Source organism: Tympanuchus pallidicinctus, unplaced genomic scaffold (genome assembly GCF_026119805.1).
Source record: "Tympanuchus pallidicinctus isolate F22 unplaced genomic scaffold, pur_lepc_1.0 scaffold3, whole genome shotgun sequence".
In the NCBI taxonomy this organism is placed as follows: Eukaryota; Metazoa; Chordata; class Aves; order Galliformes; family Phasianidae; genus Tympanuchus; species Tympanuchus pallidicinctus.
The window spans coordinates 10,390,289-10,462,377 of record NW_026294747.1 but is presented as its reverse complement, the minus strand read 5'-3'; the positions used below and the strand labels follow the sequence as shown (position 1 = coordinate 10,462,377).

General features: G+C 35.9%; 1 long non-coding RNA gene across 2 annotated transcripts; it reads left to right on the top strand.

Moving 5' to 3' along the window:
- Positions 1-22,709: 22,709 nt before the first annotated feature.
- LOC128086539 (uncharacterized) lies at positions 22,710-64,725 on the top strand. Of its 2 annotated transcripts, none has more exons than XR_008209408.1 (4): positions 22,710-23,543; positions 48,071-48,133; positions 52,199-52,267; positions 64,667-64,725. It is a non-coding gene; the product is annotated as an uncharacterized LOC128086539 (long non-coding RNA). The 2 variants fall into 2 exon arrangements; XR_008209407.1 differs by lacking the exon at positions 64,667-64,725 and adding an exon at positions 59,806-60,811.
- The last annotated feature ends 7,364 nt before the right edge of the window (positions 64,726-72,089 follow it).

Genomic DNA, 72,089 nt, shown 5'->3' with positions numbered 1-72,089 from the left:
GGTGTACAGAATTCAGAAGTTTCAGAGCTATGACCAATACAGGGTCAGGAACCTTGTAAGATGTTATTCGCAAGGCTGTCAGCACTGATTGTGGCCAGAGATCTATCTTGCCTACCATTCTTTATCCAACAGTAGAGATAAGCCTTAGCATTGTATAAGATCAGGACATATATATGCAATCCAACTTTCTTCTAGCCCCTGTTTTCAACTCACAATACCTGGGCCTCATGTTTTGTCTTTTTATAACTTGCAGTGTATTTTTTGAAGCATGAGGTACTTGGAGTGCCCTTGCTTGGAAAGCATTCAAGTCATGTAGCGTTTATTTCATGATGAACCACGCATTTTTCTTTTCTTTTGTTTTCCCTTTTTCTTTTTAAACAGCTTTTATTTTTTTTGTTAGTCTCTCTTACTTGTATTAGGAAGAAGTGAACACCTGATTCCTATCTACTCTTCCGTCCATCTCCATCTTCTGTGTGACCCGCATTTGGGTAATGGAAAACTGCAATTAGATGCCACCTAGCCTTCTCTTGAGCCTAGATAAACACTTTTCTGTCAGCCACTTCTTACAGATCATTTGCTCTAGCTGCTAGTCATCTTAGAGGCCTTATTCTGGACTCAGGAGAAAAACTTTGAATCCATGTTTGATCTCTTGGTTCGCCCACTTATTTTTATAACTGCTAAAATTCTGCACACCTACTGTTGTAAACAAGTATAGAAAAAGCCTTGGATCCTTCTGGATTTTCTAGGGAAACTGACTGAACTGTATCCTCAGCAGAACAGAAAGCAGCATTAGCTGGTTGTGGCTTTCAGTCAGCTACCAGAGGAGTGTTTTGAACTGAAGTGCAACTGGAAAACATTTCTAATTAGCTCACTACCTGCCTACTGGCTTGATTTTGTTATTTTCTTTAAATTGTATTGGGGAAATGCCAAAACATCTGTACAGTTTTATTTGAAATTGAAAAGTTTTATTAGTTTTGTGTCAAGGACCTTCTGTACTCACTTTTTGGTAACACTCAAGCCACTGAGCACGTCACATGAATCCTGATAGAAAGCAAATGTTAACTTTTCATGCTTGAGTACCTACTGACAGCTAACATTGAGCTTGTAAGCACGTGTATTTGCACTGAAAGTGGAATCTGCTTTATGAGAAGGAACACTGCTTAACATTGTAAGGTAATGGTCTTCAGATCTTCTTGCCAGAATATAAGAAATGGAGTCTATAAATAAGATCAGAATTATACCCCTTCTTAGCCATGACTATTCACGTACAGAGTGTGATGACCATGATTGTGACAGAAACTCACTGGCTAATACAGTCAGTGCTCTTTGAGTATATATAATACATATATTATATGTTTGAAGGGAAAGAAAAAGTTTCCCTAGAGCCTTTTTGCCAAACTCCCAGCACAGAAGCTGTTAACATAATCTCTGTCAACCGGAACAGGCTTTCACCAGCCTGAGAGCAGAGCCCTCTTATTCCTGTGTTCTGTTCCAAATACAGCCTACTCTGAAACCATAACCTGGACCAGATCTTATTTATTCCAATCCAATATGGGAACTCAGCTCAGCACTCCCTGAAACAACAAAACTTTTGTGTCTCTTTGATAATTCAACTTATTTTCCAAGAGATAAATGAAAAATAAATCAGTATATCCAATCTTACTGGAATTAGTCAAGTTTTTATGTGGTGTAGGATGGAGAACTATTATAGAAAAGTGGCTGTGTATCATAACTGTGAGACGGGTGAACACCCTGTGAAATAATAGAAAAGGCTACCAGGCAGATTTCCCATCAGTCTTCAACACTTTGTTCTGATTTGGTGTCCTGAAGCACGTAAAATCTAGATGATTTTCCAGTTTGCTTTGACTATCATTCTGTAGCTAGAGGTTCATCAGAGGTGTCAAAACTGAGTAGCTGGATGACTGATTTCTTGATGCTTTTTGCCACCCCTGTCTTCTTGGGGGTGGGTGCTGTGTTGGAGGTAAAGGAAGGGAGGACTGTAAACCTCACGCCTCTTTAGCCTTCTTGGACACACATGGGTTCCAGTCCTGCTGTGACTTAGTTACCAGGGAAGGGAAGTTTAGGCACACAATACACATAAAAGCTGACCTCAACCCTCCTCCCAGTGTTTTACTTCTTCCTGCTGCTTATTTCTCAATCAAGGTGCATAGTTCCATGTATCATCCCCCCCAAATTAGGGTTTTTACTATTTATATATTAGGAATTTTGTGTTTCTTCACTAACATGGAAAATATGGAGAGCTTTGTTTTGATTTCAATGACAGTCTATCAGCAGATGGTTTATCTATATTACACAGCAATCAGGTACCTTGTAAGCATGCCTTGTGGTCTCTTCAGATTGCCAGAATTGTGAAAAAGAACAGTAGCACTAGACCAAGTCTGCCATTTTTGTTTTTTTTCCTCCCAACTGAGGCCACAAAAGCATTTTGTATACATGCTGTTTTAATAAGTTTCACAGATAATTGCAGAGAATTTGCAATTTGCAATAAGGTCTTTAAAACCATAGTGAATTTCAAGTTGCAGGCTGTTACTCAACTAACATTGGGACCACGTGTGAGAGCTTTCATACATGTAAGTGTTCTGAACACGTAACTGTTCTGCCTTTAACATAGATGTCAAATCATGGCCTTATTATCTGGCCATTTTCTAGCTACAGCTAAATTTAATTTGTTGCTTTCACATGAGGCATTAGGTTTGCTGTTGTCATTTCTTGATGGAGTACAGCTCTGTCTATGGATTTAAAGCTGAAAAAAAAATCATAATCTCTAGTGCTGCATGTAAAATATTGCTTCCTAAATCCAAATGTAGCCAAGTGTGCTGTTAAGTTATTTAGAAGGTTCTTAAATTATTTCTACTTCAAAAAATACCTTTGTATGTTCCATTTTGTTAGGTTAATACAAAATTGCTTTCTTGGCTTGACATTGATATAAATGTGTGTTTTCTTTTTCTTCTTACCCCTCTTTACAGAGAGGACAGTAAATTTTGTTGCTTGATGTTTAGAACAGATATTAACTTTGAATAGAACATTGTTCCCTAGCCAGATCAGTAGCTACCTAATTTTTTTCCAGTATTAGCTCAGGACTGGCAACAATACAGCAGTAAAAGAAGAAAAAGTTTGAGTAGCTTTGGAGATTGCTTAGATTTGATCCAATAGCAAACACTGTTAATTTCTTTTTTACGTGACATCTCCTCTCTCTCCTTTAACTATTTGTGGTTGTGAGCCCTTAATCTTATTTTGATAAGAATGGCAGAAATAAATCCTTTCTGATAGCTTTTATTTTTTACTAGTTCTAAATAAGGATGTTCCTAGTGTGTATTAATCTTGCTTGGAGATGCTTAATCAGCTGGTCTCAAAGAGGCCAAGTGTTCTTATATTGCCTGCTATCAGTTCGGCTCTTCTGCACTGCTAGTCAACTGCGTCAGAAATGTCCACTGTTTGCACTAATTCAAACCACAAAAATTCTCCATTCAGACATTTTTTCCCCACAAGAGTAGAGAATTACCTTCATTTTGTTTTACTGAATCCTATCTAGGAGAACAAAAGGAGCAAATGTCACTTACACATTCATTTACCGCAAATGAGACGAGTACCTTGATTTCTTTGTTCTCCATTTCTTTCTTTCTGAAAAATTTAGCATTTTGCACACACCATCCCCCCGCCCATGCTTTTTATCCTTGTTTAAGTTGCCAGGCCAAATGAGGAAACAATTACAGGATGTTGGCTTTAAAAGTGTCTGACTTTGCCAAATAAGTTTATCTTTTTTTTTTTTTTTTTTTTTTTTTTTTTTTTTTTTTTTTTTTACTGTGGCTTAAAACATGCTAAATTCAAAGCCAAGTTACTAACATAAAACTCATGGTAGCTTCAATTTTTTTGCATTGGGCTTACAATAAACTTCAAGAGTATTTCCACAGTCCCTTTGCCAGTGATTAGTTTGGAAGATAGTATGTTTTGAATTTGCTGAGAGATCTACTGCTCTTAGCTTAGTTTTAGTACTTTTAAAAAGCAATCAATAATGCCCTTTTTGTAATAAGCAATATTTATGAACTGACAGGCAAAATGTAATTATAGTGGGTATTCTGTACAAGAAAAAAGAGGTGATCTTAAAACCATCTCAGCATTCTGTTTGCACTCATTTTCATTCATATAAATGATTAAGTGGTTCTGTGCTGAAACATTTTTCTCTCAAGGCTTAACATGGGTCTGGAAAAGTTGTTGCCAAAGATTTTTATAATGAAGTCAATGACCATTACCCTTCTACAGACTACATTTTTCACAATATTATTTTTAATATCTTAGGGCCTAGCTTTGATATCTTTTATTTTTAATCTATGGGGGCTGTACTCAAAAAAATGTGTGAATTCATGACAAAAGCAAAGACTGCATCAAAAATTGGCTAGGTTTTGCAATTAATGAAACTGATTCCCTCTGCCTTTTCTCTGCTGAGAAATGGCTCCTTACTGAATGAGCCACTGTAAGAACATTCCAAAAACATGAGATAATGAAGAAGAAAAAGAAAAGAAAAGAATTTCCTGCTTTGAAATGATTTTGTCTTATAGAGTCTGATCCAAAATTCACTGAGACTTGTGAAAAAATATCTACTGAGTTCAGTAGGCTTTGGAACAATCTCAGAAATAGAGATGTTAATTTAGTTTCCATTGAAAGCCAGGTCAAAACTATGTCTATTATTTAGCAGTGTGTTGACATGATATTTAGTTAAATAATTATTGTCTATTAATAATCAGAAATTACAAGGGATTTTAGTAAAAACTAATTTTGAAATAGACACATTTTGACACGCATCCTAACTGCTCTTCCTACTTTTGATTATACATATTTCTTCATCAGTAGTTTTGGCTGTGCAAATTATTATCTGATAATCTACCATTCTATGTATTAGAAACAAATAAAATCAAAACCAACATGAAATGAAACCTTGATATCTTTGCGTCTTAATGTCTTTGTGCATTTAGATAAATATGCATCTAACTAGTGTAGGTCAGATCATCGGATGGGACCTCCAACTGTGCCTAATATGTAATATTAGTGTTTAAACTGGTATGGAGTATTGATATAGGAGCTACAATTCCACAATGTATCCTGCCAACTCTGCAACACAAAGCACAAAGGACATTTCTTGCAGCGCTGATCAGTTTATCCTAAAATATAACAAATTAATTTGCCAGGTCTGAAATTGGAGTAAGTGAAAACCTGCATGTGTGCTAGTCTTACTGGAAAAATGGATCAACTCTCCTAGAAGAGAAAAACCCTCACTATGGTTTTCTTCAGTAATAAACTCAAATTGAGAGATCTGTGCACAATCCATAAAGCCCCGCTGATCTTTGTGGGACGGTATGTGGGTAAAGAGATCAGTTGGCACAAATCTTAGAATTCTTAGTACTTGGGCCTAAGACTTACAGTTGGAGAGGATGCAAGGAGAAGATGAAAGGAGAAATCTGAGCCTGCTCTCAGATATGCTTCTCAGTGTGGCAGAATAGCACAATGACAGTTATTGTTAGGCTAGATGCAAATTCCAGCTACAAACATTACATCAGTTTTTTTGTAGGATTAAAAAAAGAAGCCTTCCAGATACCCATATTTCATTTGTGGGAAGTAAAATAATGATGCTGTTAGCTACTGGAGTAGCAGATAATTTATATACTGTGTCTGAGACCTTTTTGGTTAAATCAAGCTTGGAAGATATTTGAATGGATTTGACTTGTGAGACTAGCAAATAGCATGTATTTTATAAGGTTATTTCACATTAGAGAATGTTGTCAAAGTTTCAATAACTAGTTTGCAACCAAGTGGATTAGCTGAAATTGGTATAGTTACCAGATCTCTCATTGTTTAGTTTTGTCTGCAAAGAAAGAAATACAGAGAAAAAAAGGACAGAACCGAGCCCTAACCTTAGTCAAGTTTCAACAGGCTTATCAAGTTAGAAGAAAAAGCTACAACCCAGAGTTAAATTTCTTGACAAAATGTTATGGCAAGCTGACCTGCATGTCAGCCTCCATTCAATAGAGAAGTTTGCTGATTTAAGCCCTCATTTGTATGGGAATGTGGTGTTATATTATCTGTATATCCACGTATTAATGTGGGATGCAGATGTGTTTTTCTAAGCCTGGAACAGTGGTCTAGGTATTTGAGCTTTGCTCTTTTTGTGGTATCTATCTGACAGGAGGTTCTCTTATCTTCAAAATAGACTGATTGGCAACTCTGCAAACCTTATTTTCTTGTCATTAAAAAAAAAAAAAAAAAACCCTAATATTTTGACTCCTCCTTGTGTACATTCACTGGGAAATATCCTCATGCTTGTTGGCTGCTTTCAATCTCTAGATGCTTCCAGGGACATGAACCACACCAAGCACATATATTTGGGGGTTGGGAATAGATCATCTTTAATGTCATTTCCAATTCAAGCCCTTTTATGATCCTACAGTGAAGCTGCAAGATTTTTTGAAGGAGTCCCTGTCTTGTTTTCTGTGGTGGTATAGAGTTAACACAGTAGGACTCTAATGCATTAAAGTTATCCTGAGGTAGGATAATTCTTAACTGCAGCTTCTTCTCAAACAATGGAGTCTCTTTGTGTCAGTGTCAGAAGAGTGATGGTTATAAATGTAATGGACAATTAAGAATGCAAGGCAGATCCACAAATAAGTGTTTATTATACCAGAAACTGTTTTGTGTGGTGGAAAGGAGCAGATAATCAGTATTTCCAGTAAACCCATTTTCCACTCTGGAAATCTGAATTCTGCTCTTTGTGTCTTGCAGCCCATATTTTCTCAGCTGGAAACCTTTGTTTGGGTCTATGTTACTGAACTTCGTAACATAACTGCAATTTGATGACACTTAACTGAGATAGAAGAAACAGTATAGCTTTCAAACCTTCTCTTAAAAGAAGAAAAAAAAAAAAAAAAGAAGAAAAAAAGGACACTTTCTGACATTTAAGTTATTAGAACCTGTCATTTTATGTTGTTGTTTTCAGACTGACACAAGTGACAGGACAAAGAAACATCCAAGGAAATAAAATGAAAATTCAGAACAGATGTTAGGACACACTTTTTCAAGCTGAACATGCAGAGCAGTCAAACAGGTAAGGCAAAAGTGCTTTCCCATTTAGAAAATAATTAGATGGCCCATCGTGGACAGAGCAGCTTTATCAATTTCCTTTCTCTCTAATTTTCTTATAATATATAATAAGAATATATAATTCTTATTATACTCCAGTTACTTTCCAGTTTTCTCTGACTGGAAGCTTCATCATCTGGATGTGAACCTAGATCATAGAGAAATGAACTATTAACTGTTAAGTGAACACCTGTTTAGCTGGATATTCTGTTGATGTTATATTATGCTGTTGTGTTCAAGGTCTAGCAGCACATCCATTTCGAAGCTCAGACTGTTTCTGAAAGGTTCTGTCATAGTTACAAAATTGAATTAAGAAAATTAAGTGACAGAAGACACTGTTTTTATCATCCTGAAGAGTGTAATTGTTTAGAAGTGATAAAAAAAATGTTATAAGTGAATGAGTTCAGGAGATAAGACAAAAGGAGTTGGAGAAAACCAAACCACCAACAAAAAAGGTGAATGTGATTCTAGGATCTTTGCTTTCATTGAGGTTTTGCTCCCAAATCTGATGTAGCCTTCCTATGGAATCTTGCTGCAATGCCTTATCTTTCACGTTCATAGAATAATTTTTTCTCAGGGGAATGAGAAAGTAAAACTCTAATTACTTGTGGCACTAACGATTGACCTCTACAGGTATCAGTCATTTCCATCATGTGTTGATCTTACAAGTTTGTATGTTAGATCAATTTGAGAGTGGTAGATAAGACCCACTGAGGACAGTGTTGATACCAAAACCTAGAAATTATTACAAACTTTTAGTTTCTTTCCTGTAACTGTTAAGTAAGACTTGCTGAGTGACTAGCTGCAGCAGCAGGCCATGTTTCCAAGCCAATGATTTCTACTATGCAAAAAGTAAGACTGGTCAGTGCTCTCCCCACCATGAACTCTCTTAGTTTCAATGCTTAACATCGTCACCAATATTCTCAACTTAAAGCTATTTGTGTGAAGTATAAACAAAATAATTTGATTTTTTTTTTTTTAATGTTTACGTAAATAGTTTGAGGTTGTTTCTGGCTTGCTCCTTATGTGTGGATTTCCAGCATTAGTAATAAAAAATTGAAAATGTCTCAACAATTGCTAATTTAGGTGTTACTAATTTGATATTTAACAGGATCAATAGTGGTGAAAGATAGCAGCTTTGAGAAACATTGTTCACTGAAAGGAACAATCTTCCATTTTTCAAGGAATTCAGCTTTCTATTACATAAAATGTCCAAGGAAATAAAACTAATTATTAATGACATCTGGATGCAAGGTCAGTCACAGCACAGCAAGTGCAATTTTGTTGTCTTTGAAAATGACTGAGAACTTGCTTAAGGTAAAGATAGCTAGAGAACTGGAAATTAAAGGTGATAGTTTGCCCTCATTTCTGTGTTTTCCCCCACTTTAATCCTCTCACCACACCACTTTGTAGTGTGCACAGTGATATGAATTAATGCTAGAACATCAACTTTGAATTGGAATTTCTTTATTTTATTTTTTTTGCTTCTGTGTGTGAGACACCATACTCTATTTTTTCTAGGACTAATTATTTGATATGGTAAGTGAAGGAATGGTGTCCAACAAATGGAAATTTTGTGCTGACCAGTGTCAAAGATTCTCCATCTAAAAAGTCTCATTGTTCCTTTTTGCAGAGGTCAGGAAACCTTGGCATAAAACTGAAGGGTTTTTTTCTGACATAAAGAGGATAATTTTGTGCTGGAATTTTCTGTACTTCAATGTCCAGAAGAATGGAATGCATTGTGTTTGTGTATAAATGTGGGATCTACTACTTTATATAAGGTATGCATGTGTGTATACATGTAGAAGACTGGTATTAGTGTATATGTGAATCTTCTGAATATCAGCCATTTCAATATGCCTCTTTCTGTGGATGGAAGATTTAATGGAACCTTTGTGGTTGAGATTATTAACCACACTAACCACCACATTCTGACCATAGAAGGAAAGAGCTACTGTTTCATTCTTAAATTGTGAATGACTAGTATTGAATGTGAAGAAATATGAACAAGTTTGTGAAAATACAATTACTGATTCCTAGTATTCTCACACCACGCTTACATGGAATCCCTCACAATTCTGCCTAATATACTATCATTAATTCTATATGCTGTATTGTTATTTGTCTTTCTATTCATATTTCTTAGGCCATTTTCTTGTGTGCAGAGCCGTTGTTTCGCCAAAAGTTTAAGTGGGCTCTGCAGCCTCTTTTGTCTTTACACTACACATATGCATACAGACTGAAAAATTACTTTGCACTACTTTGAAAGTCCTCAGAGAATCTCATGCAATAGAAAAATCTGTTAAATTCGTCACCTCTGCACTACTGAAAAAATACATTTCCTGCTCTGTCTTGCTGAAGACTTTCAGCCACATGGTGTTGTACTCAAGACTATTCAGCTGCTCAGCAAAGTTCTGACAATATTGATAGTAATAGAGTTGAAATAAGGTTCAGCATTACAGGTATTAGGATTTGAGTACCAGAAATCATGGTTTGCTTAGAATTAAGCATTTTTTTTTTTTTTTTTTTTAAGCAATTTATTTGTATTCCTTTTGACATGCTTTCTTTATTCTATCATGATTAAAAGTCAATTACATGCGTTTTCAAAGCTATTTTTTTTTTCCATAACCATATTCCATGGCAATATGAACTAGATGTATATCAATTGGATGTAAGCAGTTTAGTTTTGGTTATCTATGGTTAAGTTACTGTATAATCAAATAACATTAAGATGTTATAATCACAGAATAAACAAGAGAGTTAGGCAAAGTAGACTACGATAACAAAAGAGAATAAATAGTAGGCTTATCCCTATCCTGGGCTCACCCACAAAACACCAGTAGAGGCAATCTCCAGAAGAGATCCTTCTCACTGGCAGCCAGCTCTTAAATAGGTCTAGGAGGGGTGGAGCCAGGCTCCACCTGTGCACCTTCCGGCAGCACAGGTGGATTGCCTTCACCTGTACTCCACTGGCTGGCTCATGGCTCGCCTCAAGTGATCAATCAGAGGTTCAGGCTGTGACTCAGCAGTTCCCCTACAGTTACATTATTTGCACTCAAACTTAGTGAAATTTTATATCAAATTGAGATCTGGCAACATTGTTCTATGAAATGAATTGTAAGCTGTATTTACACACAGTCTTTTCAATGTACAGTTTATATTCTGTGTTAGAAAGTTTTAATTTTTTTTTTCTACTTCAGTATGGGAGAAGGCATTATTCTAAAACAACCCAAAGCATTCCCATTGTCCTTACTATGAATTGGTACTACAATACAGTGCAAAAAGTTTCCGTTGAATTCTGCTTAGTTTAGTTTAGCAAAAAGGTCTGGTTTTGATGTGCATATTTCTCATTATCTCAACCTGACGAGAGTCTGCAAATGTTATGGAATATCTGTACAATAAAGGCATATTCATTTTACAGTTAATCATACGAAGTATGATTATGTGTGTATGAATTATGCATGATTATGTATGAAGTACAATGCATCATATGAAGTAAACTGCAAGCATCCTGTTAGGTCCTGTAAAATCAAATAAATAAATAAATAGAAATCAAATACCAAAAATATAGCTCAGTAGTATAATTTAATTTGCAGTTGGTAAGCAAGCCAGCCGTTTCAAAGCAACATTTCTGCAATATTAGGGAAGATCAAATATCCCCTTAACAGGTCTGTGCTTACCTATAAGATTAAAGTGTGTGGGCTTAGCTATATAGTTGAGTTTTACTTCCTGGGTATCTATTTCCAGGCACAGGGATTTGGCACAGGATTATTTGGCAATAACCTGTACAGCAGAAGAAAACCTGTTGTGGAGAAGGAGGAGCTTGGTGAGGGGGGTAAAAATGCGCTACAGGCTGCAGGCAATTGCAATACCAGTTGTTGTCTACTTAAGAGCTTTCTTTAAAAGACTGTAGGAGATGAGAGATTCATGAAAATCCATGTTCTGTCATAGATAATTTCTTGGTATTATAGGCAGTCTAGTATTTCTATACATCACTTTTTCTGCCTCCAAGGAAACAGTAAGGTTAAATTTATAAATGTATTTTCAAATTCTCAGGGAAAAGGTGCTACATATGTGCAAAGTATAATTAATAATAGACTCACTATATTGTATCAATTGGCACAGTTGCATCCTGGAAAATAGTTCTCATATCATTATTAGGGGAAATGCTGAGTACAATACAACAAAATTGAGTTATTTTCAGCGTATTTCCTTTATTTTTATGGGCCACTGAGAGTAATAACTGATCCCCTTAAGATCCAAGACCTTATTTCCTTTTCAGTTTCCAGTGCTGAAAACACTGGATGCAAAAAAAAAAAAAAAAAAAAAAAAAAAGTGACTGTGTGACTGTGTGGATCATTCCTCTTTTCTTCCACATAATTTGTTAATGTATACAGCAGTAGAGAATTTTAAGAGATTCCTTTCATGCGATGTAAGAACAAATTATCTTCATTCAGTCCGATTTATACATGAGAATAACTGACTCAGAACAGTCTTGTGATCAATGCTGCTATGACTACCTTAAATACAATCACTGAATATTATTTCTACAGTTAATAGCCTTGTGGGATTAATTGTTTTATCTGTTTTTTAAAAATATGTATTTTAAAAAGTCAAAATTTTAAAATGATGCTGTCATTTAAATGTAGTGAAAGTTTAAGTGCAAATCACTCTAAGGTAACCTTTTTTTTTTTTTTTTTTTTTTTTTTTAAGAGCGGACTAATGCAGTATTATGTTTTATAGAGCAATAAAATTATGTACTAAAATTATGCTCATAAATGTAAGCAAATGTAAACCAAGCTATTAGTTATGTTTTCTCAGATAAAAGTGATTAGCATAGCTATCAAACTCTTCTCCCATTTGAATAACAGAATTATGTCTGAAATCTAAGGCTTGTTTGCGAAAGCCCGAGTCTTAAAAAGAAATGTAAATCCAGCTATCAATGTTGTATTTGAAAGTGAATGAGGTGGCCTGCCCATCATTCTTCTAACAACTAAGAGCAGAGGAACATGACCCAAATTGCAGCTAAACTTATCAATACGGAATGTGCCTCAAATGCCATTTTAGAAATCATTCTTAGCATTTTATCTCCTTACTGCTGATCAGACTTATTTAAAAACTATTGTGGTTTGTTTAAACATAAGAATGATGAAAGAGTCGTTTAGCAACAGTCACTGAGAGACAAAGTTTCATGTATAATTCATGAAGTATGTGGTCATCTACTAGCAAATTAATTTCCATCTGACAGCTATACTTGTGGTAGTGTCCTCTTAGGAAGGCAAATGGTATATAATTAAAATCTGAACAGAACAAATTAATGCTGATTACTCCATAAAGAATTTCAAAGCTTGAATATTGTTAACTGTCTTTGTAGGATCAAAACATGTATTTTGATAATGTATGGATGGATTTTCTTGACCCTTTGTCCAATTGTCATTAAAATTGCTCCTGGAGAATCCAATAGTGTAAAAAACAAACAAACAAACAAAAAAAACACAACAACAACAACAAAAAAAACAAACAAAACAACCAAAACAAAAACTTCTCACTGATATTAAGAGGTATATAATGCTAATATTCATTGGTCCTAAGAAGCATCTAGTATTTTAGATGCAAACCATTGCTCAGACAAGTGCAGCATTCCCTTTGCATCTTTCCTTCCTCATTCCCTTATCCTCTTAAGTTAATCAGTATCATCTGAAGAATTTAGTGACATATTTAGTCCATCCAGTTTGCCACACCGAAAGGAAGACTATATATGACCAATTCTGGTGATCATAAAGGTTTTCTTCTTGTTTATAATGAAAACTATTACAATAATTTTACCAGGGTTTTCAAGAAGTGAAATGAAGAACACCGCAGTAATTGCTTACACATTACCTTAACCAAACTGAATTTTTTTTATGGTTTCTCTTGTGTTTTCCACTTCTGTGCAGTGTGCTATGCTGGTGACTGCAGTACAAATCTTAAGAACATGTTAGCATATGCTAAGGTCTGTCACTGCCTTCTCACTTGCCTAAGCTGATGAAGTAAAACCATACCTTTCTAGGCAAGATTTTTTGCCTGTTGCAACACTGGTTGGAAGGTTAGACTTCTGATTTGGGACAAGGAGATTTTCTGTGTGATATCACAACATCAGTTGTCAGTCACATTATGTTTCAGTTATTGCCATCCCTTCATAATTTTTTTTGAAAGACTGAAGATGTAAAAAGGCCTGTTCAGTAACAGATGCACAGTGTAGCCTTTCAGTATTGCAGGTCAGCGAAGTTTACTGAGAAACAAATTTTCTTCAATTCAGAGAGAATTTGAGAAGATGACAAGGTTAAACCCAAAAAGAATTCAGACAATAAATATGCACAGAAACATGAATGTTGTATATAATGTTAAAACATTGCGCTTCTCAGGCAAATTGATGTGTATGAGTATTTCATAAAGATTGGACTGGTAAATCAGAGGCATACAAAAATATTGAGCCCCCGGTAATGTGAAGGGAGATTTGTCTAACAGTGGCATTTATTGGTAGGTAATGCAGTTATTACTATCCATTCACAGTCGCTGTGGTTCTCAGTAGTGGGTGAACCCTTCTTTTTCAACTGTCCCTCCTGCCACTTTTTAGAAAGCCTCTGTGTCAAAAGAATTAACAAACAAACAAACAAAAAAAAGTACTCGGAGCATGACTGCCATATTCTCTTTTCTTCCCCTTTAATGAGAAGGTCTACAGTTCAACAGCTGACTTTTCATTTTACCTCAGTAATAAGCTTTCTAGTTCATAGCTCTATTCTTATGTCATGCTCTTCTTATCTCAATTTACTAAATAAATGATATCTTTCTGTGGGCCATAGTCACAAATTCATGATTAGAGATACCACTTAAGGTATTAGGCAGCTGTAGTTAGAGAAAAGAATCACAGAAAATTTCAGTTCGAAGGGACTTCTTGAGATAATCTAGTCCACACTCTGTCTTCCTTTCCTCTCAAAGCAGGGCTGACTTTGATGTTAGATCATGGTGCTGCAGCTCACATCCAGTCATGTTTTGAAGGAAGAGTTCTGAGGAATTCGTTAATAAAAATTACTAGCTGTTGGATTTGTTTGTGATTTTTTCGTCTACACAAATTGTCTACAATTAGCTGATGGGGAAATATCAGATTCAATTAAGTAATTCTTCAATTCTGGAGCCTTTAAGAGGAAAATGATTTTGTAGTGTCAGTGCTAAGACGTACTGAACGCAATTTTGTGGTCTTTCAGTGAGAAGTTGTTTTTTGATATTGACGAACAGGCTGGTGATAGGATAGGGAAGAACTGAGATCTGAAAATGTGGGGAAAGATATGGAATGAGCATTTAAAGTTGACCAGAAGTAGTGTAAACTAGAATGATAGGGAAAGTGCAGATACAGGGAAAATATCTAAATTTAATGAGAGTGAAAAGTGAATGAAGACCATTTGAGGATGAGAACATCAACGGTGAGATTAATGGTGAGCAGTGGCAGCAGCTGCTGTGTCAGTAGACGTCTGAAGACGTTTTAAGCATAAAAATTCTATAAGGGGAGACATTCCATGTGGTAAGACTAGGTTTATGCTATCTGCAATTTTGTAAGAAACACTGGACATCAATTGTATCAAATAAATATTATCAGATGGCCAAAAAGTGAGGCATAACATTATATGTGCTGAAAAATTCTGTCATCCTGCGTTGTTTAACACAAGCTGAAAGAACAGTATAAACTGCCAGTAAATATAAAATGAAATGAAAACAAACACTGCAGTGTATGACTTCCTGTGGGATTTGATATTAATCCCCACTTATGAGGAGTAGTCTGTACAACATATTTTCCCCAGGGGGCTTGTGAGTTATCCAGCTAATCCTTATTCAAGGCATATGATTTGTATCCGACAAGAACTCACGCAGAATTTTTTCAATCAGCTCCAGATATGTAGCATTGATAATATAGTCTGTGTAGTTGGATTTTGGGGAAAAAAAAGGACAACAACACAAAACGATCATCTTTGAAAAGAAGGTTAATGTGTGCTACCACTCAGTAGTCAGTTCTATAATTTTTACATAATACTACATTTTAAGACATCTGATTATTTTTTTAGGACCTGCTTGAATTCAGTTGCTCCTCTGTGCTTTCATTAATTTCTAATCCTGCTATTGCATCTGCTTTTATTGGATGTAAATCACAGATTAATTGTCTTAATTGTTTTTTGATACTTTCTCACTTCACATCCTGGTTCAGCCACTTCAGCATTTGTGGCTGCATCCTGTGGAAGGCAAAAGAAGCCGGCCTCTCTTTCTGTTCGATCAGAGGTAGAAAGTTGTTTGCAGGGTGCCACAGCATAAGATCCTTAAAGACACTCTGGATTAGCACTTTCACAGTCTCTTTAAAGTCTAAGTATTCTGTAAAAGTATCAAGACTAGATACTTTTAAAGATACGTTTCTTTCTCCTTTAAATAGAAAGATGCAGAATGAGAACCCAAACTAGCTTAATTATGTTAGTATGAATGCTGGAACTGTTGGATGGACCATTAGGAAATTATTTCTGTTGCCAGTGAGCAAAATTGTGAAGAAGTCCACTGTTGTAATGGCTGAAAAGACAATCAGAAATGCTTGGCTGAAATATTATTAGATGAGGTTCAGTTCTTTCACATAGTCCTGTGTCTGTGAGGTGGGAGAATGGCCTGTGTTAGCAATTAGATAACTTCTTAAACTAAGCCTGGGTGTACTACTAGTAGGCATTGTACTTTTTTTAGTGTGTGCAAAAATACCTCATTCACTTTTCATGTTTGGAAGCTGAGATATAAAAATGCCTGCTGTGACTAGTTGTTAGTCCTGATAGTAACAAGTGTGGTACGCAGGCAGCAAATATTTGAAAGACTAAATCTTGGCTTGAGATTACTTGGATGCTAAGTATAGAAATTACATTGTTCAGACTTATATTTTAAGAGTTTAAATTTGGTAAGTTGCTGCTTGTTTAAATAGGCATAAGAAGGTGGAAAGGATGTAGGGATATTTTAAGTTTTTCCAAAATGACGTTTCTTGAAGCATGTTTTCCTATGCAGCTGACTTCTCTTTAGTTCCTGTGAGATGAGAACATTTGCAGTACAATCTTTCCTTGCTGATGAAACAGGCTGAGTTTGTCCACTTGTTTGAAATAAACTTATATGTATATATATTTACTGAATATTTTTGACACCGTAAATATAGATAAGTATTTCTGAACAACTTTAGAAGAGATGAGCACTTTGCCCTTATGGTGAACACAGAGGCACTCATGGCCTTTTGTGTGTTTTAACTCTTAGAGTAGCAGCTTATTGCAGTTATTAGGTACTGAATGTTACATTCTCAACTCTGAGAAGAACTTGCTGTATGTTTGAATGACTTATCTCTGAACCTGTTAGTTTCTGTGCATATGTGATGGATGACATTTAATTTTTGATCTACTGGGCAGGTACATAGCTTCTATAAGTTATATGGGCTTTTGTAGTGCTGGAAAGAGTATATTTTGAGTTTGTAGCCTTTGATTTTCTCATAGTTGTTTAAGATGTGTTTGTATTTGTACACAAATTTGTAAATTTCTATTTTTTTGTACATGCATCCACGTATATCTCCCACTAATGGCAAAATTTTAGATCCTGAAGTCAGTGACTTTCTCGGTTAATTCCACAAAAATATAGAGTCCATAAACCCCAATAACCTCAACTACTGTAATAACTTCACCTGTTCTAGTATTTGAATTGATTTTAGATCTGCTTAGTCCTTTCTTTTGCTGCTTATGACAGTCAGTTCTTCGTAGTAACCTTAGTTGTTTACTCTCCATACCTTCCAAAATGGACTTGCAAAAACACTGACATAATCTTGCCTTCCTATTGCTAAGTAGATCAAGGTGTTACTGGGAAGTAAAATCCACTTACATTGTGTGTCAGACATCTATTAACTTGAGTGGAATATCAATTCAGTGTTATGTCTGTAAAATGTTCCAAGCCTTTAGCGCTTCTGTAAACTTCAGTTTTGTAGTTGGCTCAGGAAGTCCATAATTTAGTAAAAATTGGGAAAGAATGTGTATGCCTACCAGTTCGGTGCCTGTTAATTGATGAGTTTGTTTTCTGACCGTTGGAAATGGAGTGCTATGAAATGCTCCTTGTCTCAGTCCAGGACTCACCTTGTATACTAGGCTTTGTTGTAGAAACATCTCACTTTCCATAACTCATTTTTACTTGGTTTTTTTTTTTTGAAGGTAAGAGGTCAAGATGAGAAAGTAAAAGGAAAGGCATTTTCTGTCAGTTTTGAATAGTAAACTGCTTCCTGTGGGCTGATTCCAAAACTGGAAATTCTGTTGCAGGTAATGAGTTAATCGGTGGCATCAGCAACACTATTTGCTTTTCCGAGTACATGCAGTACTCAGCTAAGAAATGTTTCTTATGTATCGTACACTGCGGTCTTATTCCCAAATACTTTTAAAACACTCAGTTCCTCTGATGATTTAACAACCTCTGCAATAGTCAGAATGTTTAAAAAGAGAAACCATTTGTTCTCCACACACATCTCTCTAATGAAATGGAAACCAGTAGATGGAAACTCTGAGAACACAAAATTCTTGCCAGTGTGAGGTTGGACTCATGGTTAACTTGCTGAACACCAGGAACATCAGAAGTTCCAAGACTGTTTCCTTTCTTTTACTGAGTAGTAAAACTCCATCAAATGATTCAGGGAGCACCTTAGGAATGCTTAAACCTTTTTGTGATCAACATATAATCTTGAATGATCCCAAGGGCTTTTCATGATTGTAAGCAGGGTTGCCAAACGCAAGTAAAAAAAGAGAATAACCTCTGCGGTATGTTACCCTGCATATACAGATTAAAATACTTAGAAATAAGCATAACATCTGTAGTGTTAATTTTTTGGCACTTACTGACTTGATTGCTATGGACAAGTTCACTCTAATGCGTAGCTATAAGTTTCAGAAGTCTGAACTGTACTTAAATGGCTTAAAGGTATGATTCCTTAAGTTACAGCTATTGTCATAATCTCTCCTCACTCTATTGGTAGAAACTTGAGCTAAGTGTTTATTCTGTATAAGCTGCATAATAAAAACCTGCATATTTAGGAGCTACCTAATGGCCCAAATTTAAGAAGCCATACGGGTAATGGATTGTAAAGCAGAAAGCTCGGTACCTCTGCCTGGTCTCAGTGTGTACTTAAATTCTTAAGGCTCCAGAGTTGTCTGTTGGCACAGCTTTGTCAAAGTAATGCTGACCACTCTAGTGGAATCCTAACAAATTGAAATCATCTGGATGTACTGATAGAAGCCAAAAAGCTGACTTTATACTGCTTTTTCCAACTGAGCAACCAGACCACAACACTGGACCATGTGTGTGGCCTCACCCACTTGCATATATGACACTTCTGGAAATGAAATGTCTATGAAATCATTAACTGATTCACCCTCTGTGTAAAACAGCTAGTTTGTCTTAGTGACTTAACAGGCTTTGACGAGTAATCTTTATGGCTAAGATTCTCAAAATCAAAATGAGGAAAAAATGACAATTTAACAATTACTTTCTTCATGTGAAGAGTGAACTAATGGAAGACTACGCTTGCAAAACAGTTGAATATGGCCTGTGTCTATAGATGTTGATGTGTATACTTCTTAAAGACTAACTAATGTACTTGAACTATATTTTCTAGAAAAATGATATTTACTAGGGTAATCAATTAGATGAGCCTAGCAAATTTTACTTTGCAGATTTTTCAGTCAATGTAATTGTCTGTCACAAAGAAGAGAGTAAAGCCAAATAACTTACTTTTTGTCAGTATAAATGTAGGCCCTTCAAACTTATGTTAAGGAAACTGGAAATTGAATTTGTCCCATTATCTTAGTTTATTGCTTAGAATCTGAAAAAGAAATGCTTTAAAGAATACCAGGAAGTTTAGCGAGCATGATTCTGTAGTTGACTGAAAAGTAGACAAATTTGTCTCAGAATTCACTAGGGAGTTGATCTTGCCTATTCTCTGAGCTCTGATAGTTTGGATGAAATGGAAACTAGATCTTGCCAAACAAAAGCCTGTGGTGTCTGACTACCTTTTAATGAGAAGGAATGAATTCTCTGAATTCAGTAACAGTCCCACTGAGTTCAACAATGACGGAACTGGAGGTGGGGGAGGGGTGAGAGTGTCTGACAAGCTTTCACCAAGAGTATTTAGTACATGCTTTGAAGAATACATGATGAGTAAGAGCAGCAATTCCTCCGGAGTGCTTTTTAAAGATAACTGATGAAAAGATGGAAAAAGCTGAAAATAAATAACAGTGGGTGCTAAAAGCAGTGGATCAAATCAAAAAGAGATTTTTTCTTCCTGAGAAATTCTAACTAATATTAAATTGTAAGAATATGAAAGGGCCTCCAGTGAAGCACCTTGTAAGCACTGAACATTCAGTAGTACATAATGAAATTCGGTTTCTAGTTCTTAGGTGCGTCATAATTTGAATTGCCAAAGCTGTGTGCTATCATTTCAGTTCATCTGATGACCATGGATTTTTGGATGTTTGCACTCATGATTTGAATTTCTTTCTAATAGTTTTTTGTTTTTTTTTTCTGAGTTATTTTGCCTTTAAAAGTTGGTTTTCATGAACTTGTCTTGAAGTTTCAACACTGTGTTTCTAGCGATTGGTATTTATGCTCAGAATGTGTAGTAAGAATTTGAAGGTTACCAGCTGTACCTGGTAAGAAGAAAAAAAGGGAACAAAACATTGGGTATGGGGATTTAATCATAACTGTCTCAGGAGAGAGTTGTTTCCCTTTTCAGTAGCAGCCTAAATTCTGGATCATGGTGCAGCCAAGGTACATCCCCAGAAACACAGTGACTGAGCACTGGGACAGTGCTACATTTCTTTTAGGAAAAACAGTCTTCAAAAAGCACATATAAACAAGAAGCACACATGTTCAGCTCATGTTTTTTTGTTGTTGTTGTTTGCTTGTTTGTTTTTTGTTTCTGTTTAATTATTTGTTAGTTCATTTGAATTTCTGTATGCATGTAACTCTTTAATGCTTAAAATTGGTACAGTTGTGATTCTTGTGAAAAGATTATTTCTGTGTATGAGTAAGTCAAACATCTCTTGTTAACTTTCCTTACTGGACAATAACATTTCATCCTGAGGAATAATGTGCAAACTGGCTGAATTCAGACAGCATATTATCCCTTCTTTACCCCATGGGCCTTTTTTTAAGGACCTTTCACTTCACGTTGCCCAAAAATCCAGTATTTGGAAGATCTCATCAGCAGTAGCAGGTAAGGATTTGGGAAACGTTGAGCTTGTTCCAGAACTGATTTACAGCTTAGTCAGGTTCCTTTGTACATTGTGCTTTTGGCTTCCTTGCTATCTTTTGTTTTCTTTGCCTTGCCAGTCCAATTTATTTATAGTGGACCTTCTTTCCCCAGTGTCCTGAGACATTATATATTGCAGTTGGGTCCCAACCAGCATTTGGGCCTTAAAGTTCTATTACTTCAAGTCTTTATTCCTACAACACATGTATTTTCAGGAAAAGAATAGTGATGGAAATGAGTCTGTTGCCCCTGTTATTGCTGCTTTACAAATTCTTCTGCAAGCTACTGGAAATATAGCCATAAACCATATTTTGAGGAATCTCATGTAAAGCAATGAGAAGATCCATGAAGCCTCCTAGGATTGGATAACTATTGATAAGGCATTTGGCTGAGGAATTGATCTTCAGTTGCTGAGGTCTTTTTTTAAGTACTTTGTTTGTTTTGAACTTTCCTATTAAGAACAGTTGCCTAATTTCAAGGTGCTGATGCTACGCTCTCACAGAAGTGCTCATTTTTGATTCTGTAGTAAATGACCACTTCAATATTTTTCACATAACAACCAGTCTTAAATATTTGGTATCTAGGGTACATTTTTGGACACAGTGTTAATGGTGTAAATTCTTTCAATCCAACAAAATTTATGCCTTTAATATTTAGACTTCTTACCTTGTATTCCAAATGTGACTCTTTAAGGGATTGAGTACATTTTGAAAAGGATCACAAGAAGGATAAAAGCACGTTTTCTTGGTTATGGCACAGGATTGTTGTCCTTCACCATATCATTTTTACTGCTTATCTATCAAGCTATGCTCTTCAGGAATTATTTGATTGTCTGTCTTTTTGGAGTTCTAGCTTGAGATATAGTGCTTTCATTTGCTGAAGTATGTGTAATTGCATCTGTTTGATTGATAGATATAACTAAATAGTCTAAAACAGGTACTTTGAACCTGAGATTAAGCACTGAAAGAAGGTAGATATCTTGAGTTTCTGAGCTATTCCCATCCTAAGAGCTGTTAATGTTCTCTCATCTCATGGATATGTAGTAATGTGAAACTCTAGAATACTTTAATGATATTTATCTCCAAAAGCCCGTAGAGGATCAGTAATTCAGTTTTCAAAGCTAAGCTTGGACAGTACTCTATAAATAAAGTCAGAAGCAGTACACTGAACAAGGAAAAGAAAATTTTGAATAGTTGCTACACTAGTAGTTCTTTGTATTCTTAGATTCAGAATCTTGTACAAATTGACAAGTTCTAAGTAAGGAAGCTGAATCAAGTTTACACATTTATACATATATTTTCTTGATTTATACAAGGACTGCTCCAAAAGTGATGCCTCCTATTTTATTATTTTGGCCCACAACATCAGAGGCAAATGTTGGTGGTCTGGCAGTAGAGGTTGAACCCACCTATATTCCACTTCATGTTGTTGCTGTGTGACAGATGACAGCAGAAGGGCAGTCTGACAAAATGATGTCCTACATGGAAGTGCAGATGAAGCAAAGTTGTGTCATTGAATTTCTCCACTAGGAAAAAGAGGCACCTATTGACGTTCATTGATGTTTGATGAATGTTTATGGAGAACAAACAGTGAATGTTAGTACAGTGAGGCATATGCATTCCTGTAGGAAAAAAACCAAATAGGTATATTTGAGATAATCTAGATCATCTAGATTTTTTCTGTAGCTGGTTATAAATTCAAGATCTAGAAGTAAAAAAGAATGTCCAAGACTGAAGAAGACAAGTAATGTTAGCTGTTTCTACTGTATTATTTCTACTGTATTGTTTTTGGTATGACTTAATTTTTGTCCAAATCTCTGTTTAGATCCAGTAATGCTTTAAGCTATCTATCTCACATGCAGCAATGTGCCACACAAAATGTTTGAGTACCTTTTTTAAATATCTCTGTTCCAAACTCATGGTGTACCACCATACACTGTTTCAGCCTGTTGGCCCAGAATAGTTTTAATGTCCTGGACCTCACTGGAAGTAAATACTAGACAAGGACTGAGTGTGGTTACTTAGGGCAGATGATCAGATGGAGAGCAAATAGGGGTCCTGGATTCATTGAAGCAGTGTCCAGAAAAGAAAAATTCTGTTTCTCTGACTTGTCCTAAATTTGTTGATATAGGATATTTATTGATATGAAGGTAAATGCTATGAATATGATAATATTGGTACAAATTTTAACTTATATAAGATAATAATGAATACATGTAGACTGCAATTTGTGTAAGAGCAAAACAGAGGTGTTTTAAAATCATGGAAGGAATTTTGAGTGCCACATTTAATCAACAGCAGTGTGCATTCTTGTTGGATTTAAAAAACATAACTTTATATTCAGTCAGTGCCTTGTTTTGTATTGTTTAGTAAGTAGCCTATCAATATTCCTGTTTGTATATAAACATCTGTTGGAAATATGAAGAATGCTTCATGTGTTGGCTATTACTATAGTCTAGAATGACTAATTGTGTATATGTATGTTATGGCAGTCTGCATAATGAAATCAGAAACAAGCTTTTGACAAATACTTCTGTGCAAGCTAATGTCTTGCTAGTCCCTGTTTTTCTGACCAGATTATCAATTTTTTTTACAATACAAATAAATAACTGAAACTAAAATTAAAATAATTCTACACTTGTTTCTAACTTGAAAATAGAGACAACGCAGTTTGGTGGATTTCACTTCAAGTTTTTCTTGAAGAAGCATTTTCTTTGCTCACACACCCAGGCAAACAGAGACAGAATAGATGCTCTAACACTGATCTCTGTGTCACTGCTGATGGTTTCTTATCAGTTAAATGACTGATATCAGTGGCAGAACAGAACCTGCTCTCTACAGCAATGTAGTTACACCTAATACCTAAGGGAAGGAATGCTGCTCTGCTCTACCTAAGAAAGATGAGATTTCCAAAATTCAGTCTTGTTTGTCTAAGCTCTTCTCTTTCCCTTTTCTCTTGTCTCCTTCTCATTCAATGCAACTCTCCACAATACAGAGTGAGACCTTAGTGTCTGCGTGTTCCTGGCATGTCCAACACAGCAACTGCTTTCAAGAGGAGCTCGAGGAGTGTGCAGGTCAGTACCACTTTAGGTTCCTTCAACAGACTCCAATAGGAGTACAACTTAATACCTTCAGGCAGTTTTTTAAAGCACTTTGATTAAAATACAACTAAAGAGGTATTCTGGCAATTTTGCTTTTGTTTCTATTTAACTAGTAAAAAAGAAAAAAAGCAAAAAGAATGTTTTGCTGAATTGCATGACCTCATGGGCCATATTTCATGTTCCTCATTGAAATGTGGTTAAAGTAATCTTGTATTTAACCAGATCCAAACCTTCAAACAGCAACATTTTTTTTTAAATGTCAACTTAAAAGACAGACTGTTTCTTTTTTCTTTGGCTGTAACCATCAAATACTTACATATACAAAACATTAATCATTAATTAATACAAGCACTGTAATTCATATAAAACAATTATAGCATTTAGAGTTTTTAGAGGAGCTATTATTGCTGCCTTAGCCCTTTTAAAAAATATACTCCCCAAAGGACAAACTGTGATCCATTAATATGTATGTATTATTACTTTTTTGTAACTCCAGGATTGCTGATGTCTGTGAATATGGAAGCATTTATAGGTTATAGACGGTCTGTTAGTTGACTCACTGTTCTAAGTGCAGTATTTTCTAAAACCTAAAAAGCAGTATTAATTACCCCCTGTCTGTACTAACGAATGTAATATTTTTTTCTTCTGGAGATTTCACACTTCTTGTGATCCTGCAGTAGCAACACTTGAACTTGCTAGGTTATTCAAAGTAATTGGAAACATGGGGATAAAATTTTCTCTTTCACTGTTTATTGCACAAATTAATAAAAATCATTAATCTTATCCATCCAGCCATTAAGCAGCTTTCTTACTTTCTTAGAATCTCAGTTCTCGCAGATACATTCCAACAGAAGTTTATGCTCTTGTTGCACAGCCAGTGAAAGGCAAACTCTTTATGCACAAAGGCTCCTAGAAGGAAAAACTGGGCTAATTCAATAATGCATATATTAGTCCCTACCTAAAATGAGGTATTTTTAATTTATTTTCTATTTTGTACTTCATTCAGCATTTTTCCAATGTATCTTGTGTCCTAGCATTTTAATGCATTGAATATAAAAGGATTGTTTTGCAGGTCTGGAACTACAGGGAAATGATTGGCTCCTTTTAAACGTATTAACTGTAGTCAGTTTGCTTTTTGTAAATGAAATAGAAGAACTACTTAAAAAATTTTCAATTCTTCTCCATGATCAGTCTATTGTCACATGCATTTGGCATTCATTATATGTTAGCCCCAGGCGCCTCCAGTCTTGTACTCAGGCCAGCAGTAATTTGGTTTATAGAGATCATATGGCAGGGAAACAGACCTTGAAAGACAGAGCTCTAAGAAGCATATTTGATGAATTTCCTATGATTTGAGTCTGGGTTTATTCTTTCCTGTTGTGGAGCAGACACCCTACAGCACACGCGCTGAGGCCCGATGCGCCTGAGCAAGGAGCCAATTAAATGACAATATGCACACTGTTTTTTCGCACATCTCGGGTTGCATTTCCTACCAGAGAAAGGGAAGGGATAATGGTAGGGGGAGGAGAGGAAGAAGAAAAGGCGGGGGGGGCCTTGTAAAGGATCCAAATATGGGCAGGAAACCACACAGAGTGAGTGAAGGTTGCCTTTGTCATTAACAATTAATGTAACCACGAATGCTGGAAAAAATATACGCTGAAGCTGCTAGTGGCAGTGGTGTAGTCAGAGTTGCATGTCTTCTGTCTGCCCTTCTTCCCAGCAAGGCTGGCATCCTGGCACAGCCAGCTCCACAGCCTCTGCTGCTTTAGCCGATGAACCAGCAACTGCCCTTACACCCAGATAGGTCCCAAAACTTCAGTTGAGTGTGTAACAGGTTGTAGAACTGACAGGACTGGATCTCAGAACTTTCTATAGCCAAATGTTTTCTTGTTACCAGCTCTCACTTTCTTGATGTGTGCACTAGAGTCTGTTGATGCTGTGGGAGATATTTTCATATATGTCACTGCATAACAAAACAAGGTCTCGACTGTGTAAAACTAAGCTGGTGAGGTTGGATTTTGATACCCTTTTTTATATTCAGCAACATTTTAATCACTGGCATGAGTGGGATGCTGCAAGTGGGAAAGAACTATCCTCTATGAGTGAACAGATGAAAATGTAGCCTTATGCATGCAGTTATACTTCCCTGTAAAGGGTCCTTGGATGCAGTGGATCTTTTCACCCAAGCATTAGCACAGGCACACGTGCACACGTGTAGGCAAAAGTTCACTCTGGGGTTTATTTCATTTTAAGGCCTTAATTTATTTGATGATGTCCAGAGACTGTCCAGGTCTCTTTGGGAGTTTTTTGATTGATTTTAATTCCTTTTCCCCTCCTCACTTCTCCTTTCCTTTCTCCTTCCATTCTCTCCCCCCGCCATCTTTTTGTAGTAGTTTATAAATGTCACTTTTCATTAATGTGACCAAAATGTCATCAAGTAGTTTAATGCTCTTTAATGTCCTTGTATCGTTTACGTTTTTTGAACAGTGTGGAAATGAATCCCATCTGTGGGTTTGCTAACATCAAAAAAGTTTGACAGGCTATTTAGACGTGCTACTTCACATTGCATTAGCGTGTACAATGTCAGGAAGGCAGGAGCCAGAGTGAGGCCATACCATGCCACCTCACTCCTGACCCCTCCTCTAACTGCTCTGAAAGTGACAGAGCACTTACCTCAGAAAATCAAAGTCCATTGTGAAATATCTGGACCTGGATAGGAGCCCAGGGGCCCCAGGAAAAGTGTGAAGATTAAATTAATTTAAAAAAAAAAAAAAAAAAAAAAAAGAAAAGAGAAATGGTTTCTTTAAAAAGCAAATGAAGTCGAACCCATCCTCTCTTACTTGCTTGAGATAAGGGATCCTCATCAGTTGGACAAATGGATATATTCTGATGTTGGCTGATAGTTCATTTATATTTGTGACTGGATGCTTTGTTATCTTTGTGGATGATACAGTACTTTCAAGATGAGCTGGTTATGTTTTTTGTTTTATTTGTGGAGTTTTATTATTATTTGTTTGCTTTTGTATATTGGCCAACTGAAAAACATTCATTCTATGTAAAACAAGAGATGTTGTGCCATCTCATTAAGACATATCACTGCTCTTGGGAAGGCTTACTGTGTTCTTTTTCAACACTCTGACTTTTTGAGGTGATATTTAAAGTTTATATGTACCCGGTCTGCAGTGCCCTATGCAAGTTGACACATATCAGGAAACTATAATTTCGTATTTTTTGAACCATATTTGTGCTAATGTCTCATCAGCAAGGCATAAATGTAACTCTTTAGTATGTGATGAGTGTTTTTTAAATTTCTCTGGCTTTTTGCCATGACAGTGATGTGCCCCCTTTTGAAGGCATTTACTATAAAAAGAGATGTGGCTTTTTAGTTCAGAAAGACAAAAGCTTCTGTTCTTTCTGAGACACAGGGAACAGCAGAGAGTGCATTTTAACTGTTAATCACTATATATAAATGGATAATAATTTCCACCTCTGAGTGCATGAGGATTTACTTGCCAGTTTTTTAAACCCTCCTATAAAGTGCATTTGCATACACAAATATGATTTAATTTTAAGTAGGAATGAAAATAAATAACCTTGTACGGTGTCTTTAAGTTTTAAAAGCCAAGGTAATCTTTTATAAGCATGAAATAAAAATCCGTTAAGGCGATCATTATAATTGTACAGGGCCTTTAAGAATTGGCTTTGTATGAGGTAACGTACAATTCCGGTTGTGTCACGTTGAAAGAGTAAAACATAAGCTATGAAAATAGTAAATAATAAACATTGTTTTACTATTTAATTGGTGAGGTCAGGATAATTTCATGAAATAGATGATAAAATTGGCACCATTTCATGCCCTGGTCTAAGCACTACTTGTACAGAATCAGGATCTGAACAAAAAGGAAGAGATGATCAAGATTACATTTAAATTCTACTAGTGAAAAAGTGTATTCAATGTAATTCTGATTTTTCTTAAACATTTCAGTGGAGACAATGAAGCAAACCCTTAGGTTTACTCTAAAAGCATTTTCCAAGTATGTAATGAAGACTCGAATTCTCTTACCCACTTGAAATCTGAAATTTATTTTCATGTCTGTTAAATCCATGAAGAATAAAAAACCAGCAGTCACAAAGCTGTAATTCTAAAAGAAAAATGTGAGGCTTCACTGAAAAAGTAGCATGCAAAATTACATATTGCAATTAGGATAAGAATTCTTTACATACATGCTCATAAATAGAGAGCAAATAGATTCCACTGAAAAGCTAACCCAACTGTGAAGAGACCTCAGAAATTATCACTGGACCAAACAGTAAAAACAAAGCTGCAGTGCAAGAGCTTAATCCTCAGGAAGTTCATCACAGGTAGAACCAATGAAGAGCTCACATCTTTCCAAATATGAGCTATGGGGGTTTTTAGATGAGTACTTGCAGCTAAATGTGGGGCAGTGGATACAAGGCCTGAAATAACATGCTGCTTTCTTCAATCTATTTCCAATATCATACAGAGCCTCACTCACCGTTGCTTTGCTTTCTGTTATTAATTATACTGCTGTTAGTGGATGTGAAATAATACTAGGGATGTTGCAGCCATTAATACTCATTAAAAGCAGCATCAGAAGGGCCTTTAAGTATGTCATTTAATGTGGGCCAGCTGGCAGATCGAGTAAGGTTGGACTGCTTACACCTAAACTGCTTGCTTTAAAACCCAACAAGCCTGGGAATTTTGTAGTTCCTTACTTATTCAGGTACTAGCCTACACTTGCTAGTGGAAGATAGTCTTCCCTAATGCCCAATCTAAATCTCCCTCAATGCAATTGAAGCTTGTCATTTTTGTCATATCTACAGTGGGCAAGGGAATATATGAAGACAGATATACATAAATATTAATATTGCCTTCATGCTTCCTCTCACTCTTCTTCTGTGTAGACCAAATAATCCTAGGTCTTTAAGTCTTTTTTCAGTGACTGTGTTTTCCAGATCACTCTTTTTTACTATTGAGCCAACATAGACCACTTTCTATCCAAATGTGATGTCTTTGTCCACTTATTGTATTCCAGTTCTGGCAAAACCATGTTGTGAAGTTACTTTCTGATGATGCTTTTTTATTTAAAATACCCAACAGTGGCACTGCTGACTACTGTTCTGGTTGTAACCCACAACACCCACTGTTTTGAATAGTTTTTGACAGAAGTGGATTTTTGGGCTTTTCCAAATCCTTGCTGAATTTTTGCAACCAAAGTTTAGAATATCAGGCATTCCCAGTTGAAATGTTTGTTTTTAGGTCATTTGTTTGACACAAAGATCATCCTTGATTCTAGTTTTGATACCCACAGGTTCTTCTAGCTAGGTGGTAGATCCAAATTTAGAATGCATGCTAATTCATCATGAAGGTCATCTTCCTTGCAATGTGTACAATACTGCCAGAATTTTCCTGTAACAACTTCTCTCTGTTTTCCTAGAAAGTATTCTCAGATATATTTTTATTTTTGAAGTACATCCCTTTTTCAGGACGTGCTCTTGTGCCTAAATTAAACAGAGCTGATATGTAAGATCTCAGACTATAATGGGGAAAAAAAGAAAAAGAGAGCTAAGATGACCTCAAGCAGATTTTTTTGTTTGTTTGTTTAATTTAAAGAGAAATAGGATTATATTGATCATAGAAGGCTGTACAGATGATGAGCCATTTACAAAGGTGCTTAACAAACCCAGGAAACAATGCATTCACCTGCACTTTTTCATTTGGTTATATAAAACTGAATTGCTAACTATGGAGTATGTAGATATCTAGATAGAAAGCAAAACAGTTTCTGCCAAAGTTAAAACTATTTTTTTTTCCTCATACAAAATTTTGACAGAAATGAAGAAAATTTGTTTTGCAGCATTCTTAAACAGATGATATTTGTGATGAATAGGTTGGATGAGACTTGAATGTGTTAAAGAAAAAATGAATTTGTAGATGAAAATATTTAAAGTTCTAAAAAGTTGTCAGATCAGTATTTATTATCAGTATTTATTAAAAAGCACTCATTTTTCAAATGAAAATTTTTTGAATTAAAAGTTTCTAATTAGAAAGGGGTTTTGTTGAAATGTTCTTGAGCGGCTATAACCATATACAAGGCTTCTGCTTATTCTTAGGGCTATTCTGCCATAGAATGCTTGCTATTAAAAATGAAAACCTGAGAAAAGGAACACGTCTTCTTTCTTTCCTTCTAGGCTACTGATGAGAATTTGTTCTGTGCTTCAAACTAGAGCAGATTCAGAATAGTCTGTACAGGCAAATTCATCTTTACTGGATTAACATACCATCATGGAAGAGAGCTCTTGAAATTCAGAAGCATTTTGCCTATATCTCTGATATATGGGAATTGTTGAGACCTTTGCAGGAGATGAAGAGGGATGTGAAATTTGTTTTAAAACTAGTGAAAATCTAGCATTAGTATAAGTAGTCCAGGGGAATGACAAGAGAGTGCACATGGCATTCTCTCCATAGTCCTTGTTTCTTCGAATACGAATTCCTCCTTTTTATATCAACTGATAATTTTGTAGGTGGTTCCTACTACTACAGGATGCAGTTTTTGTACCTAGAGTGAATGTTTGCACTGAACGTGAAACGTAATAATCTAATCTGAAGATTTTTGTTTTGGGGAACCTGTAACATGTATTTTACTGCAGAAAATTGTTGAGGAAAAAATAATAATTCTTTTTAATTGTTTTAAAAGCATAATAGTGAATGTGTTTTGATAGCTCTGCAGCTGTCATCCCCATGTTGCTTTTGCTTGTCTGTTACTGCCTTTTTCTTTCTTCTTTCCACACCATCTAAACTTATGATTTATTTCACTTTGATACAGTTAGCAAAATATTGTGCTAGATGTTATATACTTTACTGAGCATTCATGATCAGATTATACACATGAACTGTAACCCTAGAATAATCAGGATTTATTATGTGAATGACGAGGTCAGCAACTGCCAGTCTGACCTCAATTCTTCAAACAATATTGCTTGATGAAAAACCTTGGTTGTAAAGGTAGTTAGGAGGCTGATGTGGTACTAGTTATAACAAGAACAAGACAAGGAAGGTTTAGAGGGTATGAAAAGCAAATGTAAGTATGCAGCACTCTCTCAGCTGCTGTTCCTAATATTCAAGCATAAAAAAACAAGTAATCAAAGAACAAGATGTACAAAAATCTTATAACACTACACATAGTGTTACAGTGTTTCTCTTATTTTGCAAGGTGTGGTTTCACATAGAAATAAATTAATGTTATGTATATCCCTAATAAGTTGTTTGCTTGAAAGACAATACTGGATCAGGCTTGAACGTTACTTGCAGTACACCACAGATTCTGAAAAATAAATTAGAATTAAATAATTGGTGAAGCAAAAGGCAGATGAAGATATGAAAAGAGTGGTAATGGACAAGGAAGGAGAAATATCTCTAGTATCAAAAAAGCTTGTTTGCTGGAGGCAGTGATCTATGCACTCTATCCCAGTGAACATGTACTGATTTAACCTGGAACTGTCTTGCATCATATCAAGTACTGCATTTTCTGAAAAGACTTTTGTCCCGTTATGGGGTTAAAATTGTCCATAGTATCTATGGGGACATTTGACAGACCTAGTTAAGATGCTGTCTTTCGTGGTTAATAAGAGATGTACTTCTTTTCATTCTGATAATACTCTTAAGACTCAATTCATTGTCTAAACTAAGCAACTTTATGGAAAACTCCTCCTTACTGGGACACAATAAATACAGATTTTAAAATGTGATCTATTCCATGTATCTGGGAGAAAAGATAATCTTTTCTTTCCTGATGAAGGAAGGTACTTATTTACTTGTTATATAATTGTAACAGTAAAGTATCTTTCATATTATTTTATTGTTTAACTTATCTTGTTTGCTTAAAACATTTTAATCTGTTACACAACCGTACTGTGGCTTTATGCTCAAGGAGGGAAAGTTTAGACTGGAATTCAGGGGGAAGATCTTTACGGAGAGAGTGGTGAGGTGCTGTAACAGGCTGCCTAGAGAGGTTGTGGATGCTCCATCCTTGGAGGTGTTCAAGGCCAGGTTGGATGGGGCCCTGGGCAACCTGGCCTAGTATCAGATCTGGAGGTTGGTGGCCCTGCTTGTGGCAGGGGGGTTGGAAATTGATGATCTTTGAGGTCCCTTCCAACCCAAGCCATTCTGTGATTATATGATTAGATTTGCTTAATAAGCTGAAAAAAGTATGAATGGTGATGGAACCTCATTGATTGACAGAAGCAGATAGTTATGCAGTAAACATTAAGTCTGGAAGGGTTCATACAGCATTGACTTGGCACTCCTTGTGCAGTCACAGAAATATTTGTTAGCACATTACCAAATGTTTGAGACTGACAGTAAGAGATGAAAAGATTTTTTCATCTGTATGTGCAAGTGCACCATTAAAATAAAGCAGATCATATATCTCTCTAGGAATGTCACTCCTTACAGTTGTAGAAGATTGCTGAGGCAAAAGCCCATAGTATTCGTAAGTGTGACCTGGTACTTTCTAAGAATCAGAAGTGTATTTAGCTGTATTTGTTTTATATAAAGGTCTTGTAACATGGTGTATCATAATTATGTAGACTCTGATAATCCTGAACACCTGAGTATCAAGGCTCATAGCAGTCCTGAATGGACAAAAAGCTATTGAAACTCAGTATGTATTGCTGGAATACTTACTTAAGAGATAACTTTTAGCCCAGCTAACAAAATATCTCATTCTAATGCAAAAATAAGTGCTTACTACTTTTTATAAAGAAATACTATTATTTAGGAAGTTGAGTCGTATCTTAAAAGGAATTAGATTCATATTGAAAGATGCCCTTGAAGTGTTTTAAAATGCATTGGTGCTTATTTTGAGTTATATGCTCTAATAAAGCTGTCATCATTTTGGCTTCCCTTTTTAGCAAAAGTTTAAGAATCCCTGTGAACTGGTTTGAATTCATTTTGGGCTGGAGATCTCTGTCAATCCCAGCAGGGGTAGTAGGCTATGATTCATAACATACGCTTTAGTTGGAGTCTCTTTTTCCTATTTGGACTTGTCAGTTTACCTGAATAGTTTTCTTTCTTGTAAAATGCCATAAAAAGTCATTTGATTTACTGAATTCTTGACAGCAGACATAGTTGTAAAATTGACTATAGAAGAATTTGGTTATTGTGAAAAGCAATATCTACGGCATGAAGAGAACATCAGGAAATGCACCCCCTGAAGCTCAAGCATTTTGATTTGATCTGTACTGAAAGAGGTAGTATGCTTTTTTCCTTATCCTCTCTACTCCGGACCCACTGGCTGTTCATCTTGAAATCAATGCCAAAAATCCCAGTGACTTCAAGGAAAATGAGCCTGGCCCATATTTTATAAAATAAGCTAACATGCATAGCAGAAACTGGGCCAAATTCTCTAAGTAAGGTAGAATTTCCAGTGATTAAACAGGTCCTTCTTCCTGAAAGTTGATAAAGCCAAACATCAACACAAATCTCCACTCTTTCAGGAACTGAAATGTCTTTCTGTCTTTCCCTTTAATTTGTGGCTATTTCCAATGGATAAGACTGTCTCTGAAACTCAGTGATTTATTTCACTTTAGACCACAGGATTTCTCTTTCTCTTAGACCTACGACTATACAATATGATAGAATTTCAATAGCCTTTCCTTTTCCAGTGCTTTTTTTTTCTTTTTCCTTAAGAGGAAACAAAGGAGACTATGCATCATTGTATTATATAAATAATTACAGCTGCATTATTGAAACTGTAATTTTACTAGCCATGTGTTAACACTGCTCTAAAAATGTACAGAGATATACATCTGAATTTGAGTTTAACTGCTTGGAAAACTTTGGAATAAATATGAGTTTTTTTTCCTCTCTTCAGGAGCACTATGTGAGTGCTGGTACAGTACTAGTTTTGTTTCAATACAAGACCTGTACTGTAAGCCTTTGGTGGCTGAAAGGTAAATTACATTCATGCAAAACAAAACTGATGAACTACTGAAAGCTGTAGCTGCTGAAATAAATTCCTGTGTGCTAAATTTATGGGAACTATGCACTGTGTACACCGCAGTATATTCACTTGCAGATTCAACTTTAAAATGACTTTCATTACCAAAGTAAGTAGCAATATTGTGAGAACAAGGTCCACCAGTGACGAGTAGAAAGGCATAATTTTGTTGTTGGAAATACTGATGCTCATCAGCATATATTTAACCTTGTGTAGATCAAGGAACATTGGTTTTGTACTTAGTTTCATTTACTTTTCACTGCTGACACTGCTGTAGGTAGTAACAGGGCCTAAAGGCTGAGTTTAAGAGCTACCCTACTTGTATTAACAGATTTGTTGAAATTCAGCACCTCTGGTGCCAAGGGTTCCTCCTACAGGCTGGCATGTTTCCTCAGAGCTGTAACTGCAGTGTTTCCTGTTTGTATTCTGTGTGTTCCTGCTGTTTACAATGACCAGTTTACTGAAAAGAGAGAGACTAAACGATGATGAATGCAGAAAATTTAATAGCAATAGAAAATTTTGATGTTTGTATAACAGAACAGGAAGATGATTTTACATCTTCTCTAGGTTTGTGTTAAATTGTGCAACTGCATAGAATAAAAAATGTTTAGGATTGATGCTAATGTGTTAATTGTATTTCTCAGCACAAATCATAGGAAATACAGCAAGTGATGTTCTTCTAAATCACATCCATTTAATGTAGGTGCCTTGCGTGCTGTTTCTTATTTCATATTCTGAAAGCTGGGAAAGAAACTCTGTTAAGGTGTTATTGTTAAGAGGAGATAATTCAGACAAGAAGTTCAAGCATGATTGATCAAAAAAGTATATAGACTCCAGGACAGCCAAGACAAACTTAAATTTGGAACTCTAACCCCTGTTACACGTAAGGAAGTTTCCCTACCAGTGGACACGCACTAAGTGAACACAATCGTTCTTAGTAACACTGCCAGCCCACAAAAACAAAAAGGATTTTGATTATTTTTAAAGTTTAATGACAAATCCTTTCCCTTCTTCACATTAAAAAATAAAGGCTGTGTCAGAGTCCCATTAAGGGACTGCTTTAGAGCCCGGTTCTCTGAGGCACTTACATTGTTTAAATTTTAATTTCTTGTCTGAAATTCCTATTTAAAACACTACTTATAAACCAAAAAAAAAAAAAAAAAAGAAAGTTTCTCGTAGTCTATTGCCTTTACTCTTGCAAAATCTTCTAAGCTTTTACCTGTCCCAGTGAATTCTCTGCCAACTCCCAGAGGTTTGTTTTTTCCTTTCTTTGGCTTCCCCTAGTTAGTGCTACAATACTGTAAGAAAGCACTCAATGCCTTCCCAAGACACTCTGACTAGGAATAGAATACATGAAAAGACATATGACTACTTTCCACTGTGGTGTGATGGAAGACATTTCAAATTGCAGTCAGTGAAGTAAAAACACATCCACATTGTTTAGAAATTAGGAAAATTTGTGATATGAATGCAAAGCTGGGAGAATGAATAGCCAGTACTTAGAAAGTTTCCACCCCTCTTCTTGCTGCAAAGTAGCATGTTTCTTTCACAATTAGACATTTGGAAAGTAATTTCTTGATCTGTGGTTTACTCATTGCAAATACCTAGACTGTACAAATTGATGTTTGAGTTGTTTGGAGTAACCATTGCAACCCTGTTTTCCAACTGGATGAAAAAATCTGAGAATCAAGATCTTAATGTGAATAAGACACTGTAGAATGCAGTATTACATAAACATCTAAGAGTGCCTTGAAGGCTTTCACTGCTTCTAGCATTAATGTATCAAACTTCAAATTTAATAAATAGGTGAATATTCCCATTCCTTGACTAGTATGCTAGAATATTCATAAAAATACAAACAAAGCCAAAATTAAATTGGATACAATGTGTGTACGGATAAAGAAAAGAATTCCTTCCTTTTAGAATTTACTAGGCTAGGAAAATCAATGTATTATCCTCATCTCCATTCTGCAAAGCTCACTGAAATCAAAGCTGAGTAATGTAAGATTTAAAGACAGATTTAAGATCTTGTAACCATTGAAAACAAGCTTAGTTGAAAGAGGTAAGAACCTACCTAAAGAAGAGGTTGATGAAGCCCTATCTGGAGTACTGCAACTAGGGTTGGGGCCCCCAGCACAAGAAAGATGTGGAGTTGTTAGAGTGGGTCTAGAGGAGGTCTGCGAAGATGACTGGAGGGCTGGAGCACCTCTGCTATAAAGATGGGCTGAGAGAGCTGTATTTGTTAGCTGTTGAGAGTTTAAGGCTTTGTTTTCTCCTGAACCTGAATCTGAGCAGCCTAGGGTTCCTTAATGCCTTTCCTGTAGGTGATAGTATGTGCCCCATGACCAGTGTTTGCTCTCTCAAATGTGTTTCTCTCATGAAAGCTGGATGGATTTTACTTTAAGCCTCTCAAAAATGATTATGATAGCTTTAGCTGTCTTTGAAAGAACTGTAATAATGCACAGCTTCCAATGCAGAAGTCCTGTTGTAAATGAATAGAAATGCAAAGAGAAATGATCTAGGGAGTCATTATGTCTTGCTGCTATTTTAGGACTATTACAATTGTTTATTTGCAGTATATATTTCTAAAAAAAATTGTGATGCTTTATTCTCCACTGACCTGTATTCTCCTTCTCACTCTAATTGACACGTACAGGTTTGGGCCCTTAAAACTGGCATTGAGAATGAATTAATGTGATGTGTTTTAAGCTCCTGGTCTTATCACAGTTTAATTACAAGAATAAATTAATTTTGAATATTTTTCTATCCTTAAAAACCCTTCCTTTAGAACCAAAAAGAGGCAATCATTTCATTCTCATTACATCCCCGGGATTGCCATAAGAAATAAAATAATTAATATCTGTGCTTATTCTTTATCATTATCTTTGTCCTAAGAATGGATTAATGAGAATATTCAATGAGAATCAGAATATCCTGGCATTCACTTCTGTGAAAACTCATTCTTGTGTCAAAGACTGTAATGAGGACTGAAGGAAGCACACAATTAATTCACAGCAACCTTGAGACTGTAGTGAGAACAGAAAACGCACATTCCAAATCAATGACCAATATCACAATAAGTAAGAACATTTTACTCTGCATTTTAAAACCCTTGTTTGACAGTGTACTGTTCTAAAACGTGTGTTAGTTTTTATTAAATATGTTTCTCATTCCATTAGTGGGCTTTTTTCACCTCACCTTTCCAGTTATTTCTTCAGAACTAAGTAGTAACTTATCCATCTGATTTCTCCCACCTCTCCCAGATAAGAGGTTAGCAAGAAACACGAGAACATGGAACTGCTTTTTGTGTTCGTCCGCAAAGGCTAAGAAATAAGAACACTGTGAAACAAAATGACCTTTAGTGATTTCCTTGGTATCCATGGGCTTGAAACAAGTGTGGGGTTCTGTCCCATTGTCTATTTCTAAGATATTTCCTGTGGGGATTAAACCACAGAGTACTGATAGGGATTCTTCTTTTCTGAACTGCTAGTGGTACAATATAGAACACTGTAACTTATGTCAGTATGGAATGTTTGGGTGGGCAAAAAGGAAGACAGAAATATAGGAAGATGACAAGATTGCACTGCTGATTAGTTCCGTGTTTTTGTTAGGGCTTTTGTCGTTGGGGTGTTACCTCTGAGCAGTGTCCTTGCAGTTGTGTAAGTGTTGCTGGCTTTGAATGACAGTTACTGATATAAAATAATACATGGTAGCAAGAAATTAAATGAGCACATCTCTCTGAAAAATGCTTAAAATGGGTGCTTTGCTTTTGATTAATAATTAACATTGGTTGGTTTCTGTAGGCTTAAAAAAAAATATATATATATATTACAGAATCACTCCTGCTCATTTAGTTATATTTTAGGTGGTGTCAGGTTTTCCATTATCGAGCCCTTTATTTTTATTTTGTTTGGTAGCATGGTTGTAAAACTGACTTTAACTGTGAAGAAGATCTCAGTTTAGCAAAGACTACAAATAAATAAATAAATACATACATACATACATACATACTAGCTATCATAATAGCTATTTGACAATTAGCAGGGGGAGTGGAAGCCTGAGCTAACTCTTCATAGAGTGAGCTCCAGTGATGAGAGTATGGACTTCTCAGAGAATGCTGTGTTTTATGCTGCTTATTTCCTGTCACAGAAATGCTGCTAGAAATATAGAAAAACGTAGTTGACAAACAAGGAATGGCTTCATAACTTTACGGAATTCTTAGTGTAATTTTTTTGTAGTTGCTTATGTGGGAGTCAGAGCTGAAATTAAATTGAGATAGAAGGTATGAGAGAAAAGAAAAAAATCTGGAAAAAAGAAGAATCTTATCGCCATAGTGGTAAAATATGGACCATCACTGAAAAACGTGACATTCAGTGACGGGATAAGAGGCAGGGAACACTAACTGAAATGTAATAAATTGTATTTACATATATAAAGCAACACTGTGAGGATAGTCAAACAGTGTAATGGGTTGCCCACAGAAATTGTAGAGTTGCTACCCCTGGAGAAATTCAAAGCCCAAGTGATCATGCACTTTGCAACCTACTGTAGCTGACCCTGCTTTGCACAGGACTAGGCAATCTGTAGAGGCACCTTAGCTGTTCTGTGCTTCTGTGCATAATAATAATAATAATAACACCAATAACATTATATGGAAGTTTGGGTTTAGTGCTTGCTTTCTGCTTGGTCTAAGAGCTTCAGAGAGAGAAATGGTGTGTGTGTATAAGTGGTTATGCCTATAAATCTGGTTGTGAATTCAACCTTCCTGCTAAATGTGTTAACTGTAAGTAAGATAGAGTGACTGTTCAGTTTGCTAAGCCAGGTTGTCTTTGAAAAGCTGGAGAGTAGTTGGGCTTTTTTTAACTGGCCTTAACCAGTAAGACACCAGTGGGCTGTGATTTAACCTATCTTTACTGAAGTAGTATTAATGCAGTCAATTGCAGGAGTGCCTTCTTTTTCATTTCATTCCAGATACAAAGGAAAACATATCACATACAACAAAAGATATACAAATACAACATATACAGTGCCAGTCAACATGGCACTAGTTTGTTGAAGAGCATTTTCTTTTTGCAGTGTTAAACAGCTGAACAAGGTCTACTTAGCCTGTGTTGTTAGAGAGTCTTAGGCTGTGAGAACTGTCTTTTGACTAGCAATTCAACACTATGGAAAAGGAACTTTACAGAAATCTATACCTTAATGGAGGCCTAGTATGTAATCTAATAAGTAAGTCAACATGACATAAACTCTGTGAGAAATACTACTCATGCTGAAGACATTTAAGAAATAAAACTTTTTGCTTAGAACATATTGATTTATTCTTTGACAATGGACTACAGGGGGAAGCAAATGGATGTTGTGGGATGAGGCCCACATTCAGAGGCTTGAGAATCTTCTACTAAAGCAAACTAAAAGTTGTCATTGCAACAACTGAAAGAGATGGCTCCCAGTAACAAAAATCCCACCTCTGTAACAGTGCTACTGTGAGAGAGTATCTCAGAATCTCCTACATGCCAGCTAGCTGGACTTTACAATTACTCAACTATTTTCTTCAGCAAGAGTTTAGAAAGGCTCCTGGAAGGTAGGGTAAAAGAACATCCCTGGGACAGTGAGAGTTGCTTAGGTGCCCAAATGATTCCTTAAAGATACACTGTGTTATGGTGTCTTAAGACCCTCTTTTGCTTTTTCAAATTTGAGAAATTTGGACCCCAGTCCTTGTAGGAATAAATCTATACCACAGCCCACCAACACCTTTGAAAACTGATAGTTCCTTAAGCCACAACAGAAATGGTGAGTACATTTTGACACAACCTCCTTTTATTTTTCATCTACATTTTAAGAATAAAACTAGAGGTAAAACATTGCTTCCCTCACCCCATTTTTTTTAAATTCTGAAGTATGATAGAAAGAGTGTCCAGCAAGTAGAGTTTTGTACATGCTTGCATGCATGCATTAAACTGATACATTTAATTGAGGAAGGCACGTTGAGGCTCAAGCCTCATTTTGAAATCACAGTATAAAAAATTAAGTGCATGTATAATGTTTGTGAATTTTTGCCACTGAAATCTTTGAAAAGAACACATAAAACATCAGCTGTGTTCCTACTTACAACATTATTTTAAATATTACTGTGATAATACTGTCTTAGCAGCACAACTTTGGCAAACAGAGAGAAGCTATATGCCTTCCTTGTCCTCTGAAGTGTGTAGGACAAACTTCTCATTGCTTTCCTTGCAACTCATATATGGTAAGTTTGTTTAAGTGAAAGCTGTTTCTCCGTGGGCTTGTGTAGTATTTAGTACCAAAAACGTTGAAAATTATTCAGGACATCCATAACAAGTATACTGTGGAAGGTAATTACAGAGAGAACAACAAATTTAATTTAGAATTGTAACTTTTTTTTTATGCTGTAACAATTTTTTTCAAGCACTTTGCTAGCTGGGAGTGTTCACATCATCTTTAGGATCTAAGTTCTCTATGTGCTACAAGATAAGAACCAAAGATAAGTACCAAAGAGTAATATTCCTAAAGATTGGCACTTGCTGGAAAAGAATGTGGAGCAAGCTGTCCAGATCATGAATGTTAATCAGTGAGGAGGGATCATGCCTTTATTTCTGTCCCTCAGTTAGGAATTCCTGACTGCTGCATTTCAACTGAATTAGATACTTAAACTGTAGCATTTTGTAGGAAAGGCATTGAGGGAACTCTGTTTCTTCACCTGCCAGTAAAAGGATTCCATTCAGTTCTGCAGAAGTAGGTACTGAAGTGAAGAACTGAAGCCTGGTTATGCCTGCTGCATCCCTGACAAAACACCCTAGAACTGTGGGCAACAGGATATGCTTTTCATATTTTCTTTAGTTAGTTCATTGTTTAGTGTGTAGTAAAAATCATATCTTTTATGTAATTTGATGAATTGAAATAACTGCCCTCATAACTGAGTTTTCCATGTGGTTTAGATACTTTTCAACGTTGTTCTAGTGCTATCACAGAAAATGAACACAAGAATTGTTAATTCAAAAAAAGCAATCAAGAAAAACAGGCATCATTACTCTAAAGGAATTCCAAAGACTCTGGGAGAGACACATTTTTTTGGTTTAACAAAAAATGATGAGTGGGAGTTCTGAGTCAGAATGCATGTGTTAGTTTTACTGTTCTTTTCATTGTTCTTTAAAAATTCTTCCTCCTATATTTACAAATTATATTTCATTTTCTGACAGAAGTATAGATACCTGAACAGTGGTCCGAGGAAAACATATAGTACCAAATGCAAATTTCTGGTCCAGTGCCCTTCTGGGAATAGGCTTGTTAAGGGAAATTAAGAACTCATTTTATGGAAAGAAAAGCACTCGCAATAAACTGAAACAAAAATTGATGGCAGCATTTTCTTCACTTAGTAGCATTCTGGTGAGTGGGCTGGAGACTGTGAACCCTAAAAGTGAGTGAATTGTAACTGAGACTCGGGTTTTTTTTCTAGGTTTTTGGAAGGGCAAATGTTCATACAAGTAAATAGTTTGGCACAGTCCTCAGTGTGTATGCATGAAAGTGCTAGTTAATATTATCAGAATTTGACATTTTGTTGTTTCTGTTTTTTTAATGCCTGTTCTGCAGCTGTTCTTTATTATACAAGATGACTAGAAGGTGAAATATAAACGTGAGAAAGAACAGAATAGTAGTACTATCTTACCTGCTTGTTTGATTATCCAAGCTTCATATATCAACTCTCGCAGTGAGTCTTTGCAGTACAAAGTCAGTGCAAGAGTAGTTCAAGGTAACACTAGACCTATTAATAGATCCAGTAGGCTGGTGTTAGTCACAGAAGTCGTAAACCATCAGGCTTCTGTTATTACTGACTGTGGTCTTACAGTATGTTAAAACCCATCCAAAACCTTAAATCTAAATCTTTCCAGATCTGCAAATACAATAGCTGGAAGTAGGGAACAGGGGAGCGGTGCCTAGCTTTTCACAAAAGGGCTTGGAGAGAGAAATTATTTCATGCCAACTTCTCGTGTTGTGAAGATTTTTTATGTGGAATTTTGAGAGGTAGAAGTTTTCCTTTATTTTACATTGTGCTACAAAATAAAACTCCATAGATCTAGATGCTAAATAAGTGTTTATCTACAACCTTGTTCTTCACATTCACCTGCTCAAAGCTACAGATAGAAATCACTGGAAGACCTCCAAGTGAACTATTAGAAACTTTTACTTGGGGAAGTGGGAGAGAATGAGCAGAGAGGGTCAGCTTGAATGTTTCTTCAGTACAATTGCAATGTATTGTTGTCTTCAAGAAAATAAGCAAATTAGTGCACTCTAAAGAGCTAGGTGGGGAACAACATTTATCCTCTTCATTGAAATGAAGATCCTCTTGAACTAGTAGCTTATAAAATATGGGGGGTAGAAATATTAATAGCTTCACAGACATTATGTAATTATGGTGGTTTCTTCAAATGAACTATTCTAAAATGACACAGATCTGATTCTTACTTTGCAAATCCTCTTCAAAACCACTATCAGTGTGAGTCAAAGAACATTCAAAACAAGCTGAAAGCGATCTCAGTTTGTGGTTCTGAGATATCGATAGTAATTCCAAATACTGGAGTGCCTGGTGCCTTTTTTTTTTTTTTTTTTTTTTAAAGCAAGGAAAGAGTTGTGTTGAGTGGGTTTGGAAAGAGAATCTGGGAAGAGTTTCACTTCATTGTTTCAATTTGCATTAGATAAAATGGGTGTTGTAGATGTCTTTTTAAGGAGACAGACACTGGAACTTTAAAAACTTCTTTTTCTTTCTTTCTGGGAAGACAATTTTAAGCATTGAACTCCAAAATTCTTACTAAAAATGGGCATAGAGATGAGGGTGAATTTTAAAATTCCTGAAAAGATGGGAAAATTAAGCACTTGCAGCATTACCTAGAGGTCTAGCTGAGATGAGGATTTTTGGAATTCTCTACACTCTTTGTACATATACTACAAGACGTTCCTACTCAGATAGAACCTAAGCAGAGAATAAGACAAAAAGGAGACAGCAAAACATTAGATATTAGCTTGAATTTTAAGACTAGAATTTCTCAGCAGATTAAGTTTGTATCAGACTGGGGAACTGAATCCAGCCCACTGACTCCATCACAAGAACAGCAGTACAAAATTTAAGTGAAGAAATCAGATGGGTAACCTTCCAGAGCTTCAAATAAATATCAGATTATAATTCCAACCCTACATTTCTTATTCAAACAAACTCCCTAATCCAAACTAACTCCCTAATCCCTAATCCAAATTGAGAATCTCACTACATTTTTAATGCACCCATCAGTGTGTATTCCAAGCAGCATGTGTATTCAGCAGACAATGGTGATTGTTGTGGTGGGTGGCAAAGTATGCAGTGGATTGCAGTAGCAGTGATTACATCCTGTATCTTTTTAATATAATGTATGGTTCATATTTCAAAAACTGTTTATAGTTAGAGTGTAAATATGACTTTGATTAATATTTACATCCAATCTAATGCCTTCATTTGTTCCATTGTTTCATTTAAACACTTGTATGCAAAAGGTTCTGATGTTATGTCAGCTGAAGCTTAGCAACTGCTATTATTGATTATAGCCTTGATGGAAACTTTGCCGTAGTTTACAGTATTTTGTTAGGGTATTTGAAGAGACAAAGTATTATTATAAAGAAGCAAAGCTAGGTTTGGCAAAGAGCCTTTCTTTTGTCTGTGAAACTCTCTTCAGTAAATTTAGAACAGAGAGACTTTTCTCTGGAGTGAAAAATATATGTATTGCTGGCTACAGGCATAAGTTTGCTGCTTCACCAATTTAGAATTAGATGATGGACTTATTTAGTAGACATTGGATAGTAAAAAGTAGAGCCCATAATTTAAAACGTTCCATGTTACCACATTCCAAGAAAAACATGGCCCGGTGAACAAAACCAGCAGTATTGTAATAAGAAAACAACTAGGTGCATTTTTTCCAAAACCTAAACCCAGAAATCTAAATGTATGAGTTACTGGCTAAAAATGTCATTTTCATGTCTCCATTTCTTCACGAACCAAAAACAAAAAACAAAACAAAACAAAAAACCTAACAACAAAAAAAACAACACAACCTAGATCTGAGGAAAAAAAAAAAAAAAAAAAAAATGTAAGACTCCAGGTGAAGATTCAGAACACCACTATAACGTTATAATCTTTTTTGAATCTTAATGTTGCTTCTTTAATTTTAAAAATAAGCTTTTTTTTTTTTTATAGGGGATATATCATTACAACAATTGTTTTAGTTTGCTTTGTTTTAAATGTAAGTTTGTTTTTGTTTTGTTTTAAGGAAGTGTAGTAATTACTATATCCGAAGGATTTGTCATTGCATTTCCTGCACTGATTTTGCTACTGAATCTAGGAAAGGGGTCAATTTTCATGAGATCCTACTGAAGACAACTGCTGACATGTAACATTCACTGTATTTCAGCATGCTGAATAAGTTCCCGTCTACTTGATGTCCCTTTCTGATTGCTATATGCCTTTAAGTACTAATCCTAAGTCATAACTACGCATCTAAGTTATACCTATGCTAAGTGAGTAGCACAGACTAAAATTCCAGTCTGATTCTCTGAACCAGCAGCTTGGTTTAAGTTACTGGGTCATAATTTCACTGGCTGGAATTGAGAGTGGAAGTCAGTGGAAAGATCAATAGCAGAAAAAAGCATTAGCCAGATGCTTGAATCCCTGCTCTTCTGAATGAAGTGTTGAAGCAGCTTTGCTTTGGTGTTTTAAAGGGTCTTTTGCAGGACAAGAGAATCTGTACCTGTACAAGAGGATGGACATATATAGATTCCTGTTCAAATTAAAGGAAGCCCCCAAAAACAAAACCAGAAAGAAAAACATTATGAGGAAGATAAGGCATGTATAGGCAAGATACAGGGAACCTGAGATGTGATTTTCTCATCCTGCCTGACTTGAATGTACTGCCTTCTGTAGCTTACACTCTGTTGAACGTGTAAGGAAGGATTTGCAATCTGAGAGATGGATCAGAGGTGGATTACAGATACAGATGTCAATAGAATAAGGGATGTAAATGTCAGGAATGCTGCTGTGTCCACAAGACTCTACTGCTGCTTCTGTCTCTCTGGAGGAAAATGTTTCTCTCTCTTAACCTTGTGCAAAAAAACCAAAAAACAAAAAACAAACAAACAAACAAAAAAACCAACACCCAAGAGACCTACCTCCTGCAGGAGGACTTCCTTCCTGTAGAAACCTCATTCTTCTGAATAGCAGAACCAATAGCTGCTTTCTAAAGAAAGACTTCTGTCTCATCTTTAAGAGAACTGAAATGCTACTCAATTGTTTGTACATCTATATGAAGCTATTGGTATGTACTGTCTCTAACACTTCAGTCATTTTCCAGTGATAGCAGTGTTCCAGACTTCATATTTAGCTATCTTCTAATAGTAGACAAAAAAAAAAATAATCTGTTGAGCACGGGAGATTAATTATTATTAGTTTTGATGGGGTGAGGGGCAAAGGCAATTCCTGTATGCTGGATGCGCTCAGCTGTTTGAGCTCTTGCTGTTCATGGATAGTCAAATATTAATCAGAAAAACATGGCATATAATGACAGTTGATTGCACTGTTATTTTATGACTTGTATCTCCTAACCATGCACAGTGTTTTGTCCAATTCTATGACAGACCTGAAAATAGCACCAAAATGTAGTGTGTCAAATGCATGTCCCTTAGGAGAAACCTCATGTGAATACTCTGTTATGTGCCCTGATTTCCAATGCCTGAAGGACAAAAAGTTTAGTTCTTGAATCAACCTTGTATCTAAAAATTTGAGTTCATATATGCAGCAGAAATATGACTGTTCAGAACCAATAGGTGGTGGGCATTAAAGAAAGTTTCAATTCATAAGTTTAAAAAAAGACAATAACTAGAAAACCTATGCTTTTCTCTTACAATCCTTATCTCTTATTTTTTTCTGTTCTGGTTTCTCCTCAAAATATACTTGGGTTTTTTTGCCTTCCCTTCCTCCTGCTCCTTTCACTGCCTCCTAAGCAGAAGATGGAACAAGGTAAGCTGTTTCAATTTTGAAGAACAATTTTAAGATTTGCTGTTCAGTTTTTTAAAATTAGGCAAAGATTATGGCAGAAAAAGATGAAAACATCTTTTATTCAACAGATTATCATTATAAGGACTGCAGCTATAGTTGATACTCTTTAAGTGCTGATTATTCTATGCAGTTGCTAGGAAAATTGAACTGTAAAACACACAGCAGAAGGCTTACCGCACTGGGCAGTATTTGAAATACATTATTCTAAAAGACTACCCTCAAAAGAGACAAAGAAATTCAATCCCTGGAGTCCAGATTGGATGGGAAAGCCTACAAGGGAAAGTTGTGTTTTAAAAGAAAAGTGCGAAGCCAACAAAAGGCGTTTTTGGTCTTGGCTGAAGAAACTCTTACTTTCTTCCTATTACAATTGAATAAAACAAGAAGCTGTGTTATTGGCTGGATGAGAATGGCTTTGTGAGACATAGGAGCTCACTGAACATTATTCCTGCTTTTCCCCTTGATTAACTGTACTGTGGTTTTATGAGTTACAAGCAAAATGTGCACCTCAAGTCACGCACTCTTAAATAACCCAGCAATATAATCTATTTAGAGAAGGCTTGAAGCATTTTTCAGAACAAGTGCATCATTTTTAAAGTTTTTCCATGGGGAATTATTTGTAAAAATATGTATCTTTTGGGATTTGTACCAGGATATTTCTTAATTATTGCTGACATGTCGCCCATAACACCATAAGCTCCCTCAAAGGGCAGGAAAAAAAGAAGAATCATTCTCCTTTAATCACCATGTATAAACCAAATAAATTTAGCAACTACCTCGTGCTATTGAAGCAACAAATTGATGCCTTCAGAGTTCCCTAATGACTTAAATATTAAAAATAATATTAAAAATCAAATGGGGAAAAAAAATCCTGCATGTTCCCAGGATGGAAACATCAACATTTTAAAGCTACTCACTAGCACAGACACCTGCAGGACATAAGTGACCAAAGATTGTCTAGTCAGTCAGCTAAGCATATGAAATGTGGAAGGAGTTAAATGAATTGGAAAGGTGGTAAATGAAGCTTTCATGGAGCCAGGATTAAGGGTCCAGTTCTGCAACTTAATATCTAGAATAACATCTAATTACATAAGTTATTGTTTTGAACAGGACTAATAAAATAAATACTAAAAGCTAAGGTTTTCTGCAAAGAATTAGTATAGAGAATTCAGCAACTTATTGTACAATGACTCCCCCCAGATAGCAAAACCATGCTAAATCAAGTATGCCATGTATACTATTTAAAGGCTAGGACTTCACATAATTGCTGTATTTCGTACTCCAGGTTTCCTGCTGCAATAAACCTAAGTATTTCCGAGAAAACTCCTTTGAGAAACTTAAGTGACAAAAGTCTCTTTATCTGCCTGGTTTATAAAGTTCTAATTTTATTTATTTATTTTAAATTTTAATCACATTTTTAAACCTTAGTGTCCAGGTGTTTACTAGTCTTTCCGAACTCAACAGAACAGTGACAAGTAGTTTCGTCCTTTTCATATGTATGCATCTATTTCCAAAGTTCTCAAGCAAAATTTTAAGCAAATTTTGGTATTCTTCTACAGAAAATAGGGTCTGAGAAGCATTGCTGCATCCACTTGACCGTGATTGCTGAGGGCCAAGCATTAAGAAAAGTTTTTGTGTACATAATTATGTGGGAGATACTGGACAGTGCCCAAAGTACAAACAAGTAATGCATGTCATTCTCAGAACTAGAGGCTATCATTAAAATATAGAAACTCACCTTTATCTCAATGTTCCCTGGAGTTGCCAGCATATACAATAAGAGAGCTGGCCAACCAAGCTCTTCTTGAGCTTCAGAAACCTCTAAAGTCTCTGTTTATTGTCCAATAAAGTTTATAAATATATGCTGTTAAAACATTAAGTAAGGCTTGACAAGACTAAAGTCCAAGCTACAATCCTCACTCTCTCTCCTTTTTTGAGAAAATGTACAATATCTTCGTGTTATAATGCCCAAAACTGACAGGTTTATTTGTTGATACCCAACTTTGTAAGCATAATAATTTGCATGTAGGTAAAAGGTGCTCTTGTGATTCTGCGTATTTGTCTGATCTGGCAAGCTGCTTATAAATAACTGCAAGTTTGTGCCTTGAAAGCTTGATTCTAAGGATCTTGAATAATATAAGAACACAACCATTAGACAATGTGAGTGTGACTGTGAAATTTTTCTCAGATGGCACACCAAGTTGATATGAGGCTCAGGAATTGAATTTTGGGAGTTTGACTTATAGTTTTCTTTTTCAGGTGAAGTGTGTACAATTTAAGCTTGAAAAAAAGCATAATAGTATTTAAAACTTCTGTAAAAACAAAAAACAAAAACAGCCTTTTGTTGTCTTTCAGAACTGGCATCAATAATCCCTTTCTCTTCTTTAAAGAATCAAGAAGTTGCAATTGCAAGTATTATTCATACCCTTTCTAATACCAGAACAAAGAAAAAGGTAATAATATGTGATCATTCAACTCTGAGTTTTTTCTATTGGAGCATAAAGGATCTTTGTGTCTCACTGTAACTTGGAAGATTTGATTAACTATTAAAAACATTGCTGTCTGTGGTAACAGTATTTTGACAGTCACTGAAGCCCAAAGCCTGCACCATTGCCAAAAAGTAGTTTGAATAAAGACAACTGACAAATATTACTGAATGCACAGTTCTATAACATATCTTATAGAGGTTCAGGAGGCAGCTGCTCAATAGCCAGACCCAAAGAGTACAGCAAGATAAATATAAATGAAATTATACTTTCTATAATACTTAGAGATTCTTAAAATAGTGAGAGAAAAAAAAATCATTAATTCTATTCAGTATTTATGATCATATCTATAAAGTAAGCCATCCAGTCTAAGAAACTTGAATGCTTATTTTTCTGAGGTCTTTCTGCAGGCGTTTTCTTTCAACATTACCTATTTTGTCTAACCTTTTTGTAAATTCACTGTCTCAGTAATTTAATATCCCACTTGATGTCTTGATTTGACCATCTCTTTGTTCACTCCAGTTATATCTCACTTTTCATTCATGTACATATGTTTCTAATTGAACAACCTTGTTACATGTTGTCAGGAAACAGACCAACTATCCCCAAGGATCCATTCTGGAAATCTTGAGAACCAGCCTTAAATAGGAGTTCTCATTCCTTTACTAGTTTTAGATTATATTTTTATATTTTATTTCTTATGGGAAAAAAAGAAAAAAAAGAAAAAACGCAAATATCCTATCTAAACATATTTAACTAGACAAATAATCCTACAGAACAAAAATGTCCCAGGGCTTGTGCTACTGTTTCATATCACAAGGGAGCTAGGCCTATTGCCAACCTTAAGTTCGTATTAGAAATCTAAAACCTCTCAGATGTATTAGGAATCCTGTGCTAGAATTTGGCTTAATTCCTGATAGTCATTCTACTGCACTTTATTTTTTAGTGTGAAAAAGGCTGCTGTTTATACTTGTCCTTGGCTGCTGAGATTTTTGGTGACAGCAACATTTCACTAAAGCAGTTACTAAAGCTGTATTATTGCCACCTGACCGGTAGTGGTGACTACTGAAAAGCTGAAGGTCTTTTGCCACAGAATCAGAACTTCATGTATTTCCTGGAATACACCACAGTTATTTCTTCTTTTTCTAAGCACATGGGAATAGACACAACTAATAGCTGTTGGCAAATGTCACACGCTGTATTACTCGCTAATGATAATTAATGACCAGTCCAGCAGAGGTGTTGGTTCTTTGCTTTGTTACAGGTATGAAACACATTGTCAGCTTATGCATACATATATATGCCTGTAAACGTACATAAGATTATTATTTTTTTTTTTTATATGAAGCTTTGGAAATAATATTACAGCAGCACCAAAACATGTAGCAAGCAATAAATTTGGATTTTGAAGCTGGGAGAAATAGCTTCTACTGATTTATAGAGCACACGGATGTTAACATTTCAATAAAAAAAAAAAGAGATGGCAACAAATGTTAGATGATCCCTGGCCTGATACCTTTGTTCAGGCTGTTCCTGGTTTAAATTGGCTCAAAAGGAATTTTTTAAAATAGGAATTTCATAATCCAAGAACACGAGTAAATAAAAATTATTTAAAAAAAAAAAAAAAAAAAAAAAAAAAAAAAAAAGCTAGAAGCAATTTCAGAACTTTTTCCCAGAGTCCCTTTATTGCTCAACCTGCTTATAAGCTAACTGAACTATTTCACTCTCTACATCAGAGAAACAATTTGAAAGTCTTTTGTCATTTTTGGACACTTAACACACTTAAGCCAGTTCATATTTATTTTTTATCTGGAGGTCTATTGTGTTATCTATTACTGTTATCCAATCCAACAGCTGCACATAATTTGCTTGGGGCTTATCTGGCAGCTTACAGGCATAGAATTTAAACTTACATATTCTTCAGTGGTGTTGGAAAATAGTTAATATAGAAGTAACCCTGTAAGTACACAGCAAATACCATTTTGTCTAAGCTGTGAAGTTCATTTACACCTATTCTACCCAATGTGTGGGACTGTAACCACAACCATGCTTTTAGCCTGTTGGGTAGTGAAATGCTGTCAAATAATAGCTGTAATACTGTAATGCTATAATGTAAGGAAAGGTACAGTGATAATAGAAGAAGAGCACAATCCCAGGCTACAACAAATGAGAACAAGCCCAACAACAATAACCACAGATAGAGAAACAAATGAAGAAAAATTGCTTACCTTCAAAAAGTCTCCAGAGAGATATTCTTTACCTTCACTGCCAACCCTTAAATGAGGTTTGGGAAGGGATGGATCCTGGCTCCACCCCTTCCAGTCACTCAGGTGCACTGCATACACCTGAGCTCAAATACTACAAATACTTACCCAGTTAACAGGGAGAACACAGGGATTTGAGGGAACAGCCTAAGCAGCCAGAATGTAGTATTGACCTGTCAAAGAACCTGGTGTTCTAGTCTTACTCATAGAGCAGAATAGTATTTTGGATTGCACTGAGCAGTGTAACGGCTTTGAGTTCTACTGTATCTTCTGTTAAATGCTAAAATTGTCACTCGTGCTTTCATGATGAAAGCACTATTTTACTATGATACTGGTTGAAGAGATATTTATGTTTTGCAGGGCAGACAAGTAGAATACATTTTGTTTATCACAGAAGAATGTGTGCTTGAAAATGAAGATGCTCAATGCCAGTATTCTTTATGGAAGTGTAGCTGGAAAAAGGATTTGCCTGACAGTTGTAAATCCTTAAACCGTAAAGTCACAAACATGACTTCAGTTACATCAAAATGAGGAAAACTAAGTACAATTCTAAGTAATGCTCTACTGTTACTGGTTAGCTGCTGTGGTGCCTGAAGGAATTTACTGTGTCCGTGTTAAGATTGGAATGGTGAATGGGGAGCTGATTGCTGAATAGGTATCAAAGTCTGAAGTCCTTCTGTCTGCAATCTGTGCTGTACAGGGAAAGCAGAATAAGCTCTTTGACAGCCTTGAAAGCTCTACTTGAAGAACACTGTGGCAAGAGTGGTTAGAAGCAAGTAGTTCACAATGTGGTCATTACTTTTCCCACATAGATATGCTACAAATTTATCTTACATCTATAACTAAGTGACCAACAGCAGAAGTTCATGCAAATTCAAATCAAACAACTGCAAAACATGTAAAATGTAAGATGCTTCTGGTTAGCACTGTCTGACAGTATTATTAGCCTTAAAAATTGAATATCATTTGATATATCTGACAGTATTATTAGCCTTAAAAATTGAATATCATTTGATTTTGAGAGTTGAGATTGAGAAGGCAAAGAGGAAGACTAGCCCATGACTTCTAATTAGCAATGGTGAAAAAGATCTGTCCTGTTCAAGGCAAGAGATTTAGAAGTTAATTCAATAAATAAATTATGTTTCCAAATGCTATTAAATAAGTAAGTATGGCAAAATATTAATAAAGTACACTTTGAAAAAAAAAGATGTATGTCTGAAATGAAAAATGTTTAAATTTAAAAAATGCTTTAAAAGACTTTTGTTTTGTAAAACACTCTTCTTATAAAAGGAATATGGCTTAAAAACACAAACACATACATACAAACACATCTGCACATGCATACTTCCCAAACCCGTAAGATGTCTGTTTGAAAGATGACATTTCTTTCAGTGACTTAAAGTTTCTTCAAGGCAGAAAACTATGGAAGATACAGTATAGCTGAACATCTGTCTTGTCATGTAGGCAGATATTAGGATTAAATTAACTAGAAATGAATAGAATGATATATGACAGGGTGCAGATGTCCCAGCCACAGTGTGATAATTTCATTGCAAAACTATGTAATGAATTCCATACATTACAGAAATACAAATATACTACTTTAGGTAATTGTGATGAAAAGGTATAATATGGAATGGATAAACAGATGGTGTACCCAAAGGCATTTTTCGTTTGCTATTGCTCTTCAGTCATTTTAAAATGACTTTATTTGGCTTACTGTAAGTCTATTATTACATCCTTTCTTTTTAATTTTTTTTTCATGTAGCTCTTCTGAATCTGGATTGCATGAGGAGCATAAAGGACCATTCTGCATGTCTGCTTTCCAGATAGATTGGTTAGTTCTCATTTTCTTTTCTGAGCTGTACGTTATTACTATACTACATCTAACGCCAACATTTCTGTGACTTCAGAACAAATTGGATTGATTCTAGAAGCTTTTTGGCTTTATGTATTTGCTAAATTGGCACATGCTGCATCTGTGCTACTTGAATTTACAGAACTGTTCATATTTTACTGCAGATTACTGGCAAATTTTCCTTCATTATTTGCAAATGGGTATTTTGAATAGTGTGTGAGTCAGTCAACTCCTATCTATTTTTAATAGGTATATTAAAACTTGATGATATTATGAGATATTTTATGATATAAATAGTGATTTGACCATCCTGGGAAAATATATAAAATGCCCTTTTATATCTGACAACAGGTATTTTTAAGTGCTATAAATAGTTAAACGTACAATAGGACTTTCCATTGCTGCTCTCATTTGGATTGTGTAGTCAGTCCTTCACCTCCTTTATGTTCAAAGCTGAACTCCAGGAAAACCAATAACTAAGGTTCTACATGTAGAAATGTACTTACAGTCTGCACCCATATATGCCTATGCTTTTAAAGTATGTGTATATAGTTGAGGCTGGACTGAGGCTCATTAAGAATGCAAATTTTAGTTGTGCTGGTAGCTGCAGATTATTTAGCTAATATCACATCAACCTACAAAGAAGGAGGGCTGCTCTAAAAGCAATGCCTCCTATTTTATTATGTTGACCCACAATGTCAGAGGTGGATGTTGGCTGTAGATGTCAAACCTATATTCAATTACATGTTGATGCTGTGTGACAGATGACATCAGAGGAGAGGGACAGTCTGGCAAAATGGTGTCTGACATAGAAGTGCTGATAAAGCAAAGGTGAATTGCTCTGTTAGGAAAAAATCATGCCCATTGACGTTCATCGATGCTTGCTGTATATTTATGAAGACCAAATACTGGATGTGAGCACAGTGAGGCAGTGGGTGGTGTGTCTTAGCAGTCACAAAGTGACTGACAATCACCTCCACTGGTGGAGATTTTTACAGGCACAACATGGCAGGCATGGTGAAAATCTGTAGTTACTGCTGCTATGTTGAAAAATGTTTTATAGCTGAGAATTTGCTCTATAAGATAGTGATATTGTGCTCATTGTATGTGTAGTAGCTTTCAAGGAAATAAACAGAAAGTATTACTTTTGGAGCAACTAAAACATTTTCAAATACAGAGATTAAAAAAAATCCAAAATGAACTATTACTTTTTCAGTGTTATCTTGATTCACATTCTAGTATCATTGGAATAATATCTGTAGCACTGGTGTTGTCTTGCAATAAAACAGCTTCTGAGATTTTCCAGTGCCTCAAGTTCAGTTTAATCACCTGCAAAAGATATCTATTGCCATGCATTCTCCAATACCATAAACACAACCTCTTAATTAGTATTGTGTCTCTAATGCTATCTCTATTTTCTCAGAAAATAGGAATAGAAAATAGCTTGAGAGTATTGTCTGCTCTGATTAGACCTCTAAAACAAATCAGAGACTAAATACAGCAGTATTTTTGTTAGCACCAGTGCAAACGCATTGACACCCCATACATTCCAGTCACTGTTGCAGTGGTTGACTTTATTGCTAGTTTTAATCGCTTTAATTCAAGTGATTTGATGAAGGTGCCAGTATCAAGTTTAAGTTCCAGTACATTAAAATGTTAACACACTGGTTACTTAATTTTAACTTAGTATCTCCTTGTTTCAATTTCAACGTTGTGATTACTATTTTCTATTTCTTAGACTTTCAAATTAAGTTAATCTATTTAGAAGCATATGTTTTTAAATATGGAGATAGCACAGTTCATTTTCTCATGATGAAACACATATTTTGGATAATCATTTTTTTTCCAAACAGATGCCCAGTTTATCTCACTTTTAAATCAACTGTTTCTGACTGGACCGATACTTGGATGAGTTAATTGAGCATGGCTAAACCTAAAATGCTGGCCTAATCAAGGAAATAGGAAGAGGTGATGACTATGAAGATTCTCAGCATTCAGTAAAGGTGTTTAGTTGTTTACTTATATTCTCACAACAGAAGGAATGCAACAAATGCAGCCCACTGGAAATAATTCTGGATAATCTCACTACATTACTTTCAGTGAAATTGAGTCTGCTCACTTTACCCTAGTGAACCAACATCTCAGGGAAACATGAAAGTAATATCTCATTCGTGCAATATAAAATAAGTGGCAGAAGGAAAGGCAGACTGAAAGGTGTATGTCTTTAGTTTTCAATTATTTTAGTAGTCCTCCATTACTGTATAAGCCCCAATGTCTGTATTCTGCAGAAGGAATCAGTGTTATTGGGAATGCTGTTCATTAATACCAGACAAATGCCCTGCTTTCTTTGCACGTATCACATCTGTTCACTCGTTCACTTCTCAGACTTAGGAATTTTAGTTTGGAGAATGATGATGTCTTGTTTGATTTTTTTATTTCCTCCTCCTATGGAGTCCTCTTTTGAGAAACACATTTTAAAAGAAAATCAGATTCTAGGATATCTTAGCTGTAAAAGAGGGCAACGTTTTATTCTCAGTGCTTTGAATATACTCATCTATCATTTTATGTGATATAGTTCATAGGCAGACAGCTCATGGGACTATGCATAGAAATCCATCATCATTGCAGTCTTTGTATATAAAAAAAATGGTAAGATGGCCTCTGGAGCTGGTGCTTGGAGAAGACTTATTATGGGGCAGGAACTGTATTATTATATTTTGACTAATTATTAATTTAGTACATGTATTTAATTATGCCACTGTTATGTTCTGCATTTGTGTATATATGTGTGTGTGTATATATATACATACATATATAGGAATGAGATGGTAATATCTGATTCAGTTATTTCCAGTAACCAGTTCTGCATCCTCTGTTTCCTAAATTGCACTTTGCATTTGGCCTTAATTTCAAGTAGCTAAAAGGTGTGTCTTTTTACAGATCTTTTGCTAGACCATCAGCGACCATAATTCCACTTATAAATCTCAGTAGAAAATAATCAGTATCACTGCTGATGTTTCAATAGCAACACATATGTAATTAATTTGTACATTACATAATGGAAGACTTTGGTTATTCTCTGTAATTCAGTAACCTATTCATGACATCTGAAACTGTTCTGAAGCCTGTGACCAAAATCTCTTGCTCAATTAAAAGACACAAGCACGTTTAGAATCACTGAATGGATCTTCTTGGTCTCCTCCTGGAAGTCTTTCTTTCTGCTCAATTGTTACACTATGTAATTCCTAGAGCTCATCTAGTTTGGTTTTGCATTTGAAACACACTGAGAGTGATTAGAGTGATTAGCTGGAAAAGGTGCAGTAGCAGGCCTAAGATCAGTACAAGTTTAGGCTTCAGGAGTCAGACAAATCTGTCAGCATGTGACAACTACGAAAAGTGCATTTTTACCTGGGTTTTCACTATATTGTAACTCTACTATTCTCTGTCAAATTTCAAGCTACCTCAAGGTGAGAACTTCACCCCTTTCACATGTTAATTATCAATTTTTTATTATTTATTTCAGAAAATAAAAGTTATTTGAATGTCAGTCGGCAAGTTTACAGAAACAGTGCAGCATGTTCAGTTAGAAGAAAAATCTCAAAAACTTAGTTATATTACAGATCTAGAGGGCAAGTACTTCCATCATGAAATGGTCTGCAGATAGAGAAGTGTATGAACAGGTGCCTGTCTTCAGTGAGCAGCCCTAGCAGCTTGGTTTTGAATGGCACAGGTTTATATTCTTCTCCACTATGCTCTATTTTTAACTCTGGAGTTTCAGCAGGCTTTTTTGTTTTGTTTTTGTTTTGCTTTTGTGTTTATTTCCTTTTTAATTACTAATTTAAGGTAAGTCCTTAATGAAAAAGCAGCAGCAAAAAAGCTGAACAAAAAATCCCCAGTACCTCATCCCCACCCTGAAACATTAGACTAAAACAACCCACTTTCAGTGTTGTTCTAAACAGACTTACAAGGATTAGTCTTACAGCTCACACATCTAGTTTGCTGAACTAGCAAAGAATTCCTTCTTCTTCCTAGAGAAGGAATCAGAAAAGAGCTGTCATAAAGAAGGAATTAAAATTTAACTCCAGGAGATGATGACCTGTTGAATCCGATGAGGTTATCAACAAAACATGTTAGTGGAATCATATCCTGCATGAATCATAAAGAGGAATATGCTTATAAATATTTATTCATGTGAAAAGGCAAAAAACACTTTTACTAGTTTGTTATTGCTTGCAGATACTGAAATATTTGAGCACTCTTCTGAAGCTAATGATAAAAATACTAATAAACCCAGAGATTTTGTTTTTAAATTTTACTTATTTCCTGTGTGACTATTTACTATCAATACTTACTGTCTTGATACTAATGAAGATAAGCTGCAAAGTGAATTTGTCACCAAGAAGGAAAGGAGCACAGCTAGGCCTTAAGGTGAATTATTCCTGATTGTTCATAAATTAGACTGGTCAGTCTGCTGTACATTAGCTACTATTTCTACTGACTGCTGGTCTGTATGTCTTAAAGATATGCAGCCTAATAGTAGATTTGAATCTGTCTGTAGATAATTCATGAATGCATAACAAAGTAGTCAATAATCAGAAGCTACTGGTAGTGAATTCTTCATACAGCTGTACATGGTGCTGCTCTGCCTGTATATAGATAGCTGAGTCCTAAACTCTTTGAGCATATAAACACTGGCAAATGAGGGTAGGTATGAGATCATGTTGGCCAAAAAGAAGCGTATATCTCAGTGGTCATTCTAAGTGATGATAACTCATAAATATTATCTCACTTTTACCTGTGTGAGGTGTTTACAGTAATGAAGACTTAAGGTGGGGCTATTGAGTGCAATATAACTGATTGCAGATAAGCACAAAATGTTCTAAATGGAAATATTCTAAAGGAAATGCAGCAGTACCACAGTTACCACATTTTTTCTTTTCTCCTGTCTCTCTTGCCCACTCCATTCTCCTCCAAATAGAAAGTCAAATACGGTCTTACAGTATTTGGACAGTTTTTCACTGAAAATGATAAAATCAGTAATTTCTACCTGCCTCCAACAAAATTCAATACTGATTAAATATATACAACCAGATAGGGTGTGTGTCAATCCTTAAATCCACATGTACAGTGTAGGATTGCCATGTTTGGTATGATGAGTTCAGTCATTAATTTCATATATAAGCTTAAATCAGAGAAAGTGACTTGCCGTATCTTCCCATACAGCCTAGCCTGGCTTCTCTATTACATTGGGAATAGGCTTTAATATTTTTGTTGGCTAGCTGTGAGACAAGAGCCCTTTTTTAACAATGAGAGATACATTGCCTAAGTCTCTAATAGGATTTGTGAGTCAGAAGTAATGCTAAAAAGTGACATCAATGAATAGTTAATATGCTATTAAATCCATGGATACATACTTTACCTTTCTCAGCAATATAGCAAGGCAAATTTTCTTCTCAATTACTGTATTACAGCAAATTCTGCAGTCATGCTGTGTGTCATTTTGGCAAAATGATAGTAGTAGTGTATGGATGTTTAAACTTTATTTTTGCATCCCTGATTTATTTATGCAAGTGAGATATCTTTCATGAATTTTAATCTAAAGACTGGGTTTACAAAATACCAGTGCATCTGCAATCACCAATAAGGCTCTGTAGCAATGCTCTGAAAAGAGCTAATGTCGAATATTTGTAAGCTCTGTTGAGTTTGTGTCTCATCTGAGGCATTGTTGCATAAAATGCATTTCATGTTTTGAAAAAAAAGTTATGACTACAGTCTTTATTTTTAATGCACACTGAGGGACTACAGGGAATGTTTTGATTTCCAAGTTTTCTGATAGGAATGCTTCCCAGTGTAAGTGGTGAAATATACAACCATGTCTTTATTCATTTATTTAGTGCATGCAGCTTTCTGAAAAAGAACAGACTTGTCCTCTGAAAACATTGCTCATATGTAGAGCTAATCATAGATGAAATTTAAATAATTTATATGTAAAATTACTTTTGTCCAATAATATAGCAGTTCAGTTAAATATAAGACAGCTTTACTACTATTCCGAAAACTGAAGAAATTATTATGGTGAAGAATGAAGTAGAGTAGTGATTGCATTCTGAGCTTTGCAGATGATAGAAACCCTCAATTCAGGAGCTTCAGTTTGGAATGCATCACTGTACATGAGTAGGTGTGTTTATCTTTTGTTAAGTACACAGACTGACTGAGACAGAAAAGAACTTTAGGTAAGCCATTAGACCATTAGGCCTGATCCATGTTGGTGCTGTCAAAGTATTTTTCAGCTCATTTTAGGCAGACTTTGATGAGAAACTGAGGATCACTGTCTGAGCTGTGTCTAAACCGTAGCCTCCATGTTGTGTGTTTAGTGAAAGGCCTAAGTATACTTCTGGACAGTTAAAAACAGTAATTGTTAGAGAGAAAGGGTAATCAAGAAAATACTATTGTAAAAAATATTGATACTCCAGTGCTACTCAAAGTAACTTTCTAAAGAGACTAACTGAAATTGCTCTGATCTTTGTTAAAAAGTTTTACAACCGGGTATCATAATGCTGGGACAGGATATGAGAAGCTCCCTAACTCAGTTGTTTTGTTTTGTTTTCCTTAGTTTACCTAAGACACTTTTTTTTTTTTTTTTCCTGAAAATATAAAACCTGTACATCTATAGGCTGTTGACTTGCTGAGAAATGATATATCCCTATGCAAAGGACAAAAATGGAAGATGCCCAGGGAGTAACAATTCCGCTATCATAGATATCCCTTTCATATTATACTAACACTTTTAAAAGACATCTTGCTCTTCCTGGATTGATGCAAAACTAGGAAATGATACAGTCTGAATAAAGCATCAGACAGTCCCATCAAGATATGTATATCCTAGCCAAAATTAATGAAGGAAATGACCCACCTGGTATTTACTCATATTTCTATCATTTCATAAGAATGAACTAACTGTATATCATCACTTTGACTCTTGAAAGATAAGGAGACATCAGCAATCCAGATAGATATAATCAGATGACAAATTGAAAGTGGACAATAAAAGAAAACAGTGATGATATGAGCCAAAAAGAACACAGCTTTTCTGCTAGAGGCGCCTGGATGTGGAGCTACGAGAGATGGTTTAGTAGCTTGTGGCACTGATAGGAATGGGAGGGTGGTTGGACTGGATGATCTTGCAGGTCGTTTCCAACCTTGTGATTCTGTGATTCTGTGATTCTGTGATATTGATAAAGAACAAGCAAATACGAACAATGGCATCCAGAAGCTAGACATGTATTCAATAACAGTGTTGCCTTTAAGGCAATGAAACAGGAAAACAAAGCTATGTAAAACAAAACAAAACAAAAACAGCGTAAGAGTGGAGCATGGTCTTTGGAGAGACATGAAGGATTCTGTAGGCAGAGATCATCTATTCCCTTCAGTTATGCTGTAAATTGTAAATATGACAGCATGGGATTGAGTTACCTGGTTCTTTCAAGCTTGATTTTTTTTTTTAACTTTCTTAACAGAGGTTCTACAGAGAAAAGAATGCAGAAATCACGTCTTATTTAGAGCTTCTGAGTGTTCAACCCAAATTCTGTTTCCCACTTCCAATTTGTAGTCTATTTTTTGATCCTGTAGACTTATTTCTGAGGAGCAGTAGCTCTGGAACCAAGTGTTGAAGATCTTGCTGTGCTTGGACCATACTGATGAGTGCTCAGGGCTCAGAAAATCAGCACAGAATCTGAAGGAAGTATCTAGCCCTGAACTGGGACTGGGATTGAAGATGCAGCAGCACTCTAGGTTGCCATATGGCCACATGAGAAAAAGCAAGGCTGTTCCAGTAACCTGTCTCCAAACCACTTTCTCAAGCCTACCTATGCCAACCATGAAATGAAGTAAGCAGCAAAGCTAGCAATGGCTACAAAAACTGTTCTCATTTTATTTTCCTTTTGTGATAAATTATTTTAAGGGAAGGTAGGAAAAAGATTCTGGCATGGTGAAAACAATGCACTGTACTGAAGTACGTGCGCGAATCAGTGAGGACAAACATTCTGTTTGTATTCTAAATGTATTCTAAAATATTTCCTGTAATATTGACATGGGGTTCTTTTTTTTTTCACCCTCTGCACCAAAATTATGTAAAATCATGTAACCTGTTGCACATGACTGCCTTCTGCCCTTGGGCTAACTCACACGCTTTCTCTTTGAACATTATTCAAGTTTCATTCCCTAGAATGTGCATAACTTGCAGACAAGTTGAGACACAAGCTGTCCTGGCTTCAGCTCATTATAGGTGTGCGCACGTGTCTGTATATGTAAATGTATACGTTTAGCACATACATATATAAAATGGTGCAAACATCAATGATGGAAGGAGCAACAAGAAACTTTCCAAGAAAGGAAAGTATCCAAAAACCATACCTTAATGCAGACTTCAGTCCACAGATCAGTGCAAACCACCAAGCATGAAAATAAAAGATGCTGATTGGATATATACTCTTGTTTTTCTGGCAAAACACCAATTTGCGACAGAACACCAGAAAATGAGGAACCAATTTAAATATATCATAGATCGTTTTTTTTTTTTTTTTTTTTTTTTTTTTTCCTAAATAACATCAGATTTAAAGGCCAGTTATTTTTTCTACTGTGAATCACAGAATCAAGTTTAGAAATAATAATACTTTAAATGAACATCAGCTTTTGTAGAATAAATTTAAACTGAATACAAAAGAGAGATTATAAACTCTACATTATGTCTAGTTAATCTTTAGTTAGTATCATCTTTCTTCATTAAGCTAACAATGTGTAATATAAATGGACACTAGATGTATATACCCATACACTAGATAACTGCAACAATGCAGTTATGATAATGGTATAGCAAATGAAAAACACTGTAATTTTTGTCTACATACATATGTGGGTGTGTGTATAAATAAATATACATATATCTATATGCCTGTTGGCAGACTCACAGACCCCTGCTGGGGATCACACTCTTACAGCAATCATTAAGTATAAATATTCTGTAACCTTTGCTACAGGAAATTTTACTTTGTTTAAGAATATTAATTTTTAAACATCCATTCAGAATTTCACACCAGCAGCAAAAACTCCAAGTTGTCAGCACCATCAGTGACTGAGAGCCTCAAGAAACACCTCCACAACTGTCCTCATGTTTACCTCTACTATAAATATCTTTGCTTGTAGAAGAGCTATTGAAGAATTAAAACACCCTAAAGAGGGCTGCTCAGCTATGATCTTTAGATAGGAATACAAAGAGTTGCTGTAACACATCTCTGTAAAAAGAAGGAAAATATTCAGGTTTTGTACTTTGAGAAATCCCAATACCTTTCAATCACACTGCAGATTAATATAAATAAATAAATATCAGAAAAGATTTTGTGTTTGGATGCTTGCCTTCATAGGGATTTGGTTTGCTTTCTCTCCGTTTCCCACTTACAAAGGAGGAGAAAACACCAGCAGTCCAGAAGCAGCAGCAGCTGCAGCAACAAAAAGGTCATGAAAAGTAAGTGCTATGCAAATAAAGGAAATAAAACAAACAGATCATTTAAGGCATAAAAGAAATAGAAGAAACGAACGTAAATCACCATGCTTGGAAAGAAAATGAAAATAAAGGGCAGTTTGAAACAAATCAAAATGTCATCAAAATAGAAAAAAAAGAAAAGGCAGAACCATAAAGAACTAATAAAATAAACAGTAATTGGGAGAAACTGCAAATAAAAACAAAATGGACCTAACAAAAGCAACAGGTGGAAGAAACCTTTTTTGTTTGCCTTAAAGAATGCATTAAGTTTATTTAATTTTGCACTAAAGAGTAAATGAAAGCAGATTTCACATTTCCCCCAAAGATGGGAATGTTGTTGAACCACCAGACTCACCTAGTGAAGCTGTAACAAGAATGGAACAACCCATTCCAAAGTTCTATCCAAACTCATTTGAATTTTCAGGCAGTCCAGATGCAGAGTTGATGCCTATCTCTCCCATCTGTCTAGTAGGCTGCAAAAAGAAAAAGAAACATAGCAATTCCCCCTCATCCTTTCCCACACGTTCTAAAGTATTTTTTGCACTTGAGAACCTGGTGACCAGCTAAGTCTTTGCATGTGTGCTTTGTGAAGGGAAATCAGATCTTGAATCTGGACACAAAAGGCAGCTTAGGGCTGCTGGGGGCTCAGTGAGCTAGGCTTAGCTCAGCCACCTCTAGGAAGCCTGCAGGGAAAAGGAGGGACAGAGGGTTCTGTGGTTCAGCCCCAGGACTGTTAGATAGCGGTGAAGAATGCAGGGACACAGGAAAAGAATCAGCTAATGAACAGTGGAATAGGTACATTTCACTTGTAACTAAGCCACCAGCTCCCGAAGGAGGTACTCACCAAATGAATGTGGTATATCTGTTTTATTAGTTATGACAAGTGAATGATGAAGAAACAATTGTGGCCAAAATTTACAAAAAAAGCTTAAATTAATAACAGCCCAAAGGCGGAGCTGTGGCTGGGTAATACACAGGCAGAGAAGAAGGGCTGTTGGTATGATGTACCATTCTACAACGGCTTGAATCAAATGGCAACTTTCACAAAAATTGCAGTGTTGAGTTTGAAGTGCTGTCAGCAGCCACGTGAGCACTGGCGTGCTGCTTGCCTGGGGCTCCTTGCTGCTGTGCATAGGGCTGCAGGGCACTGCTGTGCTGCAGTGCTGCTGAGCTGCATCCCACACCAGGCATTTGCTAACAGAATGAAGTGCCTGCACAGCACCTACATTTTGAGCTCAATGTGCCAAACAAACATATCATATTAGTGTGAAAGACTCGTGGAAAGCAGGCTCACACCTACAGTTATCATATAGTGCAGATCTGGAGATACTTTCTCCTTTACCTTTACAACAGAAATGGAATATTACATGTAGCTGAACACAACGTGTTCGCAAAGCCTACTAGAAACCTAAAACCCTGCTTCAGCTGTTTTTCTTTTTTTTTCTCTCCTCTTTTTATACATATATTTGTTGTTAAATGGCCTCTAAACCCACGCTGTGCAGTAATTTATCCAAATATTCACAGGCAACTCTGTGCTCAGTATATATAATTTTATTGTTTTGACTTAAAAGTCACAAGACTGAAATAAAAATGCACGGGTGGCACTTTGCCATACTGCCCCTAGAGAACAAGAGGCTGTCAGCCTGAGCTTCGTGCCAACAGGTTGCTGTGTACTAGACTAAACTGAACAGCAATAAGTCTACACAGCCGAGCTTTGCTGAAAGATGTGATCACACCTCCTAATGTGACTCCATGGCTCTGTTACTTACAGCTAAATTACATTATTATGACTTCATTGTTGAATCCCAATTCTCCTAATTATAGCCTAGAGATCTATTATTTGATTTTGTAACACCAAGTGCTTCTTTTCTAAATCATGTAATCTCTTGTAGCTTATTAATGTCAGGTTTGTGCACACGCAGGGACTTGGTTGTTTGCCAGGCAGAATCAAATTTTCAAATTTTCACTGTGTTATGTTGCAGGGGTTTGCTTGTTACAACCTAATTATATTGGCACTGAAAGCAAATTTATATTATAAAGCACTTTAACTCTTTCACTGAAACATATTTGCATATGTAAGTGTCTCGCCATTGGTCTATTAGCTTTTTCATTGGGAAATTTTTATGAGATTGTGTGGAAAAGAATAATAATTCTGAAACCATTAACTATTCATTTTCCTTTGAAAATATGAATGTGTAGTTTTAAAGTGATGTTCGTTGTAATAAATCCAGGAGTTAAATGCAAGTAGGTGCCACACATGAAACTGCCTTTAAGCCTCATAATGACAAAACTGGAAAATATACATTTATTGTTCTATTAAATGACATAAATTTTAAAATGCCATTGGAAATTGAGACTCTGTTTCCCCAGTATAAAAACTGTCTGGCAGGTGGTTTTGGTTTTATTTACATAATTCCCAATAATGTCAAGTATATTTGGTTACAAGTAGAGTATTTTATAGTATGAGCAAGATTTAAAGCTTTAAATTCCCAATTCTATGACTGTCATTACCTTCTGCTGAATTCAATGGAACCTGAAGGGACTCGTGATCTTGCAGACTGAGAGTGAGCAAGAGTGAAATAAGAGACTACAACTTTCAACAACTGCATTCTCTCCTTGTTGTATGAGGGTTGGGGCCACGAGTGTTTTAATGCTCCCTTAAAACTACCTGCTGTCTAGTGAATGCAGTTGTCAGGGCAGCAAAGGCCATACGCTGCTCTGCCCCCCCCAACAGCATAAATTAAAGGCTGATGTTACACTTCCTCCTTTCTCTGCTGTTGCTGTAAGTGGCTCCTGAGAGGACTCTATCTAAACTATCCTGCTGTTCTGCTTGCTTCCAGCCAACAGCCTTCCATTTCTGTTGCACCAATTGGATGGGAGTGAGACAATGAGACTGCCAGGTAAGTTCACACAAGCAGCATTCTGGTGACTTTTTTTCTCATTACCACTGCCTCCCTCCCACGCTCTTTCATCAGTCCACACCAATTTTACATAAGATTGATGGGTTTGGATTTATTTGATCCACAGTCAGGAGATAGTGCAACTCAGTCCAGTGCAAGAGAAAGAATGCAAGGCACTTTACAGCTGGAGCAGTTAGAGAGAGCGGAGAGCTGGGCTGTCACTCTCAGCAAGAGCCTGCAGCTACACTGGATTAGGTCTAACATGAAATTATACCCGAAATTCCACTCTAATTGCCTGCCTCCTCCAGCAGCTAAGACAAATAAGAAGCATGTAGCCTATGACATGCAGCTTCCCTTCCCTGTTTCTGATACTCAGAGGAGAGAAAAGGAATCAATGGTCAGGGATTTTGTTGGTCCCATGTTACAGTGAAATTTCCACCATACAGAACAAAATGTTCCATAGGGGATAATTCTGTCCAGTGTATGATTTCTCTCTCTCTTTGTCATCAGGCGAGCAAGAGAGAGGATCAGCATTTAGAGACAAGCCCTAGAGACGGAGTTCTTTGGGGAAGATTTTGTCATTCTGCATATATTTATAATGGCCTTAGCAGAATGGGGTGCAGCCTTTGGGGCTGCAGAGAGACAGATGTTTACATGCTAATATGAATATAGAATCATAATGGAGAAAACATGTGTAGACACTGTTGCCACTAGAAGTTAATGGATTGGAGATTTACCACCAAGAGAAGAGTCTGCCCTGCTGACCTGTCTAAGGGCCTGGATGTTTAGACCACAGTACCTGACAGGACTCTTCTTATTGATTCAGCTGATTCTATCTAGGTTGCTGGCATGTGTGTGGTATCGTAGATAATATTCTTTGATGATTCTCAGTAAGCAATGACTATGATATATGAAAAAGAGATCATGAGATCAATAAATAGTTCATGAGTGCTGTATTACTGCTTTATTTCTCCTTTGTGGGATGAATACTACCCTTTACTATTTTTCTTTCTGGGTGAATATCAAAAACTACTGATCCAGTATACTGAAAACTTTGCTAGTAAACTCATCGTTCTGCCATTTAAAGATGATTCCTATCCTTAGTTCTGTGCTCCTTGTGAGATTTTCCATATATTTATCTGGTCCATGGTCACCAGACCAAATAGCAGTTGACATCTGCTTATGCAGTTAGTGTTCCTTACTGAATCAAATCCAATGTCAGTTCTACTCAGTGAATAATAAAGTATTGCTTTCAATGCCTATTAAAAACACCACATTGGTGGGCTTCCCTGCTGAAGAAATGTGTAAGCTACAGCCAGATTTAATGGGTTGGTTTACACATGGATCACCTTAAAGTGAGTACTTCTAATATTTGCAAGGATTATCATCTCCACTCAAAGCAAGCATCTGGGAGGAGTGATGCAGTAACTTTTTCTATACAGAAATGATTTTTTTCCTTTATATTTTTTCATTCTTCAGAAATATCCAGGATCAGTAGCACAATTGGCATCCATCAAGTGAGTAATGGGAATAAAAAGAGACTTCCATGAGAGAATAAGATACCAAGGAGAAACCAGTTATCAAGAAACAGTGGAACAAATGTGCATTACATGCATTAAACAGAAAATGTTAAATTTATTATAGTTGCAGGAATTCTAAACTCCTTGAACTGACATATTTTAAATCTAGGCATCTTATTAAGTTTCATCTGAACTTGCTAAAACAAGAAAAGCTTTGCAATTCTAATTGCAATAACATAGAAACAGAATGTATGTATGAGCAGCACTGTATTACTAAGCAACATAAGCACTACAAAATTTGAAAGAACATCTCTTGCTTCTTTTGGGCATAACTATGAGAGATTTGACCAAGTAAAACCACAGCCTGTGATAAAGAGTGATAAAAATCAATTCCACAGCAAACTACTCTTCCATAAAACTCTTTGGTAAGAAATACTTATCTATGGCCACTTAATACAATTTGCAGCAAATCATGGATTGCGTGTGTCAATATATCATAGGGTACCTCTTACTGTCTTACTGAAACACCATATTCAATAGTTTTTTTTGTAGCTGTCCCACAGGGAGACAATGTTTTGACCCAAACCAATTTCCACATGTTATGTTATCTCTGGGATAGATTCATGGGGTTATGATCAAATAAAGATCAATAAAAATCAAAGAACTGTGGTATTTCATGATTCAATAGTTATGGAGCAATCATTTGCCATCTTTGTTTGACTAGTTTCTCTTTCTAATACAATCACACTGTGATTGAGGATTTTGAAATAAATTCAGTGAAACTACTGGAGAAAGTGCCATCAAAATTTGGAACTTCATCTGAATTATACTGGCTGCATGCTCATCAGTTTTCTTGTACTACAGATATTAATGAGCTGTTTTTGTTTTTTTTTTTCAGTACAGTTGATGCTGTAGAGTCTTATATTCTGCCTTGCACAATTATATTTATATATATGTATTTTGTGAGGTATGTAAGTGTCCTAGGATAGGCGCATACACAGATACACTTACTTTTCAGAAGCAGCAGAGGCAGAGGTTACAGCTTGCTGATTAAACTGCAGATGTTTGACAAACCTTGGAATAAAACTAAGATCTCCTAAGCCCTGGAGCTGTGGTTTCATTGTTGCCTTCTTAACATTTATAAATATGTATTGCATTTCTGTCCATTAATGTTATGTCTCAAAACTGTGCTATTTCAGCTGGATTTAATGCATGTGTGTTCATGTATTTTTTTCTGGAGAACATATGTAATACATAATCAATTATTAAAAAGGGGGTTGTATGCGCATGTGAAGAAATTGAACGAAAAGGAGACATCCATACAAAACCAATTTTTCTTGGCTGCATGACTCATTAATGAACCTTACTCAGTGCTGCTATTGTGCTGAGTGCCTCATAATGAAATATACAGGGTTAATAGCTGCAGTGCAATGAGCTTAAGTAAAACCACAGCAGGTGTGTGCCTTAACGAGGTGTTAATACGGTGGCAGGTGCATGTAAATATGGAGTAGAAGGGTATAGGAATGGCCAGGAGAGAGGGCAAAGGAGTACCATCACAAAGTATTCCAACAGCAGTCACAGAGTCACTTAAGAGTTGAATGTGCTGCGGTCTTTGATACTGACAAGTTAGATCTGAAAGACTTCATCTATTATAAAACATTCTGTGCTGTTTCTTGTTCAGCAGAGGAGGCTGGTACTAGGCAAACTCCAAGAGATAGCTCTTGTTTCTTTATGTACTAAAATAAGGGAGCTTTCCTAAAAAAACAGTGCAGAGCTTCCCCCAGATAACAGCAATTCCTAAGTCAGTTCACATGGGTTGAACACACAGTGATGCATGAGGAGGTCACAGCTCCATTTGTGTAGCATATAAAACATTTCTATGAAATTTCATGCAGAAAACAAAATAGAGAAAAAACCCCATATAAATATTAACAGCCAAGTGCCTTAAACTCTTGCGTGGACAGGCAATATGAAAGACTAAAAATTGGTCTGCCTCAACTATCAGTGCAAGAGAGATGCAGTCCCTGTCAGACAAATCAATGTCTTAAAGTAGAAAGTGATTCATTTGTTCTCAGATGATAAGAAACAGTATATTTTGGGGGGTATAACAGCAGATCACATAGAAAGCAATTGTTAGGAGTGGACCACCACAGTTCCAGAAATGTGACTGTGTAGGATAAGCTCTAGAAAAGCGCTTTCCTACAGTTCCCTCCTCTGGAAAATCAGATTGTTAGTATTTTATGCTAAAACTGTCTGTGAACTCTTTCATTCCAAACCTGGAGCACAAAATTCTCAGTTTTATTTTTACTGTTCTTTTTATTTGGTTTTGCAAAATATAATAAAAAAGTGTTATTGTTGAGGGTATCATTGTTCACACACGTTAGCAACTATAGCTGTAAGAAGAATAATTCACACATCCAAAATTTCCCTGGCCAGCACTGCCACAAATATCACTTTTATTTTTCTCCTGCCTAACATCTTATGGTGGAACCTCCTAGTAAAACCCTTCTCTCTCTCTCTCCCCTCTTCCCTTCCCCCCTTCCCCTTTTATTTTTTTTATTTTTTACTCTGGAGTTAGCTCTGATTCTGGAAAATAACAGTCCCAATATGTATTTTTCCAAGATGTTGTGAAATGACATCCTGTTGTCTATTCTATTCTGTGGTACATATTAACCATCTTTTGATTCTTTTGATCAAACCGGAGGATATTAGTTTGGAAGATGATGCATGATGAACAAAATCCTTAGTGAAAAAAATGCTTTTATTAGCACTTCTCTCTTATTACTGTTTATATTTCTGTCAGATTCATCTTCTTAGTTGTGAAACCAGGACTATATGTTAAGTTGGCTCCAAATGTCATCCTCAGGGTATTTCTTTAGGCACCTGACATGAGCACCATTAGCTCAGATTACTCAATTACCTGCTGGCATTCTGAAAGTGCCTAAAGAAATAACATGAATACACTGGTGGAATTTGCATTAATGGGTAGTAAAAAATAATATATATGTACCTGAATTCTTTGACCTGTTTGTGGTTTGTCTTAAAAATGAGCAAACTAGGATCTCTTATGTTAGAACAGCTGCATGCTTTTTAAAAGTCTCCTAAAAGTTATTTACTTTAAAAAATGTCATTATTTATAACTTTTCATGGTAGAAAATTGAAGCAATTGCTATTAAAATAGACTGCAAATAAAAAAAGAATTAAACTGAAGAAGCATAAAGTTTAAAGATAGTTTGAATCTTATGGAGAAAAGCAAAGAAAAAACCAAAGATGCTAACCTCTGAGGGCTCTTGTTATTTTGTACGGTAACATTTAATTATCCTTTTTTCTTTTTGTAAGGGAAGCTGACAGGCACTTTGGACAACTTATCATAACACTATGTGCCATAAATGCGATGCAGCATTTCATAAATTTGATAAAGTACTTCCAAAACAACTGTTGACTTTTAAAGGAATCCAACTTCCTTGGAAGTAGGATATTTACTGTTAGTGCAGATTGTTGAGATTATCAGCTAATTTGTTACCTGTGCTTCTTTAACGTGTTTGTGAATCCTTAAGAATTTTGTAATTGTAAGTCTCTATGAGGTTGTGTTTTAAATCAAACTTGACAGCACAATAGAACCCGATAAAAGAAAACATCAGTTGTACGTGGTCTGCTCATACACCAAGATGCAAATGCCAATAATATAAAAGTACTGACAAAGAAACTGAAATGTAAAAACTGCATGCTTGTTTCTATACTACATCCTCTCCACATCACTGTCTCAGGAATCAAACATAAAAATACTACTTTTACAATAAGAGTGGCTCTAATAAAAATGGAATTTTTTAAGAGTTAAAGCACTTTCCATCAGAATGCTACAGTAAATAAACTTCTTCAGCTATCATCACAGGAAGAACTTAAGAATGCCAATATGTATTTCCTGAAGCAGTCTTGAAGGCTGATTTACAAATCTTTTCTAACTGTGCTTGCTTAAGTTATTCCCCTCTCCACTTCAAGCTTCTTTGCCACATTACTGTTTGAGCTACCATGTGTAATTCAACATAGACAGATTAAACTTATCTGTGTTTATAAATTTTTTTCTTCATTCTGTGATTAAATATCAGAATAAATAGGGAAAGAGATGAATGCCTTGAGGCACAGATAATGATGCCAAGACTTTACTATCAACAACAGCCAAGTGTTCTGCAAACTGCTCTGAAAATCCAGGCAGTTCCTCCAACAGCACTGACATATTAGTCCGGTTAAGAATTTTTCAGTAAGTCCTGGAATAAAGTGATGGTAAAAGCCCATTTATCATTAAAAGAACGGTGCCATCTGGAGTGAAAGAGTGTCAAGAAGAGACAAAAAGGAGTAAGGAATATGCTTCTACACAAAAGCCAAGTAATATGGAATAAACCAAAGTCTTACAGCATAATGAAGTTGACACTTAACAGGTAAGTCAGAGACTTCGGTGAATTCAAAAAAGGGTGACAATACTGATCTAGAATAGTACAGTTACAAACAGGAGAAGCAAGGGAAAAAAGAAGGTATTTCAATTTATGCCAAAAATTGCACTTTCCCTTTAGTTCTGGAGTTAAAAAGGAACAGACATATATCTCCATATAAAGATAAAACAGGATAAGAGCAGGCAAAATTTCATGATGAGCTTGGACTATCTACTCTGAAGAAGATGATTAATACCACTTATTTGAACAGAGATAGCCATGATAAGAGAAATGACAAGAAGGGACAGAGATCTGCTTTAATTGTCCAAGTGTCTGTGGCAAAATAGGAGGACATAAGCAAGTCATTTTGACATATGCTATATACAAGTTTCAGAAGAAACTTCAGAAGAAAGGTTCCAGAGAAACAACAATTTATACTAGAATCTAACCACTGAGGTAAAAAATCTTAAGGTGGATATGGTGGTAAACCTAAAGAATTCAAGAAAAAAGGTGATGAGAATAAAAGATCTGGTTTTTGAAAACAAACAGAAAAAAACAAAAAAGTAGACAGTTCAGGAGTCTGCTTATAGACTCTTGTGAAGAAATTTTATGGAAATATTTTAGAGAAAGTAGCACTTGTGACATTAAGTGTGAGAAAGACACATTTCTGACTTGTGACTCCTGGCTCAGTGGAGAAGAAAAAGAAATGTAACGAAGCAATGTGGAAGACAAAAGAACTCTTTAGTGTAATTTCAGATAAAAAAGACTGAGCTGCAAAATGACTTATTGATATCAAAACAAGACAATTTTCTGCCCCTTGTGATTCAACGTGTGGCATACAGATTAGTATTACAAAACTAAAATTTTTCATATTAGTAAAGGCAAATATGTAGTGTCTGTAATAGGAGAAGTATAAAGTGAAGTATTTAGATGAATTGGGCACAATTCAGACAGCAAGGTTTGCTAGAAAATTTACCTTAACATACTTCTAGAGCAAGTTAAGGTGATCACTCAACTAGAAGTGATCATTTTCAATATGTGAAGGCCTGGGGAAGTCCCAGGAGAAAGAAGACACAGTAACTGTCCTTAAAAGAGGACGAAAAGGGCCTTCAAGTAGACTGGGTTTTAGAAGGGCACCTCACTTGAAATTTCAGGAAAGCGTATGTCCCACAGTACACAGAAATCATTATTCAGTTGTGCCTTGAAATTGCTGGATACACAGCAGTTTTCTCTCAGCACTTTCACAGGTGTAATTGCCTGGATTGGTGCATTACTAATTGCGAGAACTGTGACCAGCAGAACATAAGAAACTTGAGAAGTATCTCCTGTTGAAGACAAGTCTAAGAACTCAGTTTGATGAGCAGTACTAGGAGTCTGGGATTACAAGAGGAGAGAATGCATGTCCCTCTATCAGGA